The sequence below is a fragment of the Polypterus senegalus genome, chromosome 5 (genome assembly GCF_016835505.1).
Source record: "Polypterus senegalus isolate Bchr_013 chromosome 5, ASM1683550v1, whole genome shotgun sequence".
NCBI lineage: Eukaryota > Metazoa > Chordata > Cladistia > Polypteriformes > Polypteridae > Polypterus > Polypterus senegalus.
In genome coordinates this window covers 150131092-150203180 of record NC_053158.1, presented here as the reverse complement: position 1 = coordinate 150203180, position 72089 = coordinate 150131092, and positions in this window count along the sequence as shown.

The following is a 72089-nucleotide window of genomic DNA, read 5'->3' as shown; positions in this document are numbered from 1 at the left end:
CGGGTGGAATTGAAGAGTCGCATAGTGTGGGGGAGGAATGATCTCCTCAGTCTGTCAGTGGAACAGGACAGTGACAAAAGTCTGTCACTGAAGCTACTCCTCTGCCTGGAGATGATCCTGTTAAGTGGATGCAGTGGATTATTCATGATTGACAGGAGTTTGCTTAGTGCCCGTCGCTCTGCCACAGATGTTAAACTGTCCAACTTTAATCCTACAATGTAGCCTGCCTTCTTAACAAGTTTGTCCAGGCGTGAGGCGTCTTTCATCTTTATGCTGCCACCCCAGCACACCACCGCGTAGAAGAGGGCACTCGCCACAACCGTCTGGTAGAACATCTGCAGCATCTTACTGCAGATGTTGAAGGATGCCAACCTTCTCAGAAAGTATAGTCTGCTCTGAGCTTTCTTACATAGAGCATCAGTATTGGCAGTCCAGTCCAATTTGTCATCCAGCTGCACTCCCAGATATTTATAGGTCTGCACCCTCTGCACACAGTCACCTCTGATGATCACAGGGTCCATGAGGGGCCTGGGCCTCCTAAAATCCACCACCAGCTCCTTGGTCTTGCTGGTGTTAAGGTGTAAGTGGTTTGAGTCGCACCATTTAACAAAGTCTTTGATTACTTTCTGTACTCCTCCTCCTGCCCACTCCTGATGCAGCCCACAATAGCAGTGTCATCAGCGAACTTTTGCACGTGGCAGGACTCGAGTCATATTGGAAGTCTGATGTATATAGATTGAACAGGACCGGAGAAAGTACAGTCCCCTACGGTGCCCCTGTATTGCTGCACACAATGTCAGACCTGCAGTTCCCAAGACGCACATATTGAGGTCTGTCTGTAAGATAGTCCACAATCCATGCCACAAGGTGTGAATCTACTCCCATCTCAGTCAGCTTATCCCTAAGGAGCAGAGGTTGGATGGTGTTGAAGGCGCTAGAGAAGTCCAAAACATAATTCTTACAGCACCACTGCCTCTGTCCAGGTGGGAGAGGGATCGATGAAGCATATAGATGATGGCATCCTCCGCCTCCACCTTCTCCCGGGATGCGAACTGCAGAGGGTCGAGGGCGTGACGGACCTGTGGCCTCAGGTGGTGAAGCAGCAGCCGCTCCATGGTCTTCATCAGATGTGACGTCAGAGCAACAGGCCGGAAGTCATTCAGCTCACTAGGACGTGATACCTTTGGGACAGGAGTGATACAAGATGTTTTCCAAAGCCTTGGGACTCTCCCCTGTTCCAGGCTCAGGTTGAAGATGCGCTGTAGAGGACTCCCCAGTTCCAACGCACAGGCCTTCAGCAATCGTGGCGATACACCATCTGGACCCGCTGCTTTGCTGGCACAAAGTCTTTTCAGCTCTCTGCTCACCTGGGCTGCTGTAATTGTGGGTGGGGATGTCTCACCTATGCTGGTATCAGCAGAAGGATGGTTGGAGGATGCAGTACTCGAGGTGAGAGTGGGTTACTGTGATCAAACCTATTAAAGAAGTTGTTCATTTGGTTTGCTCTCTCCACGTCTGTCTCGATGGTGGCACCCTCCGAGCTGCAGCCAGTGATAATCTTCATCCCATCCCACACTTCCTTCATACTGTTGTTCTGCAACTTCTGCTCCAGCTTTCTCCTGTACTGCTCTTTCGCCCTGAGCTGGACTCGGAGTTCCTTCTGCACGCACTTCAGCTCATGCTTATCACCACCTTTAAAAGCCCTTTTCTTCTGGTTCAAAAGGCCCTTGATGTCACTTGTAATCCATGGCTTGTTGTTAGCATAGCAGCATACTGTTCTTACTGGAACTACAATGTCCATACAGAAGTTGATGTAATCAGTTGTGCATTCAACAGCCTCTTCAATGTTCTCACTATGTGATCTCAGCAATATATCCCAGTCTGTAGTTCCAAAGCAGTCTCTCAGAGCCTGCTCTGCCTCAGGGGACCACTTCCTGAATGAGCGTGTGGTTGTAGGTAGCCCTCACTCTTGGTTTGTATTGAGGCTGAAGCAGAACCAGGTTATGATCTGCTTTCCCAAGCGCAGGCAGTGGGGTGGCGCTGTATGCGTCTTTAACGCTTGCATATAGTAGGTCAATAGTCCTGTTTCCCGAGTGTTACAATCCACATACTGGGAGAAGGCAGGTAATGTTTTATCCAGCGTTACATGGTTAAAGTCTCCAGCGATTAGCACAAGTGCCTCAGGGTGCTGCGTTTGTAACTTAGCAACTGCGGAATGGATGATGTCACTCGCCATCTCGCGTTCGCTTGAGGGGATGTAAACAATAACAGCAATCACGTGTCCAAACTCTCTGGGCAAGTAATAGGGGCAGACTTACGGCCAACAGTTCGATGTCCCTGCAGCAAGTGGAGATTTTAACGTTTACATGTCCTGAGTTGCACCACTTTGTATTGACATAGAGAGCGAGTCCTCCTCCTTTCTTCTTTCCACAGGTACTTGCGTCTCTGTCCACTCTAACTGTGCTAAACCCGGGTAGCTCCACGTTAGCATCTGGGATGATAGACGTTAGCCACGTTTCACTAAAACACAGCAAGCTGCATTCTCTGTAGGTTCTGACATTTTCACCAGCACAGCCAGTTCGTCGATCTTATTGGTAGTGAGTTTACATTTCCCAGGATCACAGAAGGCACCGACGGTTTATAACGCCATTTTCTCTCAAGTTGTCTCAATTTAATCTTATTTTTTATCTTTGCGCCGCTCGGCTGCCCCGATATCGTCTTCTTACCTCATCAGGTAAATAAGGAACCACACCGGCATAAGCATTTCTTCTCAGTGCTTTAAGCTGACTACTTGAATAGGCGATTCTCGAGTGTAAAATCCATGTCAAATAGTAAAAATGTGTAAAAGTGTCCAGGGAGCAATTCCACATAAAAGAAAGTGGTAGAAGTGATCAGTGAAATAGAGAAAAATAGAGATAAAAAGGTAAAAAGATAAAGTCATATACGGAGCTGCTGGAAAGGCTGCCACTCGGATGCGGCGCCGGAAATAGGAATGGCACACTGTACGATAACATGCAGTGAATTCACTTGACTTGAGCATTCCTAGTTCTCATACTCTTTCTTTGTACGTTTAGCATTTGTTTGCTCAGAGGTTGATGCACTTGCTACTTCCTGAGCAGCTCTTCTTTTCTCCACCCTAGCGGCCTGCTACTTGTCTTCTTCCATCAGTATCTTTTCACGTTAAAAATGATTACGTCAGTGTTTGTGTTGCAATTACTTAGTACCTTTTCTTTAATTGTTCACTGAAGGTGGCACTTAAGTCTTCAATCTGCCTCAAGAACGATTTAAGATATGACGAGGTAGGGGAAGTGACCGCGAAGGTGGTAGGGACGAGAACAGTGCCCGTACGCATGTGCTGCATGGCCGCCCTGCTGGCCTTTGCCAAAAGTTGATTCTACAATAAAATAAAATAAAAATAAAAAGAGGTATAATCTTGGAGATCAATCATCACCCCCGAAAGCAGATAGTAGATATCACATAGTATATGTGTACCAAATTTCAGGTCAAAAGGTCAAACAGTTTGTGAGTTACAGGTGATTTAAAATCCTGGACAGACAAACAGACAGCCACAATAGCATATTATATATAAAGACTGTCCATTACCTAAAAAATAAATACTACTTAAAATGAATTAAATTAAAATTAATTAAGATTAATTAAAAAATCAGACATTATGTTATTGCCTCATGAATTGGGAAATACAAAAATCATTTAGAATATTTTTTGTACACAAACTCTAAGGCTGTTTTTTTTTTTATGAACACACTTCTCAAATCAGTCTTTTCAGAAAATTACTTTGTCAAGTTGGTGGCATCTGCTGTTCTGTGAATATGTCAGGGTATCTGAGAACGTAATACAGCTTATAAAAAGTATTTTAATGCAGTGAAATTAATTCAAATTTCAAATGTCACACATCAGATGCTTTAATTTTCCAAAATATTTCACTCCTTTTTTCGATTTTCCCCAATTTTAAGGTGACCTTAGTTAAATAAGTGTTACCGTCACCCTTGCTCTGCTGTTTTCAAGCATCCTCACAAAAGTGATCAGACTTTGCTGTCGCTTGTGCATTGATGCAGAATTAGGCCCTGAATTGGACAGATAAGTGCAGAACAGCATTGCATTCTCTCCTGTCACATGTGCTGTTGTTAAACTGTAGCCATATTTATAATTGAGGATAAATGTGAAGCTTCTGTTCTTTTCATTCAGTGCTGCTCTCAAATTAAAGCCCTAGAAAGGCTTCTTTGTCATTTTCTTTTTCACAATTGAGCATGCATGCTTTTTTTAGTGCTTTTGTACCACCTAGTAATTCTTAGTGTACCACATGTTGGAACTGAATAGGTCCAGCAGACTTATTGTAAATAACTTTGATGTAATCAAAATAAACAGAAATAAAATTACTATACAGGTGAGAAACAAAATCCTTTCCCAATAAATGTCTCTGATGGCTCGTGCCACATACTAAGTAATGTATAAATAAAATATATGTATATGTAATGTATAAATAAATCACTAAGCTGACCATATTTATGATTATTTTGAAATGTCCTGTAAATAATATAACTAGCAGAATCATATTTAAGTACAGAAGTGTGGCTTTTGATTCAGGAGCAGAAAAAGAGGTCTTTGTTTAAAGTCTGTATAAAAAACATGCTTTTGAGGCTGAACGGGAAGAAATTTGCCAAACTGAGAGGAAGTTGTTGAGCTCCGTTATGCATTCTGGTGTATTCTTCCTTTGGAGTTTGAGCATCTGCAGATTAAAGTTTGCTCCTGTTGCTAGTGCTGTGCAGCTTTGCCATTTTTTTCTTTTTCTCTATTAAAAAATGTCAAGTCATGGAAAAACATTCAAACAGTAAAGTGTCACATTTATTGTCAGAATGTGGAAGAGTCAAGGAGTACCATGAAAGTGCAGGGACCTTGAAACTCACAGAAGAATTTACTTGGTGTGTTTGGATGGGAAGTGTGAATTGGTGTCTTCAAACTGTCACAAGAGCTGACTTGGCTCCCAAAGTGACAGCCATCTAAGCCTTATAATCAGGGTCCCTTACTGGTCAGACTGAGAAAAATTTCACACATGAAGTCACGTGTCACAATAAAAGCCAATCAACACATAAGCCAGCAAATGAGGAAAATATGGAATCAAGACATGGGCTGTTATGAGCCAGCTATTCTTGGAATGTATATGTTTCACTTCCAGCACGACTTATATAAATATATTTGCAAAGACCACACATTCAAAATTTTCAGCTAAAGCTATGCTTTCAAAGAGTACACTTTATTTTTATGTGAGATTATGTAATTTAAATGTTATTATAATATATGGTTGAAAGTAAATGCTCATTGTGCTGTTGACTGATTGGCATTTTGTTTAATGTTAAAGTATTGTAAAAAAAAAAATCCAAATTGTTGTTGCCATCTTTTCTTTGACTAAAACCCATTTAGTTTTTTTAATGGTTGCTATGTATCTTCTTCTTAGATATTTTATTGGTTACTTACTGGATCACTCTGTCTAAAAGAAATATTATATGGTGTAGTAATACTCTATTAAGATTGAGCATGAGCAATGCGTGAATTCTTTTTGGACGCCTAAAATCGGAAAATGTTAAATTTGAACTGAACATCATGGTCTTATGAAGGTGTAGTATGGGACAGCCACATTTTTCCCTTCCCTGGGACCCATTTGTACAATGTGAAATTGGTCCACCTGCACAAAGCCCATAGTGAGCCAACGTCCACAGAAATCATGTGGGCATTCAAATACAGTATGATTAGTCTCATTGATGAAACACATTCATTGGTGAACTTTAAATCTGTGTTTGCAGAAAATTATTTCCTTCCCTGGGATGAGCCGACACCCTATTCAGGGACTGTTCCTGCCTTGTGCACTGTGCATGCTGGGATAGGCTGCAGCCCCCTGAACCCCTGTTCAGGACTAAGTGGGTTTTGAAAATGGGATGGTATGGTTTCTTAAAAGAAAAAAAAAAAAGATTTAGAAAGAAATCTAGAAATATGTTTAATTTTAAATGGTGTTTGTTAGCAGTGAGAATTTGAATTTTAAGTCACTTCCTGAAATATTGGGAAATGCTAATTCTTTGCTCAACGCTGCCATTCTCAAGACTTTTTTGTGAAACAATTATAACATTGCATTTAGATAAATAAATACAATTGAAATTATAGTGTGAAACTTTTGAATATATTTGGCTAGTTTTCTTTATAGGGGTGGCACAGTGGTGCAGTGGGTAGTGCTGCTGCCTTGCAGTTAGGAGACCCCGGTTCGCTTCCCGCGTCCTACCTGCGTGGAGTTTGCATGTTCTCCCCATGTCTGCAGAGGTTTCCTCCCACAGTCCAAAGACATGCAGGTTAGGTGCATTGGCATCTCTAAATTGTCCCTAGTGTGTGTGTGTGCGTGCCCTGCGGCGGGCTGGCGCCCTGCCCGGGGTTTGTCTCCTGTGTTGGGTGGGACTGGCTCCAGCAGACCCCCATGACCCTGTAGGTAGGATATAGTGGGTTGGATAATGGATGGATACTATACTATAATGCTCCAGAAAGACAAAGACACGTTGACCGTACCATTATTTATTATATTTAAACTGATATTGAATATGAAACTATGTAATGTAAACCCTTCTTTTACAATTCTTGTTAACTGTTTTATAGACATTTTTTACCACAGAAACCACAATGTTGTACAAATTGTTCATATGTGTTCATTTTCTGAATTTTTACTTTCCTACGATCAAGATGACCTAAAAGTCCACAGTTTTTCTTTTTCTCAATTCCTGCTGTAATATTCTTTTCATTAAATTATTCTTTGAATTTCCTAAAGTCTTAAAAGAAGTGGTTTGAGGGATCTTCTTGTTTTTCCTCAGTGCAGGCCTGCCTTATGCTGCTACAGCATTGCTTCCATATTTTCAGCAGACTGAAAAATGTGTAAAATCACACAGTACTGCAGAGAGGCAAAGCAAGATGGTTACATGCTGAGTGAGCCCTACAAGTGCAAAATCATTTAAGCTGAAAGAAATGACACAACTGCTTAATGAGTTCAGCCCCCCAAATGAATGAATGCTTTGACACAGATATGCTATTTCTGGCATTTGTCTAGAGAAGCCAAAGTTACTTTAATAAATTAAAATTCAGACGTCTTCATGTTCACATCAGGCAGGTTGTTGATACAAGGAGGCAGTATTTGGTAAGGGTGCAGGTATAGTGAAGGATTAAGCAGGCATATCAAAAAGGGCTTTGCATTCACTCATTGTTATTCTCCCAAATCCATACACTTCTCACTGTATTCATGCTTGCTTATTGTAAACCTGTACACCGCTGCCAAATCTACAGCACAACCAACTGCTTTTTTAACCTAGCTTCTAAGGAATGAGCCTCCTTGAAAATGTGCTATCTGAGAGAATGGAGGGTTCAGTAGCACTTGAATGGATGAGAGCAGCTAATGGCAGGTTTCATTAGTGGATTCGATTTTGTGGCAGCATCTTGTAGAGCGATGATCAAAACCCAGAACCCATGATCACAGGCCAGTAGTGTCAAATTACAGGGAGCAGGCAAGGACACATTCAGGATGTAAGTAGAAAGACAAAAAGCCAAGGGAAAGAAGACAAAATTATGCAGAAGGCAAAATAAAAAATAAATATGAATCCTGTAATATCTTTACCTAAGACACAGTTTTAACTATGTCATGTTATGGCATAGTAATTCATTATGGCCTGTAACCCTAATTTGTACTAAGAGGTGATTGGGGCAGTTTACATGTCAGATTCATGGCTGGGGCATAGAGATGGTTATGGGTCATTTTTATCTAAATCTACTTTAGTGGTTAAAATGTCTCACCCAGATTCTAAGTACATTTACAGCACATTGTGGTAGCTGGGCTTTTAAATTTAGTTACTTCTCTTACTAGACTACAAATTCAGCTGGATTGTCATTGAACACCGTTTAAGTACCATGTCAACAAAATGCAGTTTTACATCTAACCAGAAGTGCAAACAGAAACAAATTAATCAGATAAATCTACTGTATATACTGTATATAAAATCCTAACCCTAAAATTGCAATGATTTTGTGCAACGATTTTATGTCATATTTTAAAACCTACATATATATGTTTGGTATCATTCTTTTCAGAATTTAATGAACTTTAATGTGATGTTTTTAGATTGTCAGATTCTTATTTCATTTTTAAATTATAAACTAAAAAATATCAAGAACTCGCCCGGGGCAGGAAATAAAAGACAAAGAGTAGGCCAGGCTTTTAAATGGTCAAAGCACCGTGCGAGATGCACATCACGTGACACGGCAGTAGCAACAATCCAGCAGCTGATCGAGCAAAGAGGAGATAAAAAAAAATTGTATTTGTTTCCCATTGTATCACCTTTTAAGAGGGGTTTTAGTGGAGTTCAGCCCCTCCCTCTTCACAACTCGAGCGGCAGAGACGCAAAGTGGCTGGCGTGTAGCGCAGGCTGGGGGGTTTGCCGAGTGAAGCGAGCAGGGCTATTATTTTATTAAAAATAGGGCTATTAAAATGAAGGGAAAATTAGTTAATTAGCAGTGAAAACTGTTCTCTGATTAGGATTAAGGGTTAGAATGGAAACCTGCAGCCACTGCGGCCCACCAGGACCGAAGTTGGAAACCCCTGCTCTCTAGTCACAGTGTGTGTGTATATTTATTTATTTAAAGAGCTTCTGTATAAAGCCAAATTTCCCCCTGGGGAAAAATACATTTCTATCTACCTATTTTGCAGATGTGTATACACAAAAATTTAAGTTTGAGCTTCTCTGACCAAATACTTGGAATACTGACATTTTCTTTTCCACCTGTCTGAATGAAATATTGTTTTGTATTGGCAATTAAGGCACATCCTAGGAACAGAAAGTTTAATTCCTACATACTTGTTATGTTGTGAATTGCTGGCTTTTTAAATTACAAAGCTGTCTTATTAAACTTAATATTTTTGGTAATGATTTCTTTTGGCTGTTACATTTTAATGGACATGGACAGTAGATGCACACACACATACACAAAACTATTCAGGGCCAATGTAGAGTCATCAGTTAACTTAACACACACTTTGGGATTTGGAGTCAATGCCTAAGTACACAGAGCACAGAAGAAGAACATACAAACTTCACATAGATGAATATTCTGTCTAAGGTTTGAGCCAAGAAGCTAGAAGACATATGTACCATAAATCGATAATGGATTTTATCTTATTATACTGGTGTGAGTTTTTACCTAGAAAACAAAAGAACCGATAATTTTTCAGATTTATAAATAAATATCAGTTTATCAAAACATAATGTCTCATTTTTAAAATTGTCACTATTAATTTATATAGTTTGAGCAATTTTTTGGCATATTACAGCATATTACCTTTTTCATGCCATCCTTTTGACCAAATTACAAATAAAAGAGATATCCAGACCTCCTCCAATAAGCAGAAGAAAAACTAAAGCCATTAGCTGGTTTGCAGAAGCCAATAGCTCACATCACAAACTGACATACTCTCTTCTTCTTCTTTGCTGCTGTCAGCAAGATGCCAAGATGCTGACAAGACAACTCTCAACACAAATGCTGATCTTCACTTCATTTTCTGCTGTGATTATTCTTGCATCCTGCCTCTCTCAGCCCTATATTCTAGTTTTTCCTCAGTAGTAAGCCCAAAGAGAACCTTTATTCCTAGTTTATAAGTAAAGAGTGCATATAAGCAGACATACAAGTCAAAGAAACTGTGTTAATTTGATTTACATGAATGGATGACAAAAATAAAAAATGCTAGCAATGAAACTGGCACAACACTTTAATTTTGTAACCAGCAAGGGTAGAAGGAAAGGAATAGTTTCTTTTCAGATTTTAATTGCAGTGGCAGAACAAGAACAACCACAACATTTATTTATATGGCACATTTTCAAACAAATGGTGTAGCTCAGAGTGCTTTGCAATATGAAGAAAGAAAGGTTTATATGAAAAAAAAATGAGATTAGTTAATACTAAGTAACAAAGAATGAAGTAAGATCAGATGGGCAGGAGTATAGAAAAAACAAACAAACAAAAAAAAACTTCAGATGGGCTAGAGAAAAAAAATAAAACAAAAAACAAAACCTGCAGGGGTTCCAAGGCCAAGAGACCACCCAACCCTCACTGGGTGATGATAGGTTTGTCTTCATTGTATATTAGTTTAAATCATTTGCTTCATGAAGAACATATTTTACCTAATAGTTAGTAATCCTTGAGTGCCTACAAACATACTGTTTTAAGATTGTAATGATCAGGCCAAGAAAAAGCATGTTCCACCAAAACAGCAGTGGGTCAAGTACAGACATCGGTGGATTGCCTTGGATGTACGGCCAATCCTTATGATTCTAAGATAGTACATAAACCATCCATCCATCCATCCATCCATCATCTTCCGCTTATCCAAGATCGGGTTGCGGGGGCAGCAGCTTGAGCAGAGATGCCCAGACTTCCCTCTCCCCGGCCACTTCTTCTAGCTCTTCTGGGGGAATCCCGAGGCGTTTTTGGAATTATTTGGAAAAAGCAAGTAATAGGATACACCAGTTGGATATCAGTATTCTGGATGAGAAGGAAAGGTCAGACAGACGTAGCTAAAAGCCATACTAATAGTGTGTGCAGTAATCCAGCCTTGAAAGAAAAGAAGCTTGAAAAATGTTAAGAGGCTTAGGAACGGAGGTAAGGTTTGATTTATGTCATGTTAAGAACAAACAATGTAACAAGGCAACATTAATGAAGGCATGTGTTACTTGAAGGAGAGGGAGTCATGCCAGGTTTCACCACAATTTCTTTATAGCTGTGGGTAATGTGTATTTTTACAAAGACAATTTTATAAAAATGTATGGGTGAAGAAGTGGTAAGTACAGTAAGTACAAAATATTGGATTTTAACAGGTTAATGCAAAGTTTAATACAGTTTTTCCTTTATATTTTACCATGCATTGGTTTGATAGAAGATTGGCTTGATACTAACAGCTAAATAATTTTAAAAGACTTCATCCACAATGAAACTAGAACCTGTGTTTTTTGTCATAAAAGTCTTGTATGGAAGCAGCATCTCCAAATGAAAGTAGATATTGTTGAAATAAATCTAGTGAAGACATGTAATACCTGAAAGTATCTAACCTTTGAGGCTCTTTTTCTATAACACTTTCAAATTTTCATGTTCTCCCCGTCTATATGGATTATTTCCCAGGCATTTTGGTTGTGTGTCCAAATTCCCAGGTTATGTTAATTTACAATTTCAAAGCAATCCTGTCTGTGTGTAGATGTGGGTGTGATTGACTGATGTCCTGCCCAGGACTATTTTCCTTCTACAAAGGTAGGACTTGTCACCTGAAAGTGGATCATATAGGTTTAAGAATGTATGCCTTACTTGAACCTTTTAAAATGTATCTTATTCTGGCACACAAATCAGTTTCTCCTCCCCAGTACTTTACTTTTACCCTCACCTAAGAGGGAGTAATATCTGATCAGGCATCCTGCCATTTTTTTAAAGGGATGAAAGAAACTCTCCCTGCTTGAAACGGAGCCAAGATTAAATGCCAAAACCCTTGCTCTTGTTTATCTGTTGCTTACTTTAATTGGTATTTCTTCACACAGGCAGCCCACAGATGTAAAGTTCAATTATTTGTTTGAGTCATATCCTTCACATTGACACAAGCAATGAAAGAAGCTCCTCTGATGAATAAATGCCATATTTAGAATTCATGCAGCTTCAGAGTAGCTGTTTCAAAATTTCAAGGCACACCTCTTTTTAAAAAAATGCCCAACTTCTGCCTACAAAATGAACATTTTAAACACAACGAAAATTACTTTTGCATATTTTATAGCAGTTTAATTATAAGGCTGTCACATCCTGCTACTGGGCCAATTTTAAATAATATGAATATATTTATCACAATCACACACACACAGCTCTCATCACTTTCATTTGCAAAAAGGCAAATCAAGCTTTCACAAAAATTGGATATATGCAATACCGTTGTACATAGCATTTACTACCACCCCTGTTCATCATCTTACTGCTGACTTTATATTTGTATATGTTACCTGTTTACATTCATTTTATCCCACAATTCAAACACAGGCTTTCTGTTTAATGCTAAACACTGAACATCTAAGCACGGTTTTCTATTTTTTTTTCTCCTTATTTTCATTTGTTGTTTCTGTCAAAGACTCTAGGTCTTCTTAACTCTAAATCGTGGGTTAAAGGGAGCAAGTGAAAAAGAAGACATTTTCATTTATTGCAGAAACCAATTCCTGGAGAGGACTCCAATCCATTATGGAGCAAACTCACACATATACCAGTCCTTATAGTTGCCATGTAAAATAGCATGAATATCTTTGGCATATGGCAGAATGTACCTTTGGCAAACTACAGATAAGTTAAAGTTAATAAAAAGAAAAAGCAGAAGCTAATGGAACTCTGATAAACATTATCACTTGCCAAGAACAAGAGCACAGTCAAGTTCTTCAGATTGTCTCTGAAATAAGGAAAATTGATTCATCACAAGTGGGATTTCTTTGGAAACTGGTCACCTACTAGTAACGATGCACTGAGTAAACTTTGTGGTCCTTATTGGGGTGATGGTTTTGATGTTCTTCTTCCTAATACGTCTCTGCTCAACACTAAGGTTGCTTTGGATAGAAGTAATCAAAACTTTTTCAAAAAGTTGTGAAAAGTGTGAAATATGCTACATCCATCCATCCATTATCCAACCCGCTGAATCCGAACACAGGGTCACGGGGGTCTGCTGGAGCCAATCCCAGCCAACACAGGGCACAAGGCAGGAACTAATCCTGGGCAGGGTGCCAACCCACCGCAGTGTGCTACATTTACTCTTAAATTATTTTCAAGCAGGAATGAAGAATGAAGAAGCAACACCTTTCTGAAAGGAGCAGAACTTTTCTTGACGTGACTTAAAATGTAAATCTAAACTTTTACGAAAGATACTTCATTACTTTTCAATAGTAAAAAAGTCTGCTATTTTAAGCCACATGTACCATGTTTATAATTGCTTTTGTATCCAAAAAAGAAAACTACTACTCAGCTGATTAAAGAACGATTGAGCCAATGAATACTGCCAGGAGGGGGGAAGGACTTGAAATTAGAACATTAGAACAATCTAGACAAGAACAGGCCATTCAGCCCAATAAAGCTTGCCAGTCTAATCTACTTAGTTTTGAAAGTCCCTAAAGTCTTACTGTCTACCACACTACTTGGTAGCTTATTCCAAGTGTCTGTCATTCTTTGTCTGTCATTCTTGTAAAGAAAAACTTCCCAATGTTTGTGCGAAATTTACCCTTAACAAGTTTCCAACTGTGTCCATGTGTTCTTGATGAATTCATTTTAAAATAACAGTCTTGATCCACTGTATTAATTCCCTTCATAATTTTAAACAATTCAATGTCACCTCTAAATCTTCTTTTGCTTAAACTGTATAGGCTCAGCTCTTTAAATCTTTCCTAATAATTCATCCCCTGTAGCCCTGGAATCAGCCTAGTTGCTCTTCTTTGGACCTTTTCTAGTGCTGCTATTTCCTTTTTGTAACCTGGAGACCAAAACTGCACACAGTACTCCAGATGAGACCTCATCAGTGCATTATAAAGCTTGAGCATAACCTCCTTGGACTTGTACTCCATACATCGTGCTATACATCCTAACATTCTGTTTGTCTTCTTAATGGCTTCTGAACACTGTCGGGAAGTTGATAGCTTAGAGTCCACTATGACTCCTAAATCCTTCTCATAAGGTGTACTTTTGATTTTCCCACCATCTATTGTGTGTTCAAACCTAACATTTTTACTTCTATGTGTTATACTTTACATTTACTGACATTAAATTTCATTTGCCACAAATCTGCCCATGCCTGTATGCTATGCAACTCCTTCGGTAATGATATAACAGATTTCAAATTATCTGCTAATTCACCTATCTTGGTATATTTGCAAACTTAACCAGCTTGTTAATTATATTCCTATCTAAATCATTTATATATATTAAAATAGAAGCAGCCCTAGCACTGACCCCTGTGGAACACTACTCTTAACATCGGCCAGTGCTGATGAGGTTCCTCGCACCATCACTCTCTGCTTCCTGTGTCTGAGCCAATTCTGCACCCATCTAAAACATCACCCTGAAATCCCACTTCTTTTGGTTTGATGCCCAACCTCTTATGTGGCATCTTATCAAATTCTTTCTGAAAGTCAATATAAATAATACCATAAGCTCCACTTTGATCGTATCCTTTTGTTGCCTCCTCATAGAATTCCAACATGTTAGTAAAACACAATCTAGCTAGGCATACAGACATCGTGTGTGTGTGTATGTCTGAATAAGAGAGTCATGGAGCTGCAATTTTAAGAACTGGACATTAGATGGCAGCAGAGCGGCTGATCAGGACAGGAATAGAATACAGGGGGGGAACTCTGTTTTTTGGGGTGGCGGAGACGGACGGAAAACGGACTTGGAGAGTGCGCGGAGGAGATAGACTTGCGCGGAGGAATAGACTTTTGCGGAGGAGATAGACTTGCGGAGAGGAATAGACTTTAGCGCGGAGGAGAGAGAGAATCGACCTGGAGGAACCGTTGAGAGGAGGGATTTTATCGAAGCTTCGAGGGGGCCGTTGGGGATTATCGGATCGCTGAGGAGTGTCTGCAGCCCGCGTCTTCCAAAACCCAGGAGTGGTGAGCTGTGTATCACACAATTATCCCTATCTTTACATTACTCTATTGTGGCCACCTATTTGGAGAGTCCAGTTGGAGGACAGATATCTTTTCGATGGATTACAAATGCTCCATTTGGAGATAGAGCGCTCCAACGATAGAAACAAAGGGCCCCAACGCCGTTTTCTTTTTGTTTGTTTTCCTGGTATCACTGGCCAGTGAGGTGGGAGGGGAAGAACGTTTCCTGAGGGACTGGGAGCATAAAGGGAGCTTTTATTACATACTGCTTGTTTAGAGGCACAGGTTATAGGATTGTATATATTATATTGCATAAGATACTTATTACTGTTTATTAATTTTCACTGCACTGTTGTTAAGCTTTTATTCTATTTTCTTTGTTTGGGACACCATTCAGTTGAGGGTGGCTCCTTTGAATAAAATTGTTGTTGTTGAAACTTTCCCTGTTGGTGTGTTGGACTGGGGACCTGGTGGAGTGTGCCACTGAGACGGAAGAAGACCTGAGTAATTATAATATATCAGCAGCACCCTAGGGTGTCATTGCTACATTTGGGGCTCGTCCGGGATTCTTTTTCTCTCAGTCAGAGGTGGTAAAAAAAAAAAAAAGAAGGGGAATGACATCGCCAGGGAATCCCAGTCAAGTCGAGGTGATGGACCTGACCAGTGCCGTCCAGTGGTGCCGGAATCAAAATGGCCGACCAGAGCAGAGCGTGGTGATAGATATTCCTCAGCTGGAGTGGTCAGAGGATAGAATAAGACAGACCATCTCCACCCTAGTAACAGATCAACGTGTAATCGTGCTTGACATCCAGGTTGACCAAAACACCTCTCACACCTATGCATTAGTTGAATGGAGAAGAGATCTCCCTGGTGGGTTCCGGGGTCAGACTGTAATGTTGACGAATGAGATAGAGGCTAGACTGATACAGTTAGGCTCGCAGAGCCTTTTAACGGGAGGACTTACCCAGGCGGGACAGAACTCTAACACTCTCTCTCCTGAACCCAGTACAGCCATACCAGGGTATCCTCCTGCATCATTCTTCACTGATATAGGAAGACTGGTAGAGACCTTTGTGCGCAGTTCTTCTTCACCTATTAATTATGGATACCGAAAACTGCGATTCTTCAGCGGAAGCCTACCTGTGCCAAGTGGAGAAGAAGCATTTGAGACCTGAATTGATCAAGCCACACAAGCTCTGGGTGAGTGGGAAGCTCCTGATCCCATAAAGAGACAGAGAATTGTGGAAAGTCTTCGGGCCCCTGCGTCTGATATTATCCGAAACTTGAAACGAGACAAGCCTGATTGCACCGCGGCAGAATACCTAGAAGCTTTGAGGGAGATTTATGGGTGTGTCGAGAGCAGTGAGGAGTTGAAGTATTTGTTTGAACATACTTACCAAAAGGAAGTGGAAAAGCTATCCACATTTGTCACCCGTTTAGACAAGATCTTACATCAAGTGATCCTGAAAGATGGACTGACACCTGAAACCGCCAGCCAAACGCTGTTACGCCAGATCCTCAGAGGAGCTCTACCTCTGGACCCTATCTTGCTGAAGCTGAGAGTGAGGGGCCAAGATGAACCATTGACCTACTCTAGGTTGATGAAAACTATTCGGGAGGAAGAAGTTTTGGTAGCAGCCAAGTGTCAGCCTGCCACCACTTTGAATTCACTGAACATTGGGACCTCTGCATATTCTGCATTGACCACTCTGAACGTGTCAGCCGATGACAAGCAGCAGCAGATAAAACCCCCGACTCAGGGTCCCCTTGGCTCAACGGGTGAAGTATCGACTCTTGACATTTTGATGCAGGCAGTGACTCAAGTGGCCAAATCCCACTCTACCTTGCAGCAAGCATTCAACGATTCACAGAGATCGGTTAAACAGGTCATACAGACTCAAGAGGAATTACGACAGTCTATTGGAGATATCCAGAAAGCTGTAGTATCCCTGGCCTTTGAGAAGACAACATCGGGGGCTCAACACGCGAACAAGAAGCCCTTAGATAGGAGACGATGTTTTCACTGCGGGAAAACTGGACATTTACAGGCACAGTGTACAGAGGATAGAGTTACTTTCGACCCACTAGAAGAGATATTGAGTGCTCTCCAAGAGAGACTACAAAGTCAAAAGTCGCCGGAAAACTCCAAAGGGCCCGTGAAGGAGCCAACCGGGTGCCTAAAGACTTCGGCTAGCTCCAATTCAGTTCCTCCAAAAGGAAAAGAAGAGGCCCAGAGGGCAGAATGGTAATGTCTCCGTAACAATTTCCGGACCATCAGGGCCACATTCTCCGACTTTCAAGCCTGAGTCTGTCTCCTTACTACAGGAGAGACATGCACATAAGTCTTCTACCTATTCTCAAGGGGAGAGAGGGCCACTGTCCAGAACTCAAGGGCTGCTAGTTTGAAAGTTCTTTAAAAGTTCCCAAGGACTTAATTGGGCCTTCTCCGTGGTCCCTATTCAAGTCGAGGGATCTACACCAGAGCTGTCCTGGATTCTGGGGCTCAGGTCACTCTGCTATGTCGGGACTTCTATGATAAGCACCTTAAACACCTACCTTTACGCAAGATAGAGAATTTGGAGATTCGAGGTGTCGGGATCAGAATCTCCCCTATGATGGTTATGTGGAAGTTAGACTGACTGCAGGTCCCCAGTTGGCAGCATCCGAAGGTACTTATGACACCCTCGCGATTGTGTGTTCCCGTCCCTCTGGGTTCACCGGAAGCTCATTGATCATAGGAACAAACTCCAACCTGGTGAGAAGGATGCTCACTCCAATAGTGGAACAAAGAGGCTGTTCGGAAGAGAACATACATCCATCTTTGAGAGCTGTGTACCAGAGTATTGTCGAAGAGGAGGACGTCCGTCAGAAGGAGTGGGAAAACTCTGGTTTCTGAGCAAAGAGAAAGAGTCTTGCAACCAGGGAGGTTGTCTGTTTAAAAGCAATACGACTGACCTGGAAGCAACCGGGACCCTATCTGATGCTGGAAGGTGCCTCCGCTGGAGACTCAGTATCCATGGTGGACCTGATACCAGAGGCCATATCCACTCGGGCCTTACAGCGCAATGGAGGGAAAGTTACTGTAAGTGTCAGGAATACCACTGACTTTCCGGTGAGACTTAAAACCCGGATGTTATTGGGCGAAGCGAAACCAGTCACCCTGGTCGCACCTCTTTCTCAGTGGGGAAGCAGCCACTGAACTTTGTGAGGAACGGTTTTATCCAGAGAACTCTCCAGCTCCAACTGAGTGGAAGAAAAGGATCCAGGCGATATTGTCGGAAAGAAAGGACATGTTTTCCCGAGATGAGTTTGATGTGGGCTGTGCGAAAAGTGTCCAACACCGCATCCGACTCATGGATAACCGACCATTCCGGGAGAGGTCTCGGAGAATTCCTCTGGCCGACTTTGACGACCTCCGGGAACAGATTGGCGAGCTGAAGCGGACTGGGGTAATCAGTGACTCAAGAAGCCCCTACGCTTCTCCAATTGTGGTGGTCCGGAAGAAGAATGGGTCTCTCCGTCTGTGCATCGACTACCGCACTTTGAATAGGAGGACTATACCTGATCAATATACCACTCCCAGAATTGAAGACGCTCTCCAGTGTCTCGCAGGGGCTAAGTGGTTCAGTGTGCTGGATTTGAGGAGCGGGTATCATCAGATTCCCATGCATTCAGATGACCAAGAGAAGATGGCTTTTATTTGTCCTGTTGGCTTCTATCAGTTACTTACTGGAGCTCCAGCGACTTTCCAGCGATTGATGGAAAAGACAGTAGGGGACATGCATCTTCTAGAAGTACTGGTATACCTAGATGATTTAATCGTCTTCGGGAGGACACTTGAAGAGCACGAGCAACGCCTGATTAAGGTGCTGGACCGTCTGAAAGGCGAGGGTTTGAAGCTGTCTCTAGACAAGTGCCAGTTCTGTCTGCCATCAGTCACTTACCTGGGACATGTGGTCACCGCAGAGGGAGTTGCTACTGACCCTGCGAAATTGGAAGCTGTGACCTCTTGGCCACCTCCTCACACTGTAGAAGAGCTCAGATCGTTCCTTGGGTTCTGCTCTTATTATAGAAGATTTGTGGAAGGGTTTGCCAAGATTGCTAGGCCTTTGAATGAGCTCTTAAAGAATGAGATGGGAGACGGTGACTTTTTTTCTGATGTTTCAAAGAACTCTATGAAAGGGCCTCGGGGGTCGAAAGAGAATATTCAGAGCGAATGGACCTCTGCTTGTGAGCAGGCTTTCAACCAATTGAAGTGGAGTCTTACTCATGCCCCAGTGCTGGCCTATGCGGATCCAACGAAACCATATGAGTTACATGTTGATGCTTGTCGAGAAGGAATTGGAGGAGTACTGTATCAGAAGTTTGATGGGAAGTTGAGACCTGTCGCTTATGTGAGCAGGAGTCTGTCGCCGACTGAAAGGAATTACCCTACTCACAAATTGGAGTTTCTTGCCTTGAAGTGGTCGGTGGTGGACAAGTTGCGGGACTACCTCTATGGCCAGCTTTGAGGTAAAGACAGACAATAATCCGCTCACTTACATCCTCACTACAGCTAAGTTGGATGCCACAGGACACCGATGGTTGGCTGCATTATCTGAATTTAACTTCAGTCTGAAGTATCGGCCAGGAACAGTTAATCGCGATGCAGATGCCCTATCCCGCAGACCCTACGCCACAGATGGCCGGTGGGCTCAATTAGGCCCGGAGGAAGTTCAGACCATATACCAAGGAGTGGATTGGCAGGCAAAGGGCACAGTGGGAGCTCAAGTAGTCGGAGTCATGGCTGCGGGGTCCCAGAATTTTATTGTGATTTGGTGCAATTGAGGAAGGACAGTCTACCCACTTTAAATCGTCAGGACTTGAAGAAGGACCAACAGGAAGATCCTCTTTGTCGGTTGGTCTCACAAGCATTGGAGTCCGACAACCAAGAATTGCTGTGGACGGATAAAGTTGAAAAGGCAAAACTGGTGCATAAAGAATGGCCCAGATTGCAGTTAAACGAGGGTCTGGTCTATAGGAGAGCCCCCTCTGGGGACTCTCAAGAGAAATTACAGTTGTTTCTGCCTGAGAAGCACCGTCACATTGCTCTGACAGCGTTGCATGATGATCATGGTCACATGGGAACAGAGAGAACTTTCCAACTAGTTCGAGATCGGTTTTACTGGCCCTGCATGCATGCTGAAGTAGAGAACTATTGCCGTTCCTGTTTGAGATGTATTCAACGGAAGGTTCTACCTTCAAGGGCCGCCACTATGGGCCATCTGCAGAGTCAAAGCCCAATGGAATTGGTGTGCATGGATTTTTTGTGCTTGGAACCAGATACTAGTGGTCAGGGAAACATCCTTGTCATCACAGATCACTTCACTCGTTATGCCCAGGCATTTCCCACAAAAGACCAAAAGGCCTCCACCGTTGCCAAAGTTCTAGTCGAGAAGTACTTTGTCCATTATGGTTTGCCCCAGAGGATCCACTCAGATCAGGGAAGAGACTTTGAAAGCAAGTTCATTAAAGAGCTGATGAGAACGTTGGGGGTGTCAAAGTCCAGGACCACTCCATATCACCCCCAAGGTGACCCTCAGCCAGAGAGGTTCAATCAACATTGTTGGATATGCTGGGAACATTAACTTCGGAGAATAAACAGCATTGGAGTCGGTTTGTGTCTGCTTTAGTGCATGCTTATAACAGTACCAGACATGACTCCACTGGGTATTCACCTTACCGTTTGATGTTTGGACGGAAGCTAGACTGCCTATCGATCTGGCTTTTGGCATCTCATTGGATGGGACGTCCGCTACCACTCATCAGAATTATGTCAAGAGATTGTGGAAGGACCTCAAAGTGGCTTATGAAAAGGCGCGAGAAGCTTCGGAGAATAGAGGGTCCCAAAATAAAAAACGTTACGACTTGAGGGTCCGGATTCATGATTTAAAACCGGAGATCGAGTACTGTTGCGAAATTTGAATCAGCGGGTCTCCAAAAACTTGCGGATCGATGGAGTTCTCAACCGTACATTATCTGCTCTCAGCTACCAGGCCTCCCGGTATTCCGGATTCGTCCTGAGGGACAGACTGGTCCCCTAAAGACTTGGCACCGAAATCACCTGCTACCGTTAAGTGAAGCCGTACGAGTACCACCTACTGAGGAGCCAAAGCCTCAGAGACGACGCCCTATCACCCGATCTCAGTCGAGTGTTAAGACTAATCAGTCCAGTGAGATCGCAGTGGAAGATGATGATTCTGATGAAGAGTTCGCTTCTGACTGGTTATGGTTTCAGGCGCCCAGGAATGACCATCCCTCTGAGTTCGAATTTCCCTCTGGTACACTAAGGGCAGAAGCTCCTGAGTTTGTACCTCAAGCTGTCATTGAATCTGAGGATTTAGAAACTTTCATCAGGCCACCTGAAGAACCCTGGGTCGAACCTTCTTCACTGGTGACAGGACCTTCCGTAGAGCCCTCAGAAGCACTTACTAAACACACCTCGATTCCACAGTCAGAACCTGCAGAAGCAAGGGAAAAACGCACCATTCGGCCTCCTAAAAGACTGACCTATGACTCTTCTGGAAACAGCACAGAGGAGGTCGTCACCACTGTGCACCGTCGAGCAGAAGCTAAGGAGAAGCCTGTGAGTGACAACAAAGTCTACTCTTCTGGTTCCTGGTCTGACACACCATGGTGGGCAGTCCCTTTGCGAGACGATTTTCTTATTCCTTGTAGGGGTTAAATTGTGATTTACTCCCTTTGGGGACAAAGGGTTCCTCAGTGGGGGAAGAGTGTAGCTAGGCATACAGACATCGTGTGTGTGTGTATGTCTGAATAAGAGAGTCATGGAGCTGCAATTTTAAGAACTGGACATTAGATGGCAGCAGAGCGGCTGATCAGGACAGGAATAGAATACAGGGGGGGAACTCTGTTTTTTGGGGTGGCGGAGACGGACGGAAAACGGACTTGGAGAGTGCGCGGAGGAGATAGACTTGCGCGGAGGAATAGACTTTTGCGGAGGAGATAGACTTGCGGAGAGGAATAGACTTTAGCGGAGGAGAGAGAGAATCGACCTGGAGGAACCGTTGAGAGGAGGGATTTTATCGAAGCTTCGAGGGGGCCGTTGGGGATTATCGGATCGCTGAGGAGTGTCTGCAGCCCGCGTCTTCCAAAACCCAGGAGTGGTGAGCTGTGTATCACACAATTATCCCTATCTTTACATTACTCTATTGTGGCCACCTATTTGGAGAGTCCAGTTGGAGGACAGATATCTTTTCGATGGATTACAAATACTCCATTTGGAGATAGAGCGCTCCAACGATAGAAACAAAGGGCCCCAAGGGAGCTTTTATTACATACTGCTTGTTTAGAGGCACAGGTTATAGGATTGTATATATTATATTGCATAAGATACTTATTACTGTTTATTAATTTTCACTGCACTGTTGTTAAGCTTTTATTCTATTTTCTTTGTTTGGGACACCATTCAGTTGAGGGTGGCTCCTTTGAATAAAATTGTTGTTGTTGAAACTTTCCCTGTTGGTGTGTTGGACTGGGGACCTGGTGGAGTGTGCCACTGAGACGGAAGAAGACCTGAGTAATTATAATATATCAGCAGCACCCTAGGGTGTCATTGCTACAACAACCTCCCTCTTCTGAACCCATGCTGACTGTTCAGAATAACTCCTGTCATTACCAATAATGGTTATATCCGAATTTTGACACTTTACTCTTAAATTATTTTCAAGCAGGAATAAAGAATGAAGAAGCAACACCTTTCTGAAAGGAGCAGAACTTTTCTTGATGTGACTTAAAATGTAAATCTAGACTTTTACGAAAGATACTTCATTACTTTTCAATAGCAAAAAAGTCTGCTATTTTAAGCCACATGTACCATGTTTATAATTGCTTTTGTATCCAGGTAAGAACTGCTTGAATATTTTAATTATTTTAAAGACTCTAATCGAGAGGAACGCTCCTGTGTTACTTGACTGCAAGCTGGTAAGATATAAGAACCAGTTTATATCAAAATGCAGCTGCCACAAAGCACAGTTTATGATTTTACAACCTCTACTTCTGGGTGCAAGGTTGTATGGACACGTTTTATTATAGTCTCTCACTTCTGACTTGGTTTTACAAGTTATGTTTCTGAGTGACAAGCAACACAAACACATTTCATTATTCCAGCTCTGACAATAGTGTGGGTTTAATCTTTATGTGCTTCTTTCAGAGACAAGGAAACTTTTAGAATTTTTGAGTATCTGGAAAGGAGAACAAGAATTAAATTTATAAGCCCAAGAAAAAATCAGAAGATTGTCTTAAGGCGACATGACCATGTTTAAGTATAACTGTATAAGGTCAGACAAATGAATTGACAAGAGGGAGGGAAAAGTCAAACTAAGAATACTTCATGATTTCAAATAACTACAAGGTTAAGCACCAATTAAAATCAGTACACATACTGGACATGTTAATGATCCTCATCCGTTTTCAGAACTACAGGATGATAAAGTTTGTATGGTGTGAATTTCCACATTTCTTTTATGGCACTAGTTTTTAGAATTAGGATTAAAGATTACTTAAATATTATTAAGCCTGCTTTCCTGTTTCTATGTGTTGCTCCATTTTACCGCCAGGGGCTGGGAACAAGGTTCATTTTTCAGCTGGGTAATTAAGGGTGAGGGAACACAATATGGAAGCTACAGTAACATTCATATCTAAGAAAAGTTTGAAGTAGCAGTCACTGATGTAATTGCATTGTAACTGTGAGCTGTATATTGCCTGAATTTAGTAAGTGTAAGACGAGGAAAAAGAAAGAAATGACAGAGGGGTGAAATATAACTGTGGATCTACAGGAACAGAATCTGTAAGAATGAAAAAACAGATTTTTTTTTTTTAAGAAGAAGTTGCCCAAAGCTTTTCTTAAATAAAACTCACCAAAAACAGATAATATTAATTTTTTTCATAGTTACTAAACTGTTGTCAAACTGACGTGAACAACTTCTTTTTGGAGCAAAAACTGCATTTCCAGCTGTAGCTGCATCTTCAGATAGGTGCAATGGCTGCTAAACGTGCAACCTTCTACAACATTAAACAGCGGTTATGGCAAACCGATATCAAATATAGTCTCGTGTATCCTGACAAACTGAAAGTGGAAATTCAATACTACGTCTTCTCCAGCAAGGAAGAAACAGAAAAGGAATTAAGAATGCTGATTCCGACAATATTCTGAAACACAATACTGAGTCGCTTCCTGTCACTGCATGGCAAGTAGATATCACCTCCTGTTTGATCCACTTGTAATGATACGGGTATTATAATTATACATCCTTTTCATTACTGCTTTCTGTTTATGTTTTAACTAGCAGAATACCCGTGCTTCACAGCGGAGAAGTAGTGTGTTAAAGAAGTTATGAAAAAGAAAAGGAAAAATAATAATAACGTAACATGATTGACAATGTAATTGTTTTGTCATTGTCATGAGTGTTGCTGGCATATATATGTACAGTATATATATATATCTATATATATATATATATACATACATACATGTGTACATATATACACCCACACACATATACTTTGAGGTGCCAAACAGGCAAATAAATTGATTTTGTGAATATATAAAGTCGGCGTCAGAATATATAAAGTCAAAACTTGAATATATAAAGTCATTCCCGAATATATAAAGTCAAAACTTGAATATATAAAGTCAGCATCGGTATACATAAAGTTATCGCTGGAATATATAAAGTCAAAACCTGAATATATAAAGTCAGCGTCGGAATATATAAAGTCAGAGCTGGAATATATAAAGTCAAAACCTGAATATATAAAGTCAGCGTCGGAATTTATAAAGTCATTCCTGATTATATAAAGTCAACATCGGAGTATATAAACTCACTCCTGAATATATAAAGTGAAAGTCAAAATCTATTGATTGAAATGACTCTGAACTGAACTAAGTTAACAAAAACATATTCAGAAAAATAAATTAAAAAAACACTGTTCAGTTAATGTTTTGAAAATGATACATGTGCCCTGCCCAGGACTGGTGCCTGCCAAATTTCAGCCTACACGGGAAGTTGGAGAATTAGTGATTAGTCAGTCAGCGAGTGAGTGAGGGCTTTGCCTTTTATTAGTATAGATTACAGTTATAGACGTGTGCGTGGAAGAAATTAACCCTTTTTTAATTTTTAAAATTTTTTTATTTATTTATTTTTTTTTTACTACCCTAAAGGAGACTGTTTAACACCATACCCTTGGGTTTATTGTTATTGTTATTATTGCATTAAGACTTACTATGCTTATTCTGGACCACTTTCTAACACCATTCCCTGGGTTTATTATCTTAATACTTTAAGATTACTGAAGATTATATTTTAAGTTTTTAGTTTGTTAATGATCATATCTTAGGCATATAGTATTTAGACTATATTGGCAATAGATATCTCTACTTTTTAATCCTAAAATGTCGCTGCGTGGGGGCTTGTTTTGCTTTGGGCGTGCTCTGTCTCTAGGTATGTCAGAGGACTGGGACTCGTGAAGTAGGGTCCAGCCTCACGTGGGGAGGCAAAATGGGAGGGTGGGAATTCTCATACATAGAACAGTCTCATTTGTAGTATCAGATGTAGTATCCGATCCTGAAGGGAGATATGTGATGGTCATGGGTAACTTATTTAACTGTAAAGTGATTTTGATAAATGTTTATGCACCTAATGTCGATGATAAGGAATTCATACAAAATGTATTTGCATCCATTCCCAATGTGAACACTCATAAAATTATAATGGCTGGGGACTTTAATTGTGTTTTAAATCCACTCTTAGATAGGACTTCTATCACAGGGGGGACGACATCTAACACTGCAAAGATAATTACAAAGTTTATAACTGACCACAACTTATCAGATCTACTTATCAGACTTATCTAAACCCAAACTCAAGAACATATTCTTTCTACTCACCAGTACATCATTGCTACTCAAGAATTGATTATTTCTTTATAGATAATAATTTCTTTTCTTACAATTAAAGCTTGCAAGTATGATGCTATTGTTATTTCTGACCATGCACCTCTGATCTTGGAGCTAAAGTCACTATGCCCCACACACTCACCTCGCAGATGGCATCTTAACCCACTTCTATTAGCAGACAAGAATTGTACAGAATTTAAATCCAAACAAATCAGTTTCTTCCTAGAGACAAATACATCCTCAGAGGTTTCTGCAGGAATACTCTGGGAAACTCTAAAGGCCTTCTTAAGAGGACAGATTATTTCATATCTTTACCACAGAAATAAATTAGAAACCAAGAAAGTATCTACTAGATAAATTACTAGAATAGATGAAGAACATGCCAGGCTTCCAAGCGAGGCTCTACATAGGAAAAGGCAGGCTCTGCATTCAGAACTCAACCTCTTGACAACTAAAGAAACTGAACAACTAATTTATAAATCCAGACATCATTACTATGAACACGGGCAGAAAGCTAATAAGCTTTCAGCTCAACAAATCCACAAGCAAGAAGTTCACAACTCAATCCCAGTAATCACCAACACGAACGGAGACGAAATCATCGACCATAAAAATATAATGCACACATTTAGAGACTACTATAAATCCTTATATTCTACTGAGTTTAAAGAAGACAACACACAATCTAATGCATTTCTGGATACATTACAGATACCACAAATAGATACTCTCATTGAGGAGAAACTGGATAAACCTCTGGTGCTATCAGAATTACTAGATGCTATAAAGTCACTTCAATGCGGGAAAGCAGCAGGCCCTGATGGCTACCCTGCAGAATTTTATAAGAAATTCTCTGCTCAGCTAGCTCCCCTCCTATTAGCAACATTTACAGAAGTTAGAGACAATCAAATTCTACCTCAAACTTTTCACCAACGATTAATCATCGTCTTTCCTAAAAAAAATAAGGACTTTTTACAATGTGCATCATACAGACCAATTTCACTTCTGAAAAATGACATTAAGATACTCTCAAAATCATAGCTAGAAGGAAGGTGAAAGTGCTACCTTCGGTAATATCACAATATCAAACTGGATTTATCAAGGGTCGACACTTATCTTCCAATCTTCACACCTGTTTAATGTAATATACTCACCAACAAAGTCAAACACCCCAGAAATATTATTATCATTGGATGCAGAAAAAGCATTTGACATGATTGAATGGAAATACCTTTTCACTACATTAGAGAAATTTGGGTTTGGCCCGAACATTTGTGCATGGATCAAACTACTGTATACCAATCCAGAAGCTTCAGTTTGTATTAACAACATTTGTTCAGACTACTTTAAACTAGAATGTGGTACCAGACAAGGATGCCCTTTGTCACCACTGCTATTTGCAATCGCCATTGAACCACTGGCGGTTCACTGTCGAAATGCTGATCAGATAAAGGGGATTATCAGAGAAGGACTGGAACAGAAAATTCTCTATATGCAGATGATATGGTACTGTATATATCAGACCCACAAAATTCTGTGCCTGCAGTCTTAACAGCACTCAGAATTTCAAAAGATCTCTGGTCTCAGAATTAATCTGAATAAAAGTGTACTCTTTCCAGTGAATTCTCAAGCATATAATATTAGATTAGACACCCTACCTTTTTTCATTGCAGAACAGTTTAAATACCTAGGAGTAAACATCATAAGTAAACATAAAGCTCTTTATCAACAAAATTTTGCTGTCTGCATGGAAACAATTAAGCAAGACTTGCATAGATGGTCAACCCTTCATCTCACTCTAGCTGGAAGAATTAATGTTGTTAAGATGAATATTCTTCCTAAGCTTCTTTTTTTATTTCAAAACATTCCAATATACATCAATAAATCATTTTTTAAGCAATTAGATTCAACAATAACCTCATTTATTTGGAACTGAAAACATCCACGTATCCAAAGAGCGACCTAAGGCAGAAGGTGGCATGGCTCTACCCATCTTTCAGTTTTATTACTGGGCAGCAAACATACAAGCTATAAAACCTGGACACAAATAGATGAACACACACAGGCCTGGTCCGCAATAGAGGTAATATCCGGCAGCACTTCTTTATATTCCCTGCTTTGTGCCCCAATAAATGCAAGCTATTGGCAATATACTGATAACCTTCACTCAGAATATGGAATCAATGTAGAAAACATTTTAAGATGGAGAAGCTTTTATCTTTGCAAGAGAACCACCTCTTTCAACCTTCACAAACATATGCAGTTTTTAATATTTGGAAAACATTTGGGATTAACTTGCTTAGAGATCTTTATATAGACAACATCTTTGCATCCTATGAACAATTACATTCCAAATTTAACATTCCAGCTACACATTTCTTTCACTATCTTCAAATTAGGAACTTTGTTAAACAGAACCTGCCTGATTTTCCTCATCTTGCACCCTCATCCATGCTGGAAAAAATATTGCTCAATTTCAAGGACTTAGACACCATCTCTGCAATATATAAAATTATTTTACAGTCCCTCCCTTTCAAAGATCCAAGAGGACACTGGGAAAAAGATCTCTTAATCAATATATCAGAAAAGGAGTGGAAAATAGCAATGCAGAGAATTCACTCGAGCTCCATATGTGCAAAGCATACAATTATTTAACTCAAAATTATATATCAAGCACATCTGTCTCGCCTAAAACTCTCCAAAATGTTTCCAGGGCAGGATCCAACCTTCGAATACTGCAATCAAGTCCCAGTCTCACTGGGTTACATGTTTTGGGCCTGCACCAAATTAACATCATTCTGGACCAAAATTTTTAATTACCTTTCAGACAACCTTGGTGTTACAATCCCTCCTAACCCATTAACAGCTGTGTTTGGTGTTCTTCCAGATGGGTTTATAGTGGAGAAGGACAATCAAACTGTGATTGCATTCACTACACTTTTGGTATGCAGACTTATTTTGCTAAACTGGAAGAATCCTAACTCTACTCTTTTAAGTGGATGGGAAACCAATGTGTTATACTATTTGTAATTGAAAAAATAAAATACTCAGTTAGAGGATCTGTACAGATTTTTTTTAAAACATGGCAGGATCTTATCAATAATATTTTAGAATAAGCTCTTAAAGCACAGAGGAAGCAATTATTTCCGCATTTCTTTTTCTTCTCCATTCATCTCTGTTGGCCTATCAAACTCACCAATTTAGATATGTTTACAAGCCTAAAGTTTTACCCCGTTGGCCATACTCTCTCTCTCAGGGGTGGGGGTCGACTTGTTCTCAATCCTATTTTTTGTAAAAATCTATCTATCTATTTGTATGGAATGATTACAATAAAATTAATAATAAAAAAGAAAATTATATTTATTTTCTTTAGAGAGACTTTTCATTTATTACTTTGAGGTGTATCTATGTTCTGCCTAGACCATTCTGGAAGAGTATATAGTGCAATGGCAATTCCCAGCATGCCTGCTGACATGCAGCTATAATGTGTTGGTTACTTGTTGAAGATAGGAAAATACAGGTTTAGGTATTCGTTATACAGTACGTGGCAATTAATTGTAATTTAAAACTTTAGTATGCTATTAACAATAATATATACCAATCGGAAGCAGTATGACTTGAAATATTTTTCATGTGATTTTATATTAAGTTAAAAATGCTTGTTTTATGATGCACATTACATCTTGGGCTATTTATAACACTTGTCCTAAAAATGTGTATTAACTGAAGAAGATATTATTAAGTATTTAATACAGCGTATTACTTACATACTTTATAAATAGTTCAAGTATCTGTTCAGTTGACTTAGCATCAATTCTAGAGAGCAACTTTAAATGCTTTCAAAGTAAAGCATCTCTAATAATTAAAGATTCCTGCCAACCCAGGCGTAAATGGTTTTCAGTCATACCATGTTTAGAAAAAGTTAACAGTTTATACTCCAAAGTATTGTCTGTCATGAAGAATTAATTGCATCTCATTGACCACATACTTAATACACAGTTGCTAAATTATAACCAATTAAAGTTAAGGTTATTCTTCTGATTTTTGGACACACAGCTTTCTGGCTTTTCTGTCTTATTTAGATATGTTGGCACACCACACAGTGATGACAACTGTTAGATATTTTCTATTGTACACATAAAAATCAGTTAATGCATATCTAACATGATATGGAGCACCTTGTTTATTTCCTGTGTTATCCTGATTCCTGCTGTGGATCTAACCAGCTCCAGCTTCATAACACTTCATCAGTATTTTCCACTTATATACTGTGTACTGTATGTCTTTGCTCTGGTGTGTTCTGTTGCCCTTCAGAAATACACATCCCATGCAACCCTGCCAGTGTCCAGGTTGAAGCCATACCATAGGAGCACTGATATATATATAGCACACTCGTGGAACATCTGGGCACAGGAAGCAATCCCTCTCTGTTCATCTGTTATCCCTGCTTCCCACCTAAGGCAGGGAACAGAACCCATCCTGGGGCCTCATGGATAAACGGTGCGTACGCACAGAAATGTTGCGTAAGAACTTTTCCACGTTCAAATCCCAATGTATAAAACCTACACTTGGCGTAAAGCCACGCACTTTTCTACGGTACCTCATATCTTGTCGTACGCAAGTTCTCCGCTCAGTTTTGCAGACTGGCGGCACCCAGTATCAAAGCAATGCTACTGTTCCAGTGTGGCTACACCTTATTTTCCTGACGCGGCTTTATAAATACACTGAAACTAACCACATATTGTTTATTAGTGTAATGCATCTGATTGTAATTAACTTGTAACAATATAATGGTCCAGGTAATAGCCATAGTATTCCAAATACCATAACTGCTTTTGCATTGTTACTCTCACTGCACCTTCTTCTTCTTCTTCTTCTTCTTCTTTCAGCTGCTCCGGTTAGGAGTTGCCACAGCGGATCATCTTTTTCCATATTACTCTCACTGCACCACTCGGAGTATTTATATCACTGTATATGAGTGGGGAATCACAGCAGCAGTTGATCAGAAAGAGAATTATCGGTAAACAGCTTCAAGCACATGCTGCCTTAGCCACGGCAAAACGTTTCAAAGCCTTTCCTGTACGAACCTTGCGGTTCAGAAACAGTTTCATCCCAAGAACATTAAACGCACTTAATCAATTGCCCCTTGTAGAACTGTTTGTACTTTTAAGTACAATCACCCCACTGTAAACTTGCACTACAGTTATAATTTTACACAACCTGAGCCACTTTATAAAGCGCGTATTTACATATGATGACGATATAATTTTTAAGATGAAATGCAGCAAAATATGTTTATTATATTATACAGATAAAACTTTAACTTCATTTAAATAATCTATATTCTTCACTGGGACTGTTGTGAAGGATAGAATAATTAAACATGTACTACAAAGATATTTCAATGTTCCTTAAACGTTTTGAAGAATCGGTGCTCTAAGCTTACAGATGGCTTAACATCTATTACAGAGCTGATTGTGTGGCGATCGGTTACTTGGAGAAAGAAAAGCAAGGACTGCAGGGGCGGCTACGCCAATATATATCTATACTAATAAAAGGCAAAGCCCTTACTGACTGACTGACTGACTGACTGACTCATCACTAATTCTCCAACTTCCCGTGTGGGTGGAAGACTGAAATTTGTCAGGCTCATTCCTTACAGCTTACTTACAAAAGTTGGGCAGGTTTCATTTTGAAATTCTACGCGTAATGGTCATAACTGGAACCGATTTTTCTCCATATAATGTAATGGAGTTGAGCTCGATGGCCGTGGGGGGCGGAGTTTCGTGTGACATCATCACGCCTCGTACAAAACAAGGAAGAGCTCCAAAAAGCGCTGAAGAAAACATGCATTATACAATTGAGAAGGCAGCGAAACAATAAGAAGCGACCGAGTCACACATACAGCCATATTCATGAGTACAGCTACTTCGGAAACAAAGCATGGTGTAAACCTAAAGTTTAAATTAAGTTTATAGACAGGCTGCCACTGGCGTTTGTCATGCCCACGGCTAATGCGGGATACAAGTTTAATGAGAGGGCGGGATATAAGCGAGTTTTGATCACTTTGTAACTAAGTTAAAATTACTGGTGAAGGGCTGTGCTTATTCAAATTCCGAGAGACTGTCTTTGTGGGGTGATTGACAGTTAAGGCGGGTGGGAGAGTCACGTCATCATCTCCCCTCCCATTCACCTCATTTCGCTGTGAGCTGAGCTCCGCAGCTAACGCAGTCTTCAGGAACCAACTTTAAGACGCTGCCACCAAATACTCACAGAAAAATCCACAAGTTAATACACACGCTGTCTCTACAGTTTCTCCACACTCTAAATCCTCCAGGCACTACTTGCAAAAGGTTACATTGACAATCGTGTTACGTTATTTTTAAAATGTTTCCTTTTCTTAGCACAAGCACAGCTGGGAAGCTTTGATGCATGTGCTCCATAACGTGTTAAAAAATAACGCATTTAATCACACTTTGCATTCCAAGCCAAGGGGAACTTCTGGTAATGCATGATTTCCTGGTACAACGATTACATTGATGCACACATCAGAGCTACAAAAATGTAACAGTCGGAAGAAAGCGCGTTGCTACGACTGATTGGAGGAAAATTTCATTTCAAAAGACTACCCGACTGAAGCCTTGATAAAAGCGTGGTTTTGTGCACATATATAGGAAGAATCGGTGGCCCCTTCGCCCGCCAATGTCAATAAGGTAGCTTATGCACGGTGGATGGCCAGGTCCATTGCGGACACTGCATAGCCGCCTCGTGCTCATGACACAAGCATTTAACTTTTGCCGAAATTTGTCTCTGCGTTTTTAGCTGTGTTGTTATTTTCTCTTTCTATTTTATATTCAACTAGCAGAAGTAGTGTGTTAAAGAAATTATGAAAAAGAAAAGGAAAAATTAAAAAAATAACGTAACAGGATAGTTAATGTAATTGTTTTGTCATTGATATGAGTGTTGCTGTCATATATATATATATACACACACACACACACACAGACACACATACATATAAACATTTATACATAGACATATATACAGTGGTGTGAAAAACTATTTGCCCCCTTCCTGATTTCTTATTCTTTTGCATGTTTGTCACACAAAATGTTTCTGATCATCAAACACATTTAACCATTAGTCAAATATAACACAAGTAAACACAAAATGCAGTTTTTAAATGATGGTTTTTATTATTTAGGGAGAAAAAAAATCCAAACCACTGTGTGAAAAAGTAATTGCCCCCTTGTTAAAAAATAACCTAACTGTGGTGTATCACTCCTGAGTTCAATTTCTGTAGCCACCCCCAGGCCTGATTACTGCTACACCTGTTTCAATCAAGAAATCTCTTAAATAGGAGCTGCCTGACACAGAGAAGTAGACCAAAAGCACCTCAAAAGCTAGACATCATGCCAAGATCCAAAGAAATTCAGGAACAAATGAGAACAGAAGTAATTGAGATCTATCAGTCTGGTAAAGATTATAAAGCCATTTCTAAAGCTTTGGGACTCCAGCGAACCACAGTGAGAGCCATTATGCAGAAATGGCAAAAACATGGAACAGTGGTGAACCTTCCCAGCAGTGGCCGGCCGACCAAAATTACCCCAAGAGCGCAGAGACGACTCATCCGAGAGGTCACAAAAGACCCCAGGACAACATCTAAAGAACTGCAGGCCTCACTTGCCTCAATTAAGGTCAGTGTTCACGACTCCACCATCAGAAAGAGACTGGGCAAAAACGGCCTGCATGGCAGATTTCCAAGACGCAAACCACTGTTAAGCAAAAGAACATTAGGGCTCGTCTCAATTTTGCTAAGAAACATGTCAATGATTGCCAAGACTTTTGGGAAAATACCTTGTGGACTGATGAGACAAAAGTTTAACTTTTTGGAAGGCAAATGTCCGTTACATCTGTAAAAGGAACACAGCATTTCAGAAAAAGAACATCATTCCAACAGTAAAATATGGTGGTGGTAGTGTGATGGTCTGGGGTTGTTTTGCTGCTTCAGGACCTGGAAGGCTTGCTGTGATAGATGGAACCATGAATTCTACTGTCTACCAAAAATCCTGAAGGAGAATGTCCGCCATCTGTTCGTCAACTCAAGCTGAAGCGATCTTGGGTGCTGCAACAGGACAATGACCCAAAACGCACCAGCAAATCCACCTCTGAATGGCTGAAGAAAAACAAAATGAAGACTTTGGAGTGGCCTAGTCAAAGTCCTGACCTGAATCCAATTGAGATGCTATGGCATGACCTTAAAAAGGCGGTTCATGCTAGAAAATCCTCAAATAAAGCTGAATTACAACAATTCTGCAAAGATGAGTGGGCCAAAATTCCTCCAGAGCGCTGTAAAAGACTCATTGCAAGTTATCGCAAAGCGCTTGATTGCAGTTATTGCTGCTAAGGGTGGCCCAACCAGTTATTAGGTTCAGGGGGCAATTACTTTTTCACACAGGGCCATGTAGGTTTGGATTTTTTCTCCCTAAATAATGAAAACCATCATTTAAAAACTGCATTTTGTGTTTACTTGTGTTATATTTGACTAATGGTTAAATGTGTTTGATGATCGGAAACATTTTGTGTGACAAACATGCAAAGGAATAAGAAATCAGGAAGGGGGCAAATAGTTTTTCACACCACTGTATATATGTCTATGTATAAATGTTTATATTGTGAGCTGGAGGGCTGATCGCACCCCAAATAGAGACAGACGCCCCTGGGAAAACCACAAACCCTGAAACACTGACTTCCCTCACATTGCTCCTTATCCTTGCACTATAACGCGTAATACAAGCCTCGCGCGGTACTCCGCCGACTTATAAGCCTTGCAGCGCCTGTCAGTTTTGGAATTGATTGTTTGCTTTTATCTCTCTCTGCTCCTAGCGGAACTGTTATATCTGACTTGTCATGGAGCACGTTTAAGCTCATGTGTTTGCGGTGTCTGAATAAAAAATCCTTCTTTTTTCTACAACCTTCTGTGTCTCTGTGCAAATCTGTGACCCAAGCGTGACAATATGTGTATGTGTCTGTGTGTGTGTGTGTGTGTATATATATATATATATATGACAGCAACACTCATATCAATGACAAAACAATTACATTAACTATCCTGTTACGTTATTTTTAAAATTTTTCTTTTTCTTTTTCATAATTTATTTAACACACTACTTCTGCTAGTTGAATATAAAACAGAAAGAGAAAATAACAACACAGCTAAAAACGCAGCGACAAATTTCTGCAAAAGTTAAATGCTTGTGTCATGAACACGAGGCAGCTATGCAGTGTCCGCAACGGACCTGGCCATCCACCGTGCATAAGCTACCTTATTGACATTGGCGGGCGAAGGGGCCACCGATTCTTCCTCTGCCCAGTACCACCACAAGCCTAGAGCTGCCCCTGAGTACTGCTGCAATAAATTATTTCATCAAAAGTCACACACAATCACTGCGCCGTGAAACCCATGTTTAATAACGTGCTTTAACTCCTATCATCATTAAAATGATATCACGATTACATCTCCGTATTTTAGTTATTCAGAGAGCTGTAATATCATGAATGTAATAGATTCTGTGTCCAGTTGGAGGAAGAGAGCCGGTTTAAGAAGCATGTAGTGATTCACACGAATAGAGCACATAGAAGATCACATACAAAACAAAGCATTTAACGTGCTATGTTAGTTACAATGTGATTTGAGAAACTGGTTAATTAAACGATTTTAAGATGAAGTTTATGATGTTCTACTTTAATGACAAAATAAACTACATGATTAAAGTGGAAATTTCGAGATTGAAGTTGTCATTTTGTGCTTTTTCCCCACTGTGTGCCTTTTGTTCTCTGTACCCTAATAAGCTTTCATATGACACACAGACAGTGGGCTACAACTCGTCTTTTCATGGCGACTATGATATGTGACTTCTTTTTTATTTCCGGCACTGTGCGATTTTGTAACGTGAGCTTTCAAGTTTCTCCAACACGCTATGTCACTCGATCAACTTCCTTTTGTTCATTATACCACGGTTTATTTAAACAAATAGTGTTTTTCCTTTGCCTCCACTTGGTATTCTCTGAAATTCTTATATTTTCCCCCATGCTTTTCCCATTGACTTTTCACAGAAGGCTGAGCTTAACGGCGATTTATATTGATTTGCATATTCAAAGAGGCGTAATTCTGGGAGGAGTTGGGGCGTTACATAAAGCGTGTGCATGAGCGTTACTTTTCACGCTGACGGGATTTATGTAGCGGAAGTACGTGGAAGTTGGAGTACGCACAGATTCCTGCATCTGGATTTTTCTGCGCATAAGCACATTTCGGCTTTTGTGCTTACGCCATGTTATAGTGCAAGTTCTACGCACGGCGTTATACATGAGGCCCCAGGTCAGGATACTCATCTATTCCTGAGTATTCCTTCCCTTATTTTGACCTTTCACCTGGCGGTCAAAAAAATCATCAGGGAGGGGGTTTTAATGGGGGTGATAATGTAAAAACTGCATTACTAAAAACTGGCTGAGTCTATCTTAATGAAATTTTGCTTGTAAAATAAATCTAAACCAACTTCAAATACAAGCTAAATGGTGTTTTTTTTTATATGAGATGTGGACCAAACAAAAATGTTGCATCACTCAAAATAGCTATATCTATTCTCACAAAATTTTGTATGTGCAACATTGTTTATACAATTTAAAGTATGGGCTTCATGGAGTTTCAAGAATTGAATTGAGATGGTCAACGACACAAAAAAACACACAAAACAGATTATTTTCGATTATATTACAGTTCATCTAATTAAACATTTAGAGTTTATAGAATTTCAAAAGTTTCATCATAAATAGGGCATCAATAAAAGAGAACAACCCAATAAAGTTTAGTTTTGTCCAGCATACATTCCAGATGAATTATTCAACAACAATGTTGCGTTCTAAACGCTTTGAAATCACTGCAGGCTTTTTTGACTCGTGAGAAAACTCCCACCTACGATAACAGTTAGGTCAATAAGTATTTGGACAGTTGACATAATTTGCATAATGTTGGCTCTATACACAATGGATTTTAAATGAAGAAATAATTACATGACTGCGGTGTAGACTTTCCGCATTAATTCAAAGGGTTTAACAGAAATATAACATGAGCCTTTTAAGAATGACAGCCATTTTTATACATGCACTCCCATTTTCAGGGGCTCAAAAGTATTTGGACAGATTGACTGATAAACTGCTCCATAGCCAGATTTCATTATTTCATTAACTATTAAGCAGGTAGACTGTCTGGAGTTGATTACAAGTGTGGAATTTACATTTGGAAGATGTTGCTGTGATATCTCAATATGACATCCAAAGAGCTGTCCATGCATTTAAAAACAGGCCATCATTAGACAGAGAAAACAAAACAAACCCACAGAGACATAGCAGAAACCCCAGGAGTGGTCAAATCAGCCATTTGGTACATTCTTAAAGAGAAGGAACGCACTGGAGCTCAGCAACAACATGAAAGCCTGGACAAACATGGGAGACAACTGTGCTAGATGATCTCATAATTCTTTCCTTGGCGAAGAAAAACCAATTCACGACATTTAGGCAAACCAAAAACACTCTCTGGGTGGAAGACCTATCATTGCCAGAGTCTACAATCAAGCGAAAGCTTCATGAAAGTAATAGATAGATAAGAGTAATGGATAGAGAAGAGTAAAAAGAAGCCATGGAATGGCTCATGATCTGCATATAGCATACGTAATCATCTGTGAAACAAGGTGGAGGCAGTGTTATGGCATGGACATGTGTGACGTGGGTCACTGGTGTTTATTGATGAAATGATTGCTGACAAAGTTGCAGGAAGATGTCTGAAGTGTACAGTGATATGCTGTCTGTTCAGATTCAGACAAATGCTGCAAACAGATATGACAACGCTTCACAGTACAAATGGAAAATGAGCCAATACATACTACGAACCTGCCCGGGGTTGGATTCCTGCCTTGCACCCTGTGTTGGCTGGGATTGGCTCCAGCAGACCCCCGTGACCCTGTAGTTAGGATATAGCGGGTTGGATAATGGATTGATGGATACTGCGAAAGCAACCCATGTGCTTTTCAAGGCAAAGAAGTAGATTATTATTCAATGACTGCAAAGCAATTGGACATGCATTTCCCTTGTTGATGACAAAACTGAAGGCAGAAAGTCCAGTGAAACAAGCAGAAGAAGGAGACAGGTGCAATAAAGGTCTGGCAAAGCCTCACTAGAGTGAAAACCCAGCACATGGAGAAGGCCATGAGTTTAAGAGTTCAGGCAGTCATTGACTGCAAATGATTTTCAACCAAATATTGAAAAAGAACATTAGATTCATGATTATAGTACTTTAAACAAATAAGTCCCTGAAAATGGGAGGAACATGTATAAAAATGGCTGTCTTTTCTAAATGGCACATACAATGTTTTTGTTAAATGCCTTAAATTAAAACTGCAAGTCTACACTTCAGTCACATCTTGATTACTTCTTTTTAAATCAGTTGTGGGTGCGCACAGGGCCAAAGTTAGCAAAAAAAGTATCACTATTCAAATACGTAGGACCTAACTGTATCATACATTGTGGTTTGAGGACTAGTTATTGAAGGCATCAAGCTTCTTGAGGTACCTTCATTTTTAGGCCTTTTTTGGACTATATTTTTGTGCAGGCAAAAATGATCTGAAGGACTTGAAGTTGTGCATGCCACATCAATGAACCCCAGGAGTTTACCCCCTAATGAAGGGTCAAAGTTACTCCTTTTTGCAAAACATGAAAAATGTTTAATAATATCACATTTATGATATTATTTTTGATATTTGATTCTTCTCTGTTGGTCCTTGCACTCTAAGAGCCACTCCCAGGAGGTTAAAACTGGAAAGTTTCAAACACAGACATGTGGGGTATTGTTTTTGACTGCTTCAAGGTCAGTCATTATGAATATGATGTTATTTATAGTCCTTTACAAGGGATCCAGCCCTCATTAAACCTCTATCAGAGCTTGAAAAATGACACATTTATATATCACAATCAACATATTTAAACTTTAAATATTTAAATTGAAGCACACATTTTAATATAAACAGCTATTGTTGTTTATTATTGTTGTTTATTACTACTACCTCATGAAGTAAATAATTACATTTCTTATGAGCATCCTGAATTAGGACGGCTTATGGTAATTCAGACTTTTTAAATACTGTTGTATATTCATCCTCCTGTCCAGCAAAAATATAATTTATGAATCCATTGCTAGTCCACATTATTGTCTGCATGACTTGCTCAAAGAAATGTAATTTTTCTATAACCCTAGTCATCAATACATGGACTTAAAGACCCGTTAATATTCTTGGAACCTGACATTTTTCAAGTTTTCCTCAATTGTTCAAGGCCTTGCTTTCTTGGGTTTAAAAAGCATTGGCCTTTTAGCAGTTGTGACTTAGGTAATAGGCTAATGAAATAATACTGTATGTCAGATTTTCTGTTTCAATGCATATTAACTATGTAGTGTGTGTCTTTAAATTTAAATATAACCTCCCTTAATGCAGCCACTGCAAAGAACACCATGTTGGCCAAGCTTCTCGGTTCTATAACACTGCAAACATTATGGTGTATTCTTGCTTGCTTCATTGCATACACTTTTAAATTAGGTGTTTACTGTTATAATATGACCCTTTGTTTTTTTAGAGCCAACCATCACAGTTAAAAAATAAGTTCAGTAGTTTTCAGTTTGAAACCATTTTTTTATAAATATGGTATACAGTATATGCATATGCCAGGTGAAATTGTGTTCTATTCAACACATTTACAAAAAATAGTAGCTTTACCATAGATTGGAGGCTATGGTGCATGGTGGAGAAGCTTAAAAACTTACTAAATATATCAATTCTTTAAGGCAAGTGAGTTGATGATTATTGATCCGCATCTTGTGATTACATGCACATTGTAAAATAGTTTATACATATCATTCTGAAACAAAAAGGCCAGGAATATTATGAAATTAAACTATTTTAAAAGAAGTCTGCTGTGCATGATAGCTAAGCACTTAGACTTCATTCCTGTGTAACAGTGCAACAACCCTCCAGAATTCGGTGCAATGTTTCCTCCCCAAAGACCAATTCACAGTAAACTTTTCATGTGACATTGTTGGCTTTGTTTTGATTTATTTCCATATTCATTTGAGAGCTTGCACAAATGAATACAAAACATATCCTTATCTTGGTAAATATAGTGCCAGGAGTATGCGATAAAATGATTATTTCCAGATCCCTTTGGTTGTCACAAACATGTGAACCACACACAGAACACACATACCAACTGTCTTGGCTTGAAAACATGGATGCATTTAACAAATTTTTTAGCTTTTCCTCTGTGCCCCATCTCTTCCATTGCAAAAGCGCAAGTGTGGGCAAGGTAGTTTTTTTAAATTTATAGAAAGGGCTTCTCTTGGGAAGAGAATATACCATGTTTGTGAAGAAATAACTTGAAATGACTTGAAAAATACTAAGCCAATCCTTTAAGACTTGCAGGACAATATTAAAGGTAATGTTACTAGTGAGGACAAAGAAGAATATTAGGTTGAAAGAAACAAGATACAAGAAAAAATAAAGTGGAGGTCAGCATTTGTGAAGAGATATGGGCTGAAGGCATTCATTGACATCTGCGGACTTCGTCTAATAAATCAATCCTCTCACAGACCCCATGTGGTGGAAGGTGAATCCCAACAGATCGTTGTAGTCTATTTTGTTAATAATGCAGCAGGGTTAGAGACAAAACGATTAAGAAGCATCTTAATATTTCATCATTTTAATGTTTTATCAGCATATACAGTACATTTCCTGCTATTATGCATTAAATTAAGTATGTAAGAGAATGGAGTCTTAGAAAATCAGCAACTTCAGCTCCATTTAACACAGATGCTCCAGAAATAACTGAAACAAAATCCTTAACTGTTACCATGCCTTTTAGAATGAAATGCTTTCTAAAAAGCACGTTTGAAAATGTAAATTGAGAAACCTAAATTCATGGATTATATTTAAATTGTGGAGATCAATACAATAGTGAAAATGTCTTAAATTTAAATAATCTAACTTCAGATAAATAACAGACATTACTTTGTTATTATTTATTCATCTTCCATATACAGTACTTCTGTATAGCCAAAAATCAGTAGGAGTTTTTCTGTTCTTGCTTTGGGGATTTTCCCACTCGCTTTTGCAGTACTTTTGTAGCTCAGAAATATTGTTAAATCTTATTGAATGCACTTTGTGTTTGAGATCTCCCTGCTGATGTTCAAAAATATTCACATCTGGGAACTGTGAAGGTCAACTGTAAAACCGTAATCCTTATTTCCTGTAAATATTTCATGGTTGAATTTTGAGGTATGTTTGGGCTGCTGTCTTGCTGAAATATTCTATTTTCAGCTACTAATTTGTTCACCATCTCTGAGGCATTAGATTTTTAGGTTTGTTGACATTTACCTGAATCTAACAGCAAACAGCACCACAGTATAGACAATGAGTTCAGGCCAGTGTATGGACTGTTAGAATTTGATTTGATTAGATTATTCTTTTAGTGGTAGCTTGTTCTTTTTCGTGATCCTTGCGGCAGGAGCAGATAGCTACAGGACTGATTTTCATGCTGTGTCAAACTACATTAGGCAGTGAGACTGGAGGCAAACATTTATAAAAGCTTTTGGATGAAGTCGCCTATTAATTTGCTCAAAAATGGCTTGAAGTTAGTTAACCTGTGCATAGCCATGACTGTTGCCAATACTAGTCAGATGCCCATTCTAATAGCATACAAATTGCTTTAACAATGGAAGAAAATCAGGAGCCTTGGATAAAGTATACATAAAAGAAGAAGAAGAAATCAAACTGAGGTCTAAGCATTATTTGAAAGGTAGTTTAATTAACTATTATCTGTTTCTTGACACATCACTGTGTAAAAACAGATATACCAACTAGTGGCAGTTCAAGTATTACAAGTAGGTGGGTATTTCAAACACTGCTTTTATTTCAAAGGCTATGTCAAAAACATGTAGTGGGATGCTATACTATACACCGCTGTAAGTTTATAAGGAGAAAATGCATTGGGGTGTTGAGATCAGATTCAGCTAGTTTCAGAGTGTTTTATACTTAATGTAGCTGGAACTATAAACATTTTCAGGATTATTATTCTTTGGTTTGTTATCTGGCTGCTGTGCTCATGTATTAAAAGAGTACAGCAGGTAAGTGCGGCACCCACAATACCCGAGTTTCTGACTGTCTTTTCTGGCCTACAATCTTCTTGGCTGGTGACTCTGAACGTGCAGGGCTGATCCATGATTACTGGGATAGGCTCTCATTCCCCATGACTCTATGCTAAAAATAAGTTCTAACCAACCAGTATGTTCTCTCCTATTTTTGTAGTGACTTATATGTTATGTTAATTGCCAAACCCATGGTAGATGGACACCTTGTACTGTCTAGATACAGTATACTGCAGCCTCCCTGCAACCCTTAGCTGGAATAAGTGGGTTTTAGAATGAGATGACATTAGATGACAGAATCTAACCTTTAACTTTTAGAAAACTTTCTATACATTAGCATATTGTTTTATTTTGTGAGATTCTATATTATGTATGTTAAAATGGGCTATTAAAAAAAACAGGCAAATAAATATTCAGGGACAATAAATCTTTAAAGTGCTATTAGTGCTTTTGAAAAACCAGGCATACTCTTTACTTGTTTCAGTTTCTTATGTACTAAGATGTGCATTTATTTTATACCATGTTATTATGCTTCCAGAGCATAAACTCTTTTGATTTCATCTTCTGTATTCCATCATTTAAACTGATTATATTACATTGACTATTCTGTCTCAAGTATATATTTGTAGTTTATCATATATGACTTTTTAAATTGATATACAATAATAATGCTGTCAACCTTTATTCCCCTGTGAACTGGATTAAGGATTAAATTACAGAAGGGTAATTCACTAAGTAGTAATTTAGCAGTGCTGTTAGTAAGGTTGTCGCTGGAAATGCACAGTATACAGTATTTTACACTTTTGCAAAAAAAGAACTATGAGCATATAAATATGACAAATATAGTATATTTTGAAAAATTTTCAGTAAAAAGAGAAAGATTTTGAAGTACGATAGTTATATTCAGTGTTCATGGCACTAGAAACTGATGAATAGTGATCAGTGGTGAGTAATAATGAGTTACATTTACTCTGTTACATTTACTTGAGTAACTTTTTAAAAAAATTGTATTTCCACGAGTAGTTTTACTGCACCATACTTTTTACTTTTACTTGAGTACATTTGTGAAGAAGAAACGCTACTCTTACTCCGCTACATTGGGCAACACTTGAATTGTTACTTTTTTCCCATTAGATACAGTACGCTATATTTTTGCCAGAGAGGATCCACCAGTGGATCTACTGCATGACTGTTTCACCAATCAGACGTAGCAACAATAATCACATGGCTCTGTTTCACAAATCAGACGCAGCCATGCAGTCACATGACCACACACAAACTGTTGCATCCTAGCAGCACAAATTCCTCACAGACAGCGAACAGGGAAAGAAAGAATACTGTACATGAAAAATGAGAGCCAACTCCTGCTGAAGCTTAACTATCACTTCACTGAGTGAAGAACAAGCACGTTTTAACCAAACATGCACAGACACAGACAGTCAAGGTAAAGTGAGACTTTATCTTTGTTCTAATGCTATTTTCTATCAGCTGTGCTATTTGGAGGGCATGTGACTATGCAGTATTATACTGTCAGCGTACAGCAGGGGTGCCCAAACTGTTTTCAGCTTGCGAGCTACTTTTAAAATGACCAGATCGAAATGATCTACCTACATTGACCTGCAATTGCTGAGCGCTTTGAGTAGTGAGAAAAGCGCTATATAAATGCAAAGAATTATAATTATTATTATTATTATAAATATATATATATATATATATATATATATATATATATATAACAACATTTATTTATATAGCACATTTTCATACAAATAATGTACAGTGAATCCGGAAAGTATTCACAGCGCATCACTTTTTCCACATTTTGTTATGTTACAGCCTTATTCCAAAATTGATTAAATTCATTTTTTCCTCAGAATTCTACACACAACACCCCATAATGACAACGTGAAAAAAGTTTACTTGAGGTTTTTGCAAATTTATTTAAAATAAAAAAATCGAGAAAGCACATGTACATAAGTATTCACAGCCTTTGCTCAATACTTTGTCGATGCACCTTTGGCAGCAATTACAGCCTCAAGTCTTTTTGAATATGATGCCACAAGCTTGGCACACCTATCCTTGGCCAGTTTCGCCCAAGACTCAAGTAAAGCTGAGTCTTGAAACCGTCTGTCAAAGTCTGACAAACAATTTTCAATCTGTTCTGTGTAGCGTATGTTGTCAAGATGCGCACACGCCTTCCATTGCATCTCCAGCTCTGATGCAAGGTTTTGGATGTTCCCCAAATCAAGGCGCTGCTTTTTTCGTTTGAAAGCATTAACTGAGTTAATCATATTGACCATGGCTTTCTCTTTTCCTTGCAGCTGTAAATGAAAATCATTCAACATGTTGATCAGATTGGAAAAACAATGCCAAGTCTAGCAGCCATTGATCGTTATTAAGTTGCTTGTATTCTGTATGCTTAATGACAAGGACAAAGTCCTTTTTCTCCGGCCAGGGGTCTTGAAATCTCAGTGGGAATTTCTCCCTAGCCATCTGCCTCAACGAAGGCCTCTTTTATCATCTCTCCATTTTGGAAGGGCTTCTTATGCTTAATGATCAAGTGAGTCACCTGGAACTATCTTTCTGTGTGTCTGCCTTTGCTTTTGAATTCAGCTGAGTGAAAAATGACGGCTGTCTGATTAACTGCGATTTTAGTTCCCTCTCCTTTCTCTTTCTCAGATCGCTTTTTGGAAGTCAGTTTCGTAGTTTTTATGAACAGTTTGAAAGTGCCTTTCCACATTTTCCTTCTTTGGAATAGCAGTAATAGATTGACAGATCAGACAAACGCACTTTGATTGTGACATTGTGAGAGAAAGAAATCCAACAAACAAATTTTTTTAAAAATCCCTTCTTTATTCGATATAAATTGGAAGGCTAACTAGATCACTAAGATAGCCGGAGTTTTGCAGTAGCTCGCGTGTTTGATCGTGTGTGCGGGATGACCAGAAAAGAGATCTCAGACTGGCTGCCCTGTATGTCTGTAAAGTGGCAAATGCCATAGAGAGGATATATAGACTAACATTTAAAAAAAAATTTTTTTGAATGCAACGCGATCTACCTGCACTACCTTTCTGATCTACTGGTCGATCGCGATCGACATATTGGGCACCCCTGGTGTACAGTATATCTTGTCACTGTAAGTAGTTTGTACTGTTCAAACATACATGTTACCTGCTGTAGGTATTGGCTTCAAAAACTTTGTTGTGAAAATGTTTTCTAAAGCTATTATTTATTTTTAAAATTTTTGTTTAATTATTTGGAAATAGCAGAATTTGCACATTATTTTATATTTTTGTCTGTCTTATTACAACATTTCTTTTCATTTCAAACAGTTACTCAGTACTTGAGTAGTCTTTTCACCAAATACTTTTTTACTCTTACTTGAATAATTTTTTGGATGACTACTTTTTACTTCTACTTGAGTAATATTATTTTGAAGTAACGCTACTCTTACTTGAGTACAATTTTTGGCTACTCTACCCATCTCTGATAGTGATAAGCAAACCCCACTGAAATTGCTATGAGTTGGTGAAATTACAAAAATATTTGGGAACTTAGCTGAACTCTGCAAAGTGCTTTGTGTGGAAGGAGAAACTGAATTAATTTTGAGAAGATTATAAAGGTACAATGGTCTTTAAAGTGTCTCTGAGGACTAGGGAAACTAGTCTGGACCAATTTTTGCGGACAGAAATGTGACATGAGCTATGGGGCAGTAGTACTAATCACTGTGCCACTCAATAAATTAATGGAATTGAATAAATTCCTTGCAGACAGTGGCAGACAATAAACACAAATTCACTAAGGCTTACTCTCCACAGATTTAATAGCATGAACTCACTCACCCCTCTCTGACACTTTTGCTTGTTTACTGCCATTAATACTAAGTAAGGGCAACACTAAAGCTCTTGGATTTTTCACTCCTTCCTGTCTGCATCAACTGCACAGCACTCTTGGTAATACTATTAAAGGGGTAGGCTTAAACATTACATATGAATCATATACAAGTCCATACAAAAATACATCATCTTTCCAGTTTCCTTCTTTGTGTACATTTAGTGTTTAATTATATTTGAATATATTTGCAACTTTTCTGATAATTTCTTGCTGACTACAAGGATCATCGGGTGCAGTTGTGGTTGAGGTGTCCCATCCAACAATTGCTGGCAAAGCATTGAGGCACAGGGAAAAAAGAGTTTGTCTAAGCTAGTTACATGGCAAATATTTGGCAAACAAGGTAACCAGGAAACACAACATCTTCCCTCTGAAAAACACTGGCAGATTTCATTGGATATCACTACTGGGGACATGTTGCATATTGGCTAGCACATGCAAAGATTAAATTGATTGTATTCTGTATCCTGTGAAGATAACAATAGTGGTCTCATAACCCATAAGCTTAGACTTGTTAGATATCTATGGTTCACATAAATCTGAATCAGGGCTCTCACGCTTTTAGTGCATTCACAAAATCAGATTATGTCGTGACCTTTCTTCTGATGAGGTACTCAATTGGAATGGAAACTCAATTTCGTACTTACACCTAAGTTATAACTAAGGTCATAGTTCTCAGTTGACTCTAAAATTTATATATGAAGTATTGAAAAACTTTATTAGCATTTAAAGGTATTCTGGATTTACAGATCTTAGACATTTTTAGACACACAAATATATTTGGATCAGAGAGAGGCATATAAAATGCTGCAACTCTCAGGGGATGTCTAATGTCCAGGCTGTAAATGATTACGAAATATGAGGAAAGCTAAAGAAAATAGGCATTTTTGCTGGGTTGCTGTTTGTCCCAATAATATTTCTTCAGGCAGATCTGTCCTCCAGGGAAGCTGCTCCTAAGATAAATGACACCATCCAGTAGTAACACGATATAAATACCACCAGAGCCATAAAGCCTGGGTCCAAATAGATAGATAGATAGATAGATAGAACTTTATTTCTCCCCAGGTGGAAATTTGGCTTTTTACAGAAGCTCATTAAATAAATAAATGCATAAATAGGTAGATAACTAAGTAAATAGGTAAATATAAACACACACATCTTTTATAACTCTGTGATGGCCAATGAGATTCTTCTATGCTGTGGTGGACTGGGCTGGTAACATCACTTCAAGAGAAGCCCACCAAATCAATCAGATAATTAAAAGGACAAGCTCTCGACTCCCTGGAAGTAGTAGTCAAGGAGAGAACTAAAACAAAACTGAGTGCTTTTATGAACAATGTTGCACATCCCCTCCCTAACACACTAACATTGAGTACTTCCAGCCAACAAATTATTCAACAGAAGTGTGTCAATAAACACTACTGAAGAGAAAAGCAGACAAGACTGTTCCTTGTGGTGCTCCAGTGCTGCTCATATCTATATCAGAAACACAGTCCTTGAGTTTCACAAACTGTGGTCTCCCTGACAGACAGTCCATCATCCAGGACACCACAGGCTCATCCATCTGCATATATCTTGAGTTTACCCCTTAACAGTGATGGCTGGATGGTATTGAAAACACTGGACAAATCAAAAAACAAAATCCTCATAGTGCTGCCAGCTTTGTCCCTCTGAGAATGACCCTTGTGGAGCAGATAGCTAATTGCATCCTCCACTAAAATATTTGTCCAACAAACTACAGTGGGTCCAGGTGGTCTACCACAAGAGGGCTCATATAATCCAGGACCAGTCCCTCAAAGGTCTTCATGATGTGAGACGTTAAATGCCACTGGTCTGTAGTCATTAGGTAAAGATGCGCCTGCCTTCATTGGAACAGGAATAATGTAGGATATTTTCCACAGCAGTGGCACTTTCTGAAGCCTTAGGAACAGATTGATTAGTTGACAGAGGACACCACAAAATTGGTCAGCACTTGCCTTAAAAACTAGAGGAATGTTCCTGTTTGTAGCTTTCTCAGTTGTCTCCTTACTTGGACTTCAGTTATGGACAGTCCACACTAATGGACTTGTCACTGGCCATTCCAATTGACATGGTAGGATATGTTGATGTATTAGGGATGGCGTGAGGAGTCTGGTTATTGGAAGAAGGTGGAAGTGGGAGGGAAAATGCATTAAAATATTGGTTCAAGGCATTAGCTTCCTCTACATCCCTTTCTAGTACATGAGTCCTGGATTGCTTGAGTTCTGTTATTATACCCAGCCCATTCCAGATATCCATATATCCTCTTCCGCTTATCCGAGGTCGGGTCGCGGGGGCAGCAGCTTGAGCAGGGATGCCCAGACTTCCCTCTCCCCTGCCACTTCTTCTAGCACTTCTGGGGGAATCCCGAGGCGTTCCCAGGCCAGCTGGGAGACATAGTCCCTCCAGCATGTCCTGGGTCTTCCTCGGGGCCTCCTTCCAGTTGGACGTGTCTGGAACACCTCGCCAGGGAGGCGTCCAGGAGGCATCCTGATCAGATGCCCGAGCCACCTCATCTGACTCTTCTCAATGCGGAGGAGCAGCGGCTCTACTCTGAGCCCCTCCCGAATGACTGAGCTTCTCACCCTATCTTTAAGGGAAAGCCCAGGCACCCTGCGGAGGAAACTCATTTCAGCCTTTTGTATTCGTGATCTTGTTCTTTCGGTCACTACCCATAGCTCATGACCATAGGTGAGGGTAGGAATGTAGATCAACTGGTAAATTGACAGCTTTGCCTTACAGCCCCGCTCCTTTTTCACCACGACAGACCGATGCAGAGCCCGCACTGATCCGCCTGTTAATCTCACGCTCCATTCTTCCCTCACTCATGAACAAGACCTCGAGATACTTGAACTCCTCCACTTAGGGCAGGATCTCGCTCCCAACCCTGAGAGGGCACTCCACCCTTTTCCATCTGAGGACCATGGTCTCGGATTTGGAGGTGCTGATTCCCATCCCAGCCGCTTCACACTCAGCTGCGAACCGATTCAGAGAGAGCTGAAGATCATGGCCTGATGAAGCAAACAGGACAACATCATCTGCAAAAAGCAGTGACCCAATCCTGAGTCCACCAAACCAGACCCCCTCAACACCCTGGCTGCACCTAGAAATTCTGTCCATAAAAGTTATGAACAGAATTGGTGACAAAGGGCAGCCCTGGCAGAGTCCAACACCCACTGGAAACAGGTTTGACTTACTGCAGGCAATGCGGACCAAGCTCTGACACCGGTTGTACAGGGACTGAATGGCCCTTATCAGGGGGTTCGGTACCCCATACTTCTGAAGCACCCTCCACAGGATTCCCGAGGGACATGGTTGAACGCCTTTTCCAAGTCCACAAAACACATGTAGACTGGTTGGGCAAACTACCATGCACTCTCCAGGACCCTGCTAAGGGTGTAGAGCTGGTCCACTTTTCTGCTACCAGGACGAAAACCACACTGTTCCTCCTGAATACAAGGTTCGACTATCCGACGGACCCTCCTCTCCAGAACCCCCGAATAGATTTTTCCAGGGAGGCTGAGTAATGTGATCCCTCTGTACTTGGAACACACCCTCCGGTCCCCCTTCTTAAAGAGGAGAAACAACAACAACAACAACATTTATTTATATAGCACATTTTCATACAAACAGTAGCTCAAAGTGCTTTACATAATAAAGAATAGAAAAATAAAAGACACAATAAGAAAACAAAATAAATCAACATTAATTAACATCGAATAAGAGTAAGGTTCAATGGCCAGGGGACAGAAAAACAAAAAACTCCAGACGGCTGGAGAAAAAATAAAATCTGTAGGGATTCCAGACCATGAGACTGCCCAGTCCCCTCTGGGCATTCTACCTAACATAAATGAAACAGTCCTCTTTGGATGTAGGGTTCTCACGGAAGGGCTTGATGATGATGGTCACGTAGACTTCTGCCTTTAAATCCATCCATCATTGTTGGAGCATCATGAAGCTTTGAGTAGGTGGAGGTGGCGCAGGCCACCACCACAAAGAAACCGGAAAAAGAAACAGAAAAGAGAGTAGGGGTCAGTACGGATTTTAGAGTCACCATGAGTAGTTATTATAAGGAAATTGAACATACAGAGTATCAGGATTAAGTTAAATTAAATTAAATTGAAGTTATAGAAAGGCCATGTTAAAGTAATATGTTTTCAGCAGTGTTTTAAACTGCTCTACTGTATTAGCCTGGCGAATTCCCATTGGCAGGCTATTCCAGATTTTAGGTGCATAGCAGCAGAAGGCCGCCTCACCACTTCTTTTAAGCTTTGTTCTTGAAATTTTAAGGAGACCTTCATTTGAGGATCTGAGGTTACGATTTGGAATATAAGGTGTCAGACATTCCGATATATAAGATGGGGCGAGATTATTTAAGGCTTTATAAACCATAAGCAGAATTTTAAAGTCAATCCTGAATGACACAGGTAACCAGTGTAGTGACATCAAAACTGGAGTAATGTGTTCAGATTTTCTTTTCCTAGTTTGGATTCTAGCAGCTGCATTCTGCACTAGTTGCAAACGATTTATGTCTTTTTTGGGTAGTCCTGAGAGGAGTGCGTTACAGTAATCTAGTCGACTGAAAACAAACGCGTGAACTAATTTCTCAGCATCTTTCAGTGATATAAGAGGTCTAACTTTACTTATGTTTCTTAAGTGAAAAAATGCTGTCCTAGTGATCTGATTAATATGCGATTTAAAATTCAGATTACAGTCAACAATTACCCCTAAGCTTTTTACCTCCGTCTTGACTTTTAATCCTAATGTATCCAGTTTATTTCTAATAGCCTCATTGTATCCATTATTGCTAATCACTAAGATTTCAGTTTTCTCTTTATTTAACTTGAGAAAGTTACTATTCATCCATTCTGAGATACAAGTCAGACATTGTGTTAGTGAATCAATAGAATCGGGGTCATCAGGTGCTATTGATAAGTACAGCTGTGTGTCATCAGCATAGCTGTGGTAGCTCACATTGTGCTCTGAGATAATCTGACTTAACGGAAGCATGTAGATTGAAGAAACACCACCCCGGTGGTTGAATTGATTGAAACACCACCCCGGTCTGCCAATCCAGAGGCACTGTCCCTGATGTCCATGCAATGTAGCAGAGACATGTCAACCAAGACAGTCCTACAACATCTAGAGCCTTGAGGAACTCTGGGCGTATTTCATCCACCCCTGGGGCTGTGCCACCAAGGAGTTTTTTGACCTCCTCGGGGACCTCAGTCCCAGAGATGGGGGAACCCACCTCCGAGTCCCCAGGCTCTGCTTCCTAATTGGAAGGCATGTTAGTGGGATTGAGGAGGTCTTCGAAGTACCACCCCCACCGTCCCACAACGTCCTGAGTCGAGGTCAGCAGCGCACCATCCCCACCATATACAGTGTTGACACTGCACTGTTTCCCCCTTCTGAGATGCCGCACCAGAATCTCCTCGAAGCTGTCTGAAAGTCATTCTCCATGGCCTCAACAAAACTCCTCCCATGCCCGAGGTTTTGCCTCAGCAACCACCGAAGCCGCATTCTGCTTGGCCTGCCGGTACCTATTTGCTGCCAGTAGGACTCCTTCTTCAGCTTCACCGCCGGTGTCCACCAACAGGTTCGGGGATTGCCGCCACGACAGGCACCGACCACCTTACGGCCACAGCTCCGGTCAGCTACCTCAACAATAGAGGCACGGAACACGGCCCATTCGGACTCGATGTCCCCCACCTCCCTCGGGACGTGGTCGAAGTTCTGCCGGAGGTGTGAGTTAAAGCTACTTCTGACTGGGGACTCTGCCAGACGTTCCCAGCAGACCCTCACAACACGTTTGGTCCTACCATCCTCCCCCACCATCGAAGCCTACTCACCACCAGGTGGTGATCAGTTGACAGCTCCGCCCCTTTCTTCACCCGAGTGTCCAAGACATGTGGCTACAAGTTCGACAACACGACCACAAAGTTGATCATCGAACTAACTCTAGGGTGTCCTGGTGCCAAGACCACATATGAACACCCCTGTGCTTGAACATGGTGTTCGTTATGGACAATCCGTGACATGCACAGAAGTCCAATAACAAAACACTGCTCGGGTCAAATCGGGGGGGCCATTCCTCCCATCACACCCTTCCAGGTTTCACTGTCATTGCCCACGTGAGCATTACAGTCTCCCAGCAGTACGAGAGAGTCCACAGAAGGTATGCCCTCTAGCACCCCCTCCAGGGACTCCAAAAAGGGTGGGTACTCCAAACTGCTGTTCAGCGCATATGCAAAAACAACAGTTAGGACCCATCCCCCCACCCGAAGGCGGAGGGAGGCCACCCTCTCATCCACCGGGGTAAACCCCAATGAACACGCTCCAAGTCGGGGGGCAATAATTATGCCCACACCCGCTCTGTGCCTTTCACTTGGGGGCAACTCCAGAGTGGTAGAGTGTCCAGCTCCTCTCAAGAAGATTGGTTCTAGAGTTCACGCTGTGCATCGAGGTGAGCCCGACTATATCTAGCCGGAACCTCTCGACCTTGTGCACTAGCTCAGGTTCTTTCCCCTTCAGAGAGGTGACATTCCACGTCCCAAGAGCCAGCTTCTGTAGCTGAGGATCAGACCATCAAGGTCCCCGCCTTTGGCCACCACCCAACTCACACTGCACCCAACCTCCTTGGCCCCTCCTACAGGTGGTGAACCCATGGGAAAGGGGACCCACGTTGCCTCTTCCGGGCTGTGCCTAGTTGAGCCCCATGGGTGCCTGGCTCCAGAGGGGGGCTCTGGTGACCCACGTCTGGGCGAGGGAAAACCTCGTCCAAGGTTTTTGTTCTTCATAGGAGGTTTGGTTGAACTGCTCTTTGTCTCATCCCTCACCTAGGACCAATTTGCCTTGGGTGACCCTACCAGGGGCACAAAGCCCCGGACAACATAGCTCCTAAAATCATTGGGACACGCAAACCCCTCCACCACGATAAGGTGGTGGTTTAAGGAGGAACATTCCAGACATCCTTCATGTTATTCTGAATGAGTTTGTTTTCTATTTTAGGTTTGTAAGCTTCCTTTCCTTTACTCATGATGTCACTCATCCCCTGAGGGATCCCCTCAACTGTAATGGTGGAAACAGAGAAGAAGGTAGACACACCTTCAGTCTTCCTAAGTGTGTTTCCTCCACCAGAAACCACGAGACACCCCCCAGCTTGTGTGTTTTATAATGTACAGTATATGCAGTACATGTGCAAAGGTTTATGTACATGTAAAAGAAGTGAGGGTGCTTTCAAAAATAATGAAATTAAATATCTTCTAAATATCAAACAATTTAGAATAAAGAGAAGTAAACAGAAAATCAAATCAGAGTCTGATCAGTCTAGATCACTTGCTGCCATTGTTTAGCTCCCAGACCTTATGATTTTTGCTCATATGTGAGTGTCTCTGCTTATTTTCACTTCAGATAAATGGCTTTTTGGCAACAATTCTTCTATGAAGACACTTCTGGGAAGACTTCTGTGGTTTGTAGGTGGGTGTACTTGATTTCAAGTGGTTTTGGTGAGTTCAGAATGGATCTAAGTGTTGGACTTATTTCAGTTTTGGAGGGACTTCAGTCTGATGTATCGCTCATCTGCTGCACACAGTTTTTGTGCCTAACTGCTACATCTCTGGCCATCAGTTTTACCTAATTTTTTTTTTGCTTCTCCATAAGACCTTGGACAGCAAATCTTTAATCTCCTATCTGCCATGAAATGTCTGTCTGAGAGACACCTTGCTGATTTAGGATGACTGACCTTGTGTCTTGTGGGCTACTTTCCTAAAAAGTAATCAAGTTTTTATCTGAAAAGGGTATATTATTTAATATATTAGTAATTTTGTTAAAAGTGCAAATATTTCACAGTAACATTTTAATTTTTGGGACAAAAATAAACATCTTCATTATGTCTTGCACCAAGTCCTAAAGGCTGTAGTGATGGTTTTCTCATGACGTTCAGTTGTACAATACAGCGGCTCCTGGTGAAAATATTATGTATTTCTGATTAAAACATAATGGCTTAAATTAGGAAGAGGTGTTTTCCTTTTTGAACAAATCAAGTAAAAAAAGTAAATTTATAGTAAAGATCTATAAATGCATGAGTAATGAGTGTGTTCCCCTGCCATGGACAGATGCCCTGTCTCTCAGAATGTTCAGGGCTTGTGCACTGTGCTTACTGGGATGGGCTCCAGCCCCCTCAGGATGAGCTTAGAAAAATGTATGGTATTTATATTTTTATTTACTGAAGGCACTACAGTAAAGACTAATATGTGTGCACATCACTAATAATCTGAACATCAATATAGTAAAATGCAATTACTGGTAAATGCTTTGTACAAATTACCAATAGCAAGTAAAACCGTATATTTTACTTATTACATATACAGAATATTCATATATTACATTTAAGGAATAATGTTGCATTATTTAGTGTATTTAACTTTTTCACATATGCCTGGGTAATTTGGAAATAGATTTTATTCCCATTTAATCACCACTTATAAAATATCCCGTTCAAAACGTCCATTTTATGCAGTGAAAAGGAGGTGAACCGAACAATGTAAGCATTTTTCCTCCATTAATATTACAACATGTTGGGGTCAGTGAGCAATGCTGTTTTTCTTTGTTGGTTTTTCTCCTGTGAAAACAGCTTCAGAGGGATTTCTACTCCATCAACATATTCACTGAAAAAATATTGGAGCCCAGTTCAGTCCTTTCTGCTTTGTAAGTAAGCAAGGTTTATTTTATATTGTACCTTTTAAAGTGTCAAACCTCACAAGGCACTTGAGATAATAGCTCCAGATGCCAAGTTGTATTAAAGATAAGCCAAATTTAAAACAGAAATATGAGACGTGGTGCAGTCTGCCAACATTTTGTTATCAAATATGAATTCAGCATGATGAAATGAATGAACATACTGTGATGTGTGGGTCACAGGCTTGCACAAAAGAGAAGGAGGTGAGTCCATATTTCTGAAAAAATCAGCTTTATTGTTGAGAAGACAGGAAAAATCATAAGTATTTTCAAACAGGAGCTGTCACTTCAGCACTTAAAACACACATCAAGCAAGCAGTGACGCTGACAGTCATCCTGCATTAGCTCCCTTCTTCAGATTGAAAGAACAGATAACCATCCTCGGAGGGGAGAAGACACAAAGTGAGTGCAAAGCCAGGTCAGCGGCTGGTTTTAAATGTTCCTCGCATAAACCATCAGGTGACAGACATGTTAAACATTGAGCCTGCGAACTAGCATTTGACATGGCAGTGGACAACCAACTCCTGCCTTTATTAACAGAGTTTTTAGACACAGCTCGGTTGTGGGGGGAATATCTTGGGGGTGTCTCACAATACAGTATAAATCAACTAATTGTAGGGGTTTACAGAAATGTTGGAACAATACCTCCAAAAAGAAACTTTCATGCGCAAGTTGAATAGTATGACCAATGAACTTTTATGAACAGACACTAGGAAGTGTAGGAGATGCTAAGATAAAAACGTGTTTGCAGGGAGTTGTATCTGATGTAGCAGATGATAACAGCTTTATCTGATATAACAATTGGCATTAGAATTTCATAAGTGTCCACTCTTTTTAGTTGTTTTACTTACTTGGTGATAACTATCATATTGGAACTTTGATATTTACATCATATAACAGCAAAAGGATTTTTTTTATAAAATCAATACAACTGGTAATTATGATTTCCAGACTCAACTTGGTGAAAAGCAGGTATGGCAGATGGCATTCCTGTACAAGGGCTGAAAGGGATTGTTTAAGAAACTGAGTGGCTAAATGCTTTTCAATGCTTCTATTCAATATTTGTGATGTTTAAATAGAAAGTAAATGCAAGTATGGAATGAGACTATCATTGAATTATTTATATGATTTTGTCTGCATTGAAAAATAATACTTTCAACCCAGAACGATTTTATCCAGTTCCTTATTTTTTATTAAATATCTCCAAATATGTCTGGGTGTTGCAGCTCATTTCATATTAATATTTGTTTAATTTTGGTTAATGCACTGCCTGATACTTCCTGAAATCAAAATCAAAACCTGAATATATACCCTGTCTCTACATATGTTTTCTTCAGGTAGTAAAGTTTTTTTCTCCCACATCCTAAAGATTAAAAAAATAAATTAACTGATAACTTAAATTGCCATGGTATGCATTAATGTCTATGTGTGAATGTTTCTTACTTTTAACTGTTGTCCCCTTAAGCAAAGCTTCTTGCCTTGCACTTAATGCAGCCCTTCTGGGCAGCTACTATTCATTGCCACTCTTTACTAGGATACATGGTTTTCACTTCGCTATTATGGGTTATTATTGTAAGTGTAGATTGTTGGGCAAAACTGGAAAATTAAATCTGCAACACAATAAAATGTGCAGAAAGTGAAGGTGTCTGAATACTTTCTGAATGCACTGCATATGTGACATGTGCTTAAAAAGTTGTGTATATCTGTAACATATTTCCACTTCATTACAAATGTAATTAATTCACTTGAACAAGTAACACCACTAGACTTTTCTCACAGTGGCATAATAAATAAATAGAAATATGAGAAATTGTGTTAAGAATATGATACCCTGTATAAAGCTGTCCACAAATTAAGAATGTAATTCTAATCCTATATAAACTGGATACAGGGAAACCTAAAAACTTCAGAACGTATTATAACGCTGGCTGGTGCCCCCAATGCCCACAGCAGGAGTGGAGGAAAGCCATCTGAGACAGCAGCTTGTCAAAGACAAGACAAAATAAGCAACAGAAGGTAGGAGTTAGCATCCTGGTAACAAAAAAATAGCTGAGATTCAACAAAAAAGAGGAATGGAACAGCATAAGATAGAGATGGCAAAACAGTGCTAGTTAGATCAGTGAGTGAAGCTACAGTTGGTTGTAGTTTTCTTGTCTTTACGGTCTGCTTAGGGCCTTAATATTGGGCTGAAAACTTAAGGATTGAAGGTACTATCAGGAGGAGGACTGTGACCTGAGAGATTTCTTACTGTGGCTGAAGAACGGTTGACCAGCTTGAGAAGAAATGCAGTCATGTATTCCATCATTGAAAGTTCTATGAGCTACAGCAAGTTGCCTTCTTTAGTGACTCACCCAGGGACATTCCAGAGAAAATGGATTCACCAGGCCACAGGGGAAAAACTGTGGGAAGTGGTGGTTCCCCTAGTTTTCCAGGGACAGGTACTCTGTTAAAATCATGGAGTCCTGGGAACTTGTCATTTTTGTGAGATCAAGACTCCGACTCAGACAGGCTTTCAGGGAAGATTTTAAAGACTTTTGTCAAAGATGCAACACTAATGCCTCCAAGAAAGGTTGCAAGGTCAATCACAAGCTCTTTTACAGCAGCGTCAGGTCAGGGCAGGGTGGCTGCTGACATCCAGAACCCATTAACCAGCTCTGAGAAAAGGAAACGCTTTGTGCTTTTTGTGCTGGATCATTTTACCAAATCGCCTGAGGCATATGTCATGCCAGACCAAGAGGTGGAAACATTTGCTGATCCTCTTATAGCTGTTTTTTTCAGTTGGCTTGATGGCCACAGAAAACAGCATTAGGACCAGGGCCATGACTCTGAAGGCAGGGTTTTCCAAAAAATGTCTCAACAGCTGGGTATCAGGAAAACCCACACCACTCCATGGCACCCTCTAGAGTGTTGGACATGAAAACCAAGCAACACAGCTGACCTTAACAACTGCAGAAGGTCAAAGAAGCTGTGGTTTGCTATTACCAATTATTTTAATGGCCTCTTCAGAAACTGACAGCCTACACACTCCACTCTTGATAGTTTGATGTAAAATCCACCAGTATTAGCATACAAACTTCTTCCTGATGGCTCCTCTGCCCACATCCCCCAAATCGCAGTATACATATCACCATACAGTCTGAAATTACCTTCAAGCTGCTGGTAAGACGCCACACCAGAACTATGATCTCCATATGCAGGGAAAACAATTCCAAACAGAATAATGTGTATGGGTGTTTAGCTCAAAATGAAGAAGATGGTGCTGCCCAAAACTTTATAGCTCTTGGGGTCGACCTTGCCTTATGACAGAAAGCAATGAAAAAATGATACGTAGTCCAATGTCCAAAAAGGCAAGAAGCTTGACCCAACTCACACTAGAAAGTGACCTACCTGCTTCTGTGATTTTGTGCTCTTCCACAGGCAAAGAAATTTAGAAAGTTCCCACAGCAGGAGAGAAACAAAGGCATCTGGGAGAGCAGATAACAAAAATAAGCAACAAAGGGGAGGTACGAAGCCCAGTGAACAAAATGAGCAAGAAGCTGATGAGCGTGGAAGAGACAATATATAGGAGGAATGAAATAGCATGAGATAAACATGGGAAAACAGTGCTACATCAATGAATGTGGCTGTAAAAAGCTGTAGTTTACTTGTTTTTATGGGGTGCCTGAGACATTGTTTAAAATTGTTTAAGGACTGAAGAGATGAAAACTGCGGTGGGGACTGAATTCAGTTAATAATTCAATGTGTTCTAACATTCAACAAAGGACTTACCTGGTGTCCAGCATGGTTTCTTTGAGGGCTGTTACAGTCATAAAGGAGGCCTTAACTACTTTTCTGCATAATCACCTAATCCATCCCTGTTTTGCTCTTCTATTCATGTCACATGAGATTGAATTCAAAGGCGACAAACTGAGGCAAAGTATATTTTGCTATTCTTCAATATACAGGAAGGAACTGCTGCAGGCATCTCACTGCACAAAAAAGTACTTGTATAAGCGGCAAATCTAATATAAACAGACCACACTCTGAAAACAGGGGTCTAAAAAATAAACCATGTTTTGTTTTAAAATTCACCTTCATAATTTTAAAGTCTTCCTTTGTTTGTTGCATCCCCTAGCATTAAAGTTTCAATCTAACCATCTGTTTTCTAAACTGAATGTTACAGGGAACTATAGTCAACCATACAATACTACTGTAGACACAAGGCACACAGAGATACATACTCGCACACCAGAATTGGGATAATTTAGCCATTAATGAACCTTCCATAGACTTGTGGGATGAATCCAGAGTATGTAGAGAAATCAAGTGTACAGGAAGAACTTGTAATCTCCACCCTGACAATACTTGGGTCCCTCGAAGAACTATTCTGTCCCAAACACAAAACTTATTCTTAGGTAAACTTTTACTTTGTTACTTGTGAAGTGTGGCTCTTTTAATAGTTCAGTGCTATAAAACCAGAAAATCACTGGGCATGAAACTGGAACTGGCACTTTGCGTATGACCAGGCTGCTCTTGGTAAGGTTAATATTGAAAGACACAATAACAACTGTGACTAAACTGGACTTGAAATAGCATGCTTGACATTCTTAATTTTTAAATAACCCTCGGGCTTGGTCTTCTAATTCATTGCTCTAGAATAAAATCCCAGCTTCTAAATAGATGTGAGGTATCAAGTGCACTGCAATATAATCACAATGCAGTACTCTACAATGGTGTGTATATGTCAGTAGCATACCTGTAAAATTGCCATATACTGTACAAGATTTGAAGTAACTGTTGTTAATAGTACATAAAAATTATATAGTGAAATGTCAATATTAATTATCCACACAGTAATCAAGAATAGTAACCTTTACAATGGTAACACTTTAGTTTACGTACTGCTAAAATGTATCTATTACTCGTATACTCTTATGTAACGAGACATTAACAAAGGCTTCTTTTGGTTTTCAAAACACTTATAAAACATCAGTAGACAGGTTATTCTCCTCTGTGCAGGGTGGCACACTGACATGATGGTAAAATGTTTTGTTAATATGAAGGATTTACAGGTCATATACTAAATTTTCAATATCAAGAGAAATGCATCTTGGGTAAACAACCTCAGACCACTCCAAAGTGAAGTTTTGTTAGTAGGTCATATTGTAGAGATGAATAAACTGATACTTTGTAAATGTTATGAAGACCCAAAGAACTTTGTTTTAAGGTCTTGTTACATAAGAGTAAACAAGTAATAGGTGCATTTTTGTAATACCTAAAGTGTTACCTTTATGTGGCCATTAGGGGGCGTACCAGCACTTCAAACTCCCAGATGCAATTGCACCACAACAGTCCCAGTTTAACTAAAGTGCAATTAATTTAACCAATAACTTCAGCACAACTCTTTCTCTTAATTTTCTTCCTTTTCTTTACTTCTACCTCTACTCTCTCTTCCATACCCAACACCACCTCTCCTTAGATGAGTAGTGGGCTCACTTTTAAATCCAGTACTTCCATATCCAAGAGCTCTCCCTGGTGGCCCCCACAGAACCTGACAGGACAGGCCATGGGACCACAACTCCCATGCTGCCCTACAGGCATCCATACTGTGGCTAGCTAGATGGGATGATGCCACCCAGGGTACACAGGGATACTCTGTCTATAGCAGGCAGTCAACCACTGTGTGGATCTTCCCAGATGATGATCAGTGGTTGTACTACTCCCAATGTAGCCTCAGTAATATCTTTCCACCTCTGTCTCCTGGCATGGAAAAGGAGATATCATTCCCTCTATGGCCTTCTGCTATCATGGCCTACTCGCTAAATAAGAGAACGGGGTCCATACTGGGTGGGACGCCAGTTTGTCCATCACACTTTACAACTTACAAAGTTATAAAAATGGCCCACATAAAAAATTACTTATGGATTATACAACATGTTTTTGTATCACCCATTGTCAAATACAAAGTGCATATTTTGTTTAATGTCTAAAACCAATATGCTTAAATAAAATTATTAGTTGTATACATGTAACTGATAATGAAGCATGCCCTTTATTTTTAATTTTCCTGTTCTGCAGTGAGTGCATGGTGCTACACAGACATTTGCTCCCTGAATTGGAAAATAAATGAATGCACATATGAAGATTATGTAAATACATCTGAATTTGAGATGTATTATGGTATATGAATTTATATCAAATATAAAATTCTGGTGCTTAAATTACTGTTGAAATTTGACTTGATCTTATCATGGGCTAGGACAGCATTTTTTCACCTAAGAAATATAGCAAAAGTCAGGCCTCTTATAACATTGCAAGATACTGAGAAATTAGTTGATGCTTTTGTTTTAAATTGACTAGATTACTGTAATGCACTCCTCTCAGGACATTACTCCAGTTTTGATGTCACTACACTGGTTACCTGTGTCATTCAGAATTGACTTTAAAATACTTACAGTTTACAAAGCCTTAAATAATCTCGCTCCATCCTATATTTCAGAATGTCTTTCACCTTACACTCCAGATTGTAACCTTAGATCTTCAAATGAGTGTCTGCTTATAATTCCAAGAGCTAAACTTAAAAGAAGTGGTGAGGCGGCATTCTGCTGTTATGCACCTAAAATCTGGAACAGCCTGTCAATAGGAATTCGCCAGGCTAATATGGTGGAGCACTTCAAAACACTGCTGAAAACACATTACTTTAAATGGTTTTCTCATACCTTCATGTTAGTTTAATCCTGATACTCTGTATATGCATTTAATTATCAATATCAATCCTGATGGCTCCATAATTTGTACTAACCCATACTTTCTCTTCTGTTCTTTTTCCGGTTTTCTGTGGTGGCCATCTGCATCACCACCACCTCCCAATCAAAGCACTGTGATGTCCCTACATTGATGGATTAAAAGCCAGAAGTCCACATGACCGTCATCATCAGGTTCTTCCATGTGAACCCTGAATATAATGAGGACTGATCATTTATGTTAGGTAGAATGCCTGGAGGGGGATGGATGGTCTCGTGGCCTAGGAGCCCCTGCAGATTTTATTTTTTTTTGTCAAGCCGTCTGGAGTTTTTTTTTTCTGTCCTCCCCGCCATTGGACCTTACTTTTATTCTATGTTAATTAGTATTCCCTAATTCTCTTTTCTTATTTATTTTGTGTTTTTTCACTTTCTTCATCATGTAAAGCACTTTGAGCTACATCATTTGTATGAAAATATGCTATATAAATAAATGTTTTTGTTGTTGTTGTTGGGCTGGTTCATATCATGTGCTCATTTTTGACACAAGAGGCTCTGGATCTGCACAGGCCTGACTAAGTCAAGTTTTTCTTGAGATATTTGCGAATGAGAAAAATAATCAAACACATTATTTAAACAGCAGTAAATGGAAAATCAATTAAAAGACATCCATAATTTAGGTTTTTTAATCACTTATCCTATACAAGTATTGTCATTTCACAGGTATAAATGATCTGGGTTATGTTGTTAGGAGAGCTTCTAAAATACAGAATGAGATTTGATTATAATAACAGCTAGAATTTTGAAATGCTAGAAGGAGATTAACACAGCACTTATTTCCTGTTGTATTAAACAGATAAAAATAAACTACTCAAATTAATGTTTAAAACATAAACAAACTGATATTTTAAAATGTCATAAAAACCAAATCACATTCAAAACATTACATGATTTTTGATCTCCTAAGTTGGTCTCATCAGATAAAAAAGGCCTTTCTGAAAATGGAGACTAACTGTGATGCTTTCTTACTAGGGTACAGGTGGTATTTATTTTTTATATAAATGCCCTTCCATCTGTTTAATTCCTTTGATTTTATATGCTACACTAATTGGAGGCAGCAAAAGCTGCTCTTCAAAGTAGTTTCCTCAAAAGTCAAATTTGGTAAAAGAGGTGTAATTAAAAGGGAAACAAAAATAGTGGAAAAAGATCAGTGTATAGAAAAAATGATAGGCTTAAAAGGAAGGCTTAACAAGACACCATCAAAACTATTGCCTTCTGTGCTATAATATTCTGTTAATGGGACCAGATTTGCAATGCAAAATATGCAAGGAGTGATTTTTCAGAATTCAAAGCAACTTGCTGGAGCCATAATACGATTTCTATTGTAAACCTTCATATAGAGCACTACAAGTATAAATGCATTATTACCTTGTGACTTTTTTGATTTTCATGTATTCATATGAATCTAATTTTAATATAAAAATATCTGAGTTCTAAACATAAACAGCAGGATTTATTTCTTTTTTTAACCAGAGCAAATTATGCAAAAAAAAAAAAAAAAAATTAGTACAATCCCTGTAAAAACCTGCTTTCCTCTTTTGTTCATTGCTAACAGCTGTTCCAGTATATATGTTATTAAAAATATTTTTCATTCAAGATTTTTCTAAAGAGAAATATAACCCGGCTGTCATTTATTTGCAGATCTTGCTTTGCCATGATAGAGCTACAGTATGAGGTAATGGGTTCCATTACACTGGCTTATATTGTGAATGTGAGAGAAAAGTTAAGTAAAGCCAAACACAAGGGTGTCTTTGATATGATTTGGTGAAAATATTACATCCAAAAGAACTAGTAATCACAGAATAGACCTTGAGATTAAGGCATAAAGGGCAAAACAAAAATTAAGTCTTTAAATGGAACAAGATCAGAACCAGAAAGTCTAAAAATACGACCATCAGAATGCTGGTCAAAACTCAAAAGAAATAAAGCCAAATCAAATGCTTTCCTTAAATAATGAAAAACCTCTCAGGAAATCTGCTTTTAAAATCCAGAAAATTGCGCCAGGAATGAGACCCATTGACATTCTTACATAGTCGCTGGTGGATGATGTCACCAGGTGAACAATACAACTGTGACCAAAACAAAACAAAACAAAAATTAAAGTAACTTCCAAAATTTCAAAATGAACAATACAACAGTAACACCCAGAAAACAAAACTAGTTTCCATTACCAAGTTTACAAAAAATAATACCTTACGTGAAATAGTCACAGGAAACATTTTTTAAAGAAGCCTGGATTTTGAGTATGGTGACACGTGATGTTAACATGTGTTGTAATAAACAATATGTGTGCCAATACAAAGCTAATGAAGAACATGGCTGTGAGCGCTGACTAATTTATACAAAATGACACCATGGTGAGGTCACAAAATAACATGACATTTTATCCACACAAAAACTAAATAATATTAAAAACAATGCTCAAATCTGATAAGATTAATGACATTTTCAGGCAGAGGTGTAACTTCAGTGACAGACTTTTGTCACTGTCCTGCTCCACTGACAGACTGAGGAGATCGTTCCTCCCCCACACTATGCGACTCTTCAATTCCACCCGGGGGAGTAAATGCTAACATTAATTTTATTTTTATTTTTTTCATTTTTATTACTATTTAATTTAATAGTGTTTCTTTGTATCAGTATACTGCTCCTGGATTATGTGAATTTCCCCTTGGGATTAATAAATCTATCTATCTATCTATCTATCTATCTATCTATCTATCTATCTATCTATCTATCTATCTATCTATCTATTTTCTCATCCCAAGTTTGATAAGAATTGCTAAGCAGGAGAAAATAAGCCAAAAAGTTTAATTCTCAATATGCCATATTCGTTGGGATCTGTAAGATCAAAAATATTAGTCATTAAAAAAACTTTGAATTCTTTTAATTTCATGTAAACATAAGCAGACTTGAATTAGTTGAAAAATTAATGACGTTTGACTTTTGTCCTGAAAGAGTACTTTTTGAAAACTGTTTTACTTTTATTTGTGCAACTCTGGGCCCAATATACACATTATTAAATCATTATGAATCCAAATACGATATGCAAACAAATAATGTATTGTGAACCACCAGCTGCCCAAATGCCCAATGCGACAGACAGAAGTTCCGTAAAATAAAAGGCTTTTTTTATTCAGTGGCAAAACGTTTTCCACCCATTTCCTACAAGCATCAAGTATAGTACATCCCAAGAATACACAGCACACTCTATCTATCTATCTATCTATCTATCTATCTATCTATCTATCTATCTATCTATCTATCTATCTATCTTTCTTTCTGCCTTGATTTGACTCCTCTACTGACAAGCTTCATCCTTTTAAGCCGCACCCAGGAGCACTTGTCGTAGCAAAAAATTGTCACCAAGAGGCTTTTTACATGAAAATGAAGGCTATTAGGACTCAGGATAGGCAAACAGAGTTTAAAGCATAATTGCAATAAAACAACAACACGGACTCAACCCAATTCGGCCAAATGAGATTGAGCTCCGAACAGTTCAAAACTCAAAACTTATACAGTAATTTCTTATCACTCCGACCTCGCTCAGATTAGCTCATTTGCTGTTTGTCTCTGACTCCCTTCTGCACCTGTCCGGCCAATACCTCGAGTTCTCATGGGAACCATTATTATCTCCTGACTTCCCCATAAGCTGGCCTCCGGTATTTTTACTGTCTATTGTCATCTTCAGTTTCTGTTTTACTTATTTTTTATTGACCAAGGCCGGTACAGACGTTCTGTCTCTTCCATTTATGGGCACTTTTTTATCATTTCCTTTTCCTTGGCCTTAAGCTATTTTAGATTTTACAAAGCTTTAATTAAAATGAAATATGGCATGTGCCTTTATTTAATCATTTGCTTGGCACATCTGCACGATAGATAATGCTAATATATTTTTCTAGATTTATTTATGTTAGTACATGAATATACTATTTTTTCTTCTCCATACATTACATCATCTTGACCTTGTTAGTAGCAATGCCTTTTGCTGTTTCTGCTGATTCACTATTCCAGCTGGCTTCTCAAGCGCCTATCATGACCATTTTTCTTTATTGGTATGTTCCTTGCTTCCTAACCTTCGAACACAAGTGCACACATCCCCCCTTCTTCTGTACTCGATAGTTTCTGTGCGTGCGTCATTCTTTCTATGCTGTCCTTCCTTTCTCAAATTGGTAATTCTGCTTCAAGCTTAAAAAATAATGCAATATGACTGATGTTCTTTATTTAACTATTTGCTTGACCTATCTTATTTGCTTGACATTCTAATGTATGCTTAATCTAATGTTTCAGAAGCTGTTAATTACTTTTATGACTATTTATGCTAATATGCTATTTATGCTAATATATCATTTTTTTCTCATCCATACACTCCAGGTGGCTCATTAGGGAGGTCTGGAATTACTCCCAGGTGTGGTGGAAGCCCAGAGTAGGGCTCTGCAACTTCCACAGCTCCCCCTGATGACATCCATGGGACCCAACAGGGCCGGTCCGACAAACAGTAATTCCCATCTTAGGCACATTGCTACCCAGGGGGGTTGCCAAATAGAAGTTCGGGAGAGATGGAGCCCTTGAAAAAGCCATCATCCCCCTGTCGTTCCTTTAAGGAGGTGTCCTGGCTGGGTAAAGGTGTCGGCAGTCTCTCACAGTACGTTCTCAAATAAATTAGAGACAGAAAGAGAGAGAAAGCAAGAGAAAGATACAAAGCAAGAAGTGTAGAGAGGGTGTCTTAATGTCATAGAAAATAATGATAGTCAGCAAAATATATTAAGTATTATCTTTTCTAATCTAATAACTACATTAATAGAAATAATTGATATGGAATCCTATTATTTTTTGCTGTTAAGATGGTATCTATGTGAGCTTCTCAATAGAGCTAAAACTAAAATTAACAATACATTGGTTTTATTTAGTTTATAATATGTTAAATGGCCTGGCTAGTAAATTGTTGGTAGGAAAAAACATGGCACCAAGGCAGGACTTCAAGAGGAATGCATGCAGCAAAGGCCAGAAAAAGTGAGAGTGACTCTCATACTGGCAAGCAGATAGCCAATGTGATAAGACAAGGACTGCTGGGTAGTAGGAGTTCCTGTATAAACGTGTTGTGCCCTTGAATGGAAAAACATGATGGACAAAAAGGAAAACAGAAGACTGACTGGAGGCCAGAACAGCTCATCAATTTAAACTGATTACAGCACAGCCATAATTTAATATTCACCTGGCCAAAATCTTGTTCTTAAATTCTATAAATGACTGGCAATTTAAAGGACATGCATGGGTGTAGAGATGCCAGGAAGTTCTGATCTGATGATTTTAAAACTGTAGGTGCCCACCCCTGGCCCTCAAAGTAGTTGTAGGTCCTGTCTCAGAAGAAAGGGTTTTATAAACTAGTGTCAAAAGTCTGAAGTGCTGAATTTGATTAGATTTGATAGAACTTTATTTGTCCCCAATTGGAAATTTGTCTTTTTATAGAAGCTCTTTAAATAAACAAATACATAAATTGAGAGATAAATAAATATATATATACACACTGTGGTCTGAACACATACCAGAATGGCTGCTAAGAAAGAAAATATAATATGAAGGAAAAGAAGTAAAAGAAAACTCCCGACATGGCCTTATGACATATTCCTGTTGGTATGAAGGAGCCCCAGTTGAGTTTCTTGACACACTTTTGCTGAATAATTTGTTGGCTGAAATGATTCAGTGTTAGTGTGTCAGTGAGAGGATGTTCAGCATTGTTCATAATAGCACTCAGTTTTGTTTTAATCCTCCTCTCCTTTGCAAAATACCTCCAATGGGTCCAGAGTGCGCCCCATTACTGGGCAATTGGCCACTGATAGATGGAAGAGAAACCAGTGTCAAGAAAATAAATTAAAGATAACAAGGGAGAGCACTTCACTGTACTTGGGAAATGGATAAGTCAAAGAGCGGCTCACTAGACAGAAAGTGAATAACCAGTTCCGGATGGCACTAAGGGGCAGGAATACTTGTTCTCTGCTTATCATTTTTCTAAGCAATTTGCATTTTTCTACTGTTACTATTAAAACAAACACTCTGTTTCAGAGAAGTCTGAATTTTGTAAGAATTACTCAGCATGAGAAGAGATCACAAGGAATGCTGAACTTCAAATTTGCATAGCCAGTAAGATATAATACATTCTAATCTTTGATTAGAGAGCCTATCATAAATGCTTGCAGGTTTCTTTTATTACATTAACTTCAATAAACCCTACTTATTTCCCTTTTACCTACACAACAAATGGTGTGACACAGACAGTACTATGTTTAGTCTGCCTTGAAGTGACACCTTTCAGACAGAAAGCATCCCAAATGAACTGCACTGCACAAAGTTCAATCTCCAACAAATAAAGATAGACAGGTGATTGCATGTTTTTCCACCACAGTGGGTCAAGGTGTCAAGGTCTTAGTTGTTGACTAGAAACAGCAACACAAAGTGTGAATCTGAGGCATGAGGATTTCAGCGATGTGTTGTCCTTTCTAATTAGGATGGACTGCAAGGCAACTGAATTTTCCCCAAAGCACAAATGGTTTGTGAATGTGATGTGGGTGAAGTCATATGCTCCTCTAGGCTGAGGAGGGACAATGCTGATGAAAGTAAAGGTAAAGTTTTAACAGCAAAGGAGAGGGGATCAACAGCAGCTGCAACACTGACACCACAATGCAAAGTAAATTCCAAAGACACGACCACAGAAAACTACAAAGGCTTGCAAAATGTGAGCAGCTACTGGGGAGATAAGGCTATCAGAAGGCGAATCACAACACAACACCAGATTACGATTTGTTGTCAGAGATACCAGGGGTGGCGACCCAGCCAGGATGCCTAGGAAGACCGGAAGAGGGCTTACGCTTACCTCAGACCACGTGGGGGCAACCACCCTGGTTCCTTTGGGGGCCATGGATACAGAGCTTTGAAGCTCTACCCTGTAGGGGCCCGTGGTCACCTCCAGCGGGCACCCCTGTGCCTAGAGAGCCCTGGACCTCAGCACTTCCTTCACACCCGGAAGTGCTGGGAGGAAGAGGATTGGGGACACCCGGAGTGCTTCCGGGTACACAGCCGGTGCTTCCGCCACACAGGGGCGTGTTGGTGGAAGGTCACTGGAGGACACCTGGAGCACATCTCGGTGCATATAAAAGGGGCCACCTCCCTTCAGACAATGGCTGGAGTTGGGAGAGAAGGAGACAAGGTCTTGGAGCAGGCAAGGAAGTGGCCTGAAAAAGAAGAAGGCACTGTGTTGTGGCCAGGACTTTTGGGGACTTTGGGGGGTTTTTGTGAGCACTTCTACATAATAGATAATGGCAAATAAACATGTGTTGGGTGACATTAACGTGTCCGCCTGTCTGTGTCAGGGCCGGCTTCCACATTGTATATAATGCCAAAAAAACGTAATAACTTAAAAATAGAAGTTAAAATAGTAAATCATCATTTTCTGTACATTCATTAAATAAACTTGCAATTAGACAAGAAATCAAAACAATCTTTGCTCCTGAACTTCCTTCAGTTTTTATTATATAAAATTATGGATACAATTATTACCTGAGTTCAAATTTTGCAGTTTCTGTTTTGCAATATTTATCCAGCAGTAATTAGATCAAGAAATATTTCTACAAAAAACAATTTCACATTATCTTCTGATCATTAGAATCTGAACCTAGAATATAATTACACAGTACTTAAGAAATGTTCAATGTGAAAAGCACTAAGGCATGTACAGAAGGTATAGTTCAATTCAGGTAACATGACATCTGTGCTTTCTCTTTATTTATTATTTATTCACTCCACTGAAGGCACAATGATCTCTAAAGGTAATATTTCATAATTTGTTTGGCATGCAAATTAAGGAAACAAATTATGCATCAGTTATTTCAAATTCTTTGAACACATATGTGCCAAGGGAATGCTGGTCTCTGGGCTTCAAGCTGTGCTGTAAATGAAGTCTCCAAAGACAGAGGGAGAGACTGTTGGATATACTTTACATTGATATATCATGTATAAAGGAAAACAATAATTAAAAAGTAAATTAAATTCTTTGTTAGTAAAAAATGTTGGAATCATGATCACAAATTTACTTTGTTCTGTAATGTTCTACATGCTTTGTCTAGCACAACATAACATAAATATGAATAAATATGTGATTAATCGAAAGAAAAATGTCAATATTAAATGCTACCAAAGCAATTCAAGGACATACTGCATTTGAAAAATATATATTATTATTATTATTATTAGTGGTCTGTAGTGCTTTGTTTAGTAGGTGAAAAAGAAAAAATAAAGTGATTAAATTCAAGATGGAGAGAGTTTGTCACCATGCTATCCTAACATTACTTTTTGATTCAGATATTTTGATCGGTTTTGATGTAAACTAACCCGTTCATAAATTTAATATACAAGAACACTGAGTGGAAGAGCAGCAGCTGTGAGCTTCAGTTTGAAATTAAGGAGCTGTGAGCCAGTCACACACTAGTCACAACTTAGAGACACAGAAGGCACATCTGCAGGAAGATGCTTCACATATTGACTCATATTCCTCCAGATCTGAGCCATCTACAGCTCTTCAAAACAAGTTTCAGAGCCTGCAGGTAACACAAGATTAAGGCCAGGCCTTGTCTGCTTTGCCCCAACTGTCATCCTTAAGTAAAAGTCCAAGCATAAATTATTTCTACCACTCAAGCCTGAACTGATGTGTAGCTAATATTTTTGATGCTCAGCTCTCCTACCTGGCAAGAAGATTGCCGGGACTTATTCTTCATTGGAACACTCCATAGTTTGTAATCAGAACTTTTCATTGTTAGACCACAAGACTTTTTTGTCTGCTGCCCTACTGCTTGTGTTATAGGCATTGAAGGGAAAGCCCTACCAGTATTTAAAAATCACATAAGCATTATGATTACAGTACTGCACACTGAAGAAAACAATAACTGCCATTGTCAGGCTGAAATACTGACGATGAACGTCTTGTTGCTTTTTAAAATTGACAAAGAGAGGACCATTATTGCAATGGTCACAATGTCTCACCCCCTGCTGATAATGTGATGATCAAACAAAACTTACTGTATAGTAGACTCTTCTCCCCAAACAACTGACAGAAGTCCTTCTGTAAGAGGCACAGTTTTGGCTAATTGGACAATTGGAGCCACTTTTGGGAATTGCTATGCTTCTCTGTATGGAATGGTCAGCATCCTTGCAGGTAAGGCTGCAGGAACCATTTGCACAACATCAAAGTCCTCATGACTAAATAGCTATAGTCACGAGATCATACTAAAATGTGATATAACTGTAGCATATATAACTAAAAGCATACATAATATGAACCCTTGTGAGGTGCAAATGAGGGAGAGTAGAACCAGAGAAAAGCTGGGGTGCCAACCGGACTACACCGTTTACTGGCAAAGTCCAAAACAATGAACAAACCTGAGCATGTGGTGTTAACAAATGCCCTTTTAGCCACTGTGGCTTCTCAAAACTATCATCTTTCTCAACTGAGTCTGGGTCAGGGTGCTCTGTCATATTCCTCAGACTACCATCTTCTGGGAGCACAAATTTATGCCATCCTGACAAGAAGAGGCATGGTTTAGTCAAAGAGAGGCATGGCTTAGGTGCCCTCACTAGCCAGCTTCTTGGAGCTATGGATGAGCAAAGAGACAGCGTTGTTAGTGTTGATGCCACCTCTAGCACTGACTGGGTTTTGCATACCTTGTGTGAGCCTGGAGGATAATCCTCAGCCACCAAACTTTGACAGCCTTTAATAACTAATTACAGATTAAAGAATGAACAGTCTGAAATAAATTTAAATAACCTAATGGGCAATTCTATCAGTCCCACAATATATATTCTGAACAGCTATGTCTTGTAAGATCATTAAAATCACTTCAAATATTATTAGAGTTTTAAACTAGTAAGAAGTTTAATGCAAATGATCTTACTACTAATAGGAAAATAGATTTTTTTTTATATTGGATGAAACATGGCTTAGCAGTGATGGGATTGCCCTGCTAATTGAAGAGATCATGTGTGTTTGCTGGGGTGGTTGTTGCTTTTATTTATTCATTTATCCATTAATGTACTTATTTATTTTCCATTTTGAGTTTCTGTAAATCTCAATTTCCCACTGGGAACAATCTATCTATCTATCTATCTATCTATTCTGGTAATTTTAATTGTATGTATTCTGTTCATCAAGGAAAGAAAGGTCGGGGCTTAGAGAACATTTCCTTAAGCAGTTTGAATTTGAGTTATTATTATTATTATTATTTAGCCACTCTTATTATAGGTGAACCAACTTTCCTTGTATCAAACACATAGTATATTTTGCTACAATACAATGCTTCATTTATCAATTAATTTTCAGTTTTACCCTCTACCATAATAAATAATTATGACAAGCAGTAACATGTGATTTCAAATTCTATATAAATAATCAATTTGACCGCAAAGCAAAAGAGTTATGAACTGTGTGCTTTCCTTTGATCTTAGTCAGCATGACACCCAACCCACACTCCAGCATGGTCATACAATAGATTTATTGATATCAAAAGAACTTAACATTATGCGATGCAGATCCTATAGACATCAGCATTTCTGATCACTTCTTCATTTTCTTTGAATAACAATATCTATATCTAGAACTGAAATGGAACATATTATTAGAGGCAGTATTTTAATGCAGCTGTTGTCTCCACATTTTCAAGCAGAATTTATCACCAGTTGGAATTTGGCTTTTATTTAAAACAGTTAAACATGAACAA